Below are 72,089 nucleotides of genomic sequence, written 5' to 3' on the forward strand. Positions count from 1 at the left end.
CATATAAGCGTGCTTTTACTAATGAACTAAAGGATTTAGAGATATCATTAATCGCAATAAGGAACAGTATTACGCTTAGTGTAGAACCTTGTGGGATACCGTTAATTTGCGTTGTTGGCTCTGAAAAAACATCTACACGAACTCTAAACTGACGAAATTTTAGAAAATTTTTTATAAATTTGAGGATGTTACCTTTGATTGACCATCTGGATAAGTTATTTAATATGTCAGATCACCAAATTGTATCATACGCATGAGTTATGTCAAAGAAAACTGCTAAACACTCTTGATTGCATCCAAATGCTTCATGAATCTCGGATTCTATATCAACTAGATTATCTAAAGTAGACCTTGATTTCCTAAAACCACTTTGAATAGGGGTAAGAAGTTGTTTATCTTCTAGATACCACAGTAGTCTGTTGCTTACCATTTTCTCCAGAATTTTACATATAGAACATGTCAGCGAGATCGGTCGATAGGACTCAGGGTCTGATTTACTTTTCCCATGCTTAATGACTGGAATAATAATTGACTGGTACCAACTATCTGGAAATACATTTTTTGTCCAGATAAAATTGTAAATTTTTAGTAAGTATTGTTTACCTTCTTCTGGTAATGATTTTAAAAATGTAACTGGAATGTTATCAGGTCCAGGACTGGTATCTTTTGTACAGTTTAATGAATATAGTAACTCATCCATTGAGAGTATGGCATTAAGAGGAGAATCTGTATGATCCTCTAAATCTATGTAAGTGTTCTCTAAATTTTGTTTGTGTATTATGGACTTAGTAGAGATACTGTCATTACTGGAGTGTCTTAGATATGTATCAGCTAGTAGAGCGGTTATTTGTTCTTTCGTCGAGCAAGTAAGATTGTTATATTCTAAATAATGGATTGTATTGAAGGATTTTTTACCATTCATTTTATTAATCATTTTCCAAACTTCGGAAATAGGAGTAGATGAATTTAAGGACGAGACATATGTTTTCCACGCTTCTCGCCTACTTTTCTTCAATATATATCTACAGTAGGCTCTCTTTTGCTTATATTCGAGTTGGTTTTGAAGTGTAGGAAATTTTTTAAATTTGTAAAAAGAACTTTTTGACTCTCTGATTGCTACTTTACATTCTTGATTCCACCAAGGGACTGGAGGGTGTTTTTTTGGAAATTTTATAAAACCTACGGATAATTCTGCAGCTGTTGTTATAAGCTGAATAAAACTGGAAACTATATGATTAATACTTGCATGGTCATCGCTGGGAGGAGTTAGCTCAGATACGGATCGAGATATTAAAGAAGAATATAAAGACCAGTCGGCATGCTTTAGATTCCATTTATTAGACGGGATAGAAGAGGGAGTTACATTATTATTTGTTATTAATATTGGGAAGTGATCGCTTCCATGTAGATAAGGTGTTACTTGCTAAGACAGTCCAGGTTGTAAAACAGGGTCACATAGAGTTAAATCAATCGCTGAACCGCCACCTGTAGAGACATTAAATCTTGTAATACTACCGTCATTAAGTAAGTTGACATTAAGGTTAGTTATAATTTGTTCAATTTTACGACCTAGACTATCTGATTTACTTGAGCCCCATAGGACATGATGTGCATTGAAGTCGCCTAAAATAATTCGTGGTTGAGGAATTTGATTAAAAAGGTCTGATAATTCGCGAGCTGAAGGATCAGTACCGGGAGGAATGTATATATTGCAGATGTTTATTTTTTGAGGTCCTTTCAGAGATATTGCTATAGCCTCTAATTGTGTATTTAAATCTATTATTTCAGTTTTATATTGGTTATGTACATAAATAGCTCTCCCTCCACTAGCCTGGTTTGCATTAAGTCTATTTTTAATATATGGTGTATAGTTTTTTAGTTTATAAAATTTCTGCTGTTTAAAGTGTGTTTCTTGTAGACAAATGATGGACGGTGTGAATTTTGACATTAGTAATTTGAATTCTTCTAGACGGGTGTAAAACCCGTTCAGATTCCATTGAATTATGGAGTTGAATGTTTTTAATTAGTGGGTGTGTCGCTAAAATCTGTAGAAGAATAGTCATCCTGTAGTTTGCTAAGCTTATTCCTCAGTCTTGTACATCGAGATTTCAAGTATCTACGTGATAGCACTGGATAAAGCTTTTTTAAGAGATCTATTAACCCTTCGATATCTTCCGTGTATATTTTAGCAATACTAAGTGGATCTGGAGATCCGTGAGCGTTTTCGAATAAATCTATTAGCTCTTCTTGACTTAAACAACTACTGTTCGACTTATCTTGGAAAAAATTCGCTGTACAGGTCGTAAGATATTCAGCTACGTTATGATGGGTTTGGAGATCTGTTTTTGTTCTTTTGTGTTTTGTAATGGGTTCTTTAAAAGGACTTCCACCCTCAGTTTCAGGAGAAGTTAGAGCAGAAGCATTTCTTTTAGGTGTTTGCCCTTCTGTTTGAGTTGCTGTTATAGTTTCATTTGTTTTAACCGGTTCCGTCACCATTGTTTGGGAGTTATCGGAAGATGTAGAGTTTTTTGGTGCGGATGAGGTGATTGTTGCAGTGGAGGTTTGTGGTGCGAGTGCAGTGAGTGTTTCAGTAGAGTTTTGTGGTGCGGGTGAAGTGATTGTTTCAGTAGAGTTTTGTTGTGCGGTTGAAGTGGTTGTTTCAGTAGGTTGTGAATTACTGATATGTTTAGTAAGTACGGGAGAATTTGCTGTTGGTTGAGTTTTATTTTGTTGTGAACTAATAGATTGATCACATTGTGATTGGGAAATGTTTGTTGTATTGTCATCGGTGGATTGATTATTAGAATTTGGGCATCGAGATGCTAAATGATTAGTTTGTTTACAAATAAAGCACGTTTGTTTTTCTAGTGAGAAATATATTCGGTGGTTCGATTGATCGTGATTAATTAATATTGAATCGGGAAGATTTTCAAGATTTTTAGGGGCTATATAAGTAAAACGTCGAAAACTAATGATATACCTAAAACTAGGATTTGATGTTCCGATCCGTAGAAAATCTACTGGTGTTATTTGATAGATTCCTATCTTCTTGAGTTCATTTTCTATGACGTTATGTGGTATGGAAGGAGGTACATTAGAAATTATTAGTTTTTCATTTGGAGTAATTAGCTTTCTAGCTTGAATGCGATGTTGATTTACTATTATTATCCCATTGTCTGTTTTCAAAAATGTTTCAACAATATTTTCTGAAGTGAAGTAGATGCATATACGATCATTAACAATTCTGGATATTGCAAGTATATTTTTGGGGTCAACTGAGTTGGCTAGAGCATTCGGGTAATCCTCGATTTTTGAATTTGGAACTGAATTTAATACAACCGCTTGTTTTTTGGAAGGGAATAATATACTGGTAGGTTCATTTAAAACTGTTGAATATAACTTTGGTGAAGTATTATCATTTTTGGGAATTTCTTGTTGAGGAAAAACATTTGATGATGAAGCTTCGTTCATACTGATCTACGGAACCTGAGTACGGTCCTTACACCAACACGCAATCATTGGTAATAAGTCGATTTAATTAAATAAATTAAATAACTTACAGTAAATGTCCAAGTATCGGTAATTTTTGTCGATAATTTACACTTTTCACTTTTAGTACTCAACGTTTATAAACAAACCGCAAAAACTAGTTGTGATTAAACTAATTAGGTGTTGCTTCGTTGAACGCTCGAAGACGAATGAGAATAAGCTTTCTTTTTTAATATAATATAATATATGTACTAAATTTAGAGAAAAAAAAGTTATAATGCGAAATTTAAAAAATAATCGTAAAAAATATAAAAACTCGTTAAAAGTATAAAATCTTGAAAAAGATAACCTCTTTAAAAGAAGTCATACAACATTATACAGTAGAACATTTTAAAGGTAATTGATTTCTATTCCTCTTACATGTAGCGTTGCATATGCCTAAAGTTGCGTAGAAAAAAGTTGCAGAACAATATTTGCGAAATAACAAGGAAAATTGCCCAAAATTGCTGTGAGTGGCAAATTTTGAAAAATCATATTTCGAAAACTGTAAATTCTAATGACCTCTACCAAACATAATTTTAAAGAGAAAATAATAATATGTAAGTTTTTTTTCTGTGAAGCAATGTCCATACCTATATCTCCGTGGACAAAAGTTATGGGACAAAAAACAAAATTTCTTTCTTTTGGGTTTCTTTGTGCATTTTCTTTTCAATATATTTTTGTAAAAAAAGTATCCTTGACTTTAAAAAATTATATTTGGATAGGAAATTTAACCAGGAACAATTTTTATGTAGACGTGTTTGTACCAAAAGTTCATAGAACTCACCCTAATGTAACCTGTGCCCAGGGACTAATTCACCTATTTCTCAAAAACGCACCCCTTTAAATGGTAGCACTCCGCGGATTTTTCATATATAGAGATTCATTGACCATATGAAATAATAAAACCCCGTTAACGTTGTAGTTCCTTTCTATAGTACATAATCAATTGCCTATAAAGTGTACTTTTGAACTTTGAAATAACAAATATGTAGAAGATTATACCTCGTTTTTAAACTAGGATGAGTAATTCAAACTAGTTGCGCCGTAATGCCTGTTTGTAAAAACAAACTTTTAAAATCTCCTGATATAATAAAAACATACGGCTAAACGCGGTAAAAATGTGAGTGGCGCACACAATATTCCAGCTACAAAAGAGCTGATAAGAATATTACGTGGCGCAAAACTCTATTTTCAATTTGATAAAAAATAAAGTTCTAGTTTTATTTTGAAAGATTTTACCACAATATTTGTTATTTGGAATAAAACGCGACAGAAAAGATCCTAAAACTGAAAACTGTATCAAAGGTACTCTCTTGTGGCGCGTTTTACTTCAAATTTAGAAAATATTGTGGAAAAATCTCTCAAAATAAAATTTTAATTTTATTTTCCATCAAAATGAAAATATATTTTTGTGCCACGTTATATTCATATCATCGCTTTTGTAGATGGAATATTCGTATTGTGTACGCCACTAACATTTTACCGTGTTTAGTGGAATTGTCTATTTAAATGATAGATTGGTGTATTTCGCAAAAAGTTTTTGACTATTTTTTTGGTTTTAAAATGAAACCACGTTTACTAAAACAATTCCATTTTGTGCTAGTCAAATTGCACGATTGATATATCGTCCAAATTGCCACTGTAGTGATTCATCAACATCAATAAAGAAATATTCCATCCTCTGATCATCGCAATTTAACTAAAATATTAAAACAAACTTTGAGCTTTCGAGCAATTTGATGCTTTCTCGTGACATTTTATTAAAGCAAAACGTCTTTCAGCGCGAAATATTATAATCCACTTAACAATTATTAGTAGTAATTGCCCAAGAGCTCTAAAATTATTGAATTTTTCCCGAGTGTCACTTTGGCAGTTTTAATTTCACGAGCCGAAGGCGAGTGAAATTATGTCAAAGTGTCACGAGGGCAAAAATTCTATATTAATTTTAGAGTTCGAGTGCAATTTGTTGCGATTATTTCATGAATAAAACTGTTTAAAACCAAAATTTTATTGTAATTTATATATGTAAGTACCAATTAGTGAAATTAAACACACAGTTGTTATAAATATGTATTTGACGGTTGAAAGTCATCACTTTTATAATTTTTAAAACATTTGTCATTAATGTCACTGAATGTATTTTTTCGTAGCAACGAAGGGCATCTGACGTAATATGCTTAACGACGGGAGATTATCAAAAATTATCACCTTAATTTGCATCTCTGTAGCTTTCTATCGGTCAGAATCTCCTATGAATGAAATAATCGCCGAAATCATCTAGTAGTTACTACACTAAACTTATCGCACAATACAAGTTTATTTGCCCGTCATCCAAATATATTTTTTCAATCTTTTTCGGAAAGGAAAGAGTATATTGTACAACAAGAGAGAAAAAAGACATATTTCTCACGAGCGCAGAAGTTTGTTGAAGTACCGCAAATTAAGCTAGGGAGAAATATGTCGTTTTCTCACGTGTTGTACACTGTACTTTTTCTATGGATGCGTTTTTGTCAAGAGTTCTAACTCCAAAATTAAACAATTTAGGTGGTTTTATGTAAATTATATGCCAAAATTGAAATAAAATACATATTATACACGTATGTAGGTGTTTAATATTCTTAATATTTATATACTTTTATTTATTTAAAATTATAGTTACCAGTTATTTTTGAACAATTTTGAAAGGTTATTCCCGGTAAGTTTTGATTTGACACATTTTATTTGACAAAAATATTTGTGTTTGTATTGTGCATGCTTCCATGGAAACCGCGATTCTACGTATGGAACCCGTGAGAAAAAATATTTCTCACTGCAATGGCCGACTTTTCTCACAGTCTGAGAAATTGTTCGTTTTGAATGAATGTAAGTAGTGAGAGAAGTTGCACATTGTATAGCATCCCTAGAAAAAAAATCTAGTGTACATTCATGGTTACAAAAATAAACACAGGGTGTCCCTAAAAGATTGGTCATAAGTTATACCGCAGACTCTGATCTCAAAAGTAGGTTGATTTAACCTGATTTACCTATATACAATAGTGCACACAAAAATAGTTACAGCCCTTTGAAGTTACAAAATGAAAATTGATTTTTTTTTCATATATCAAAAACTCTTACAGATTTTTTATTTAAAATGGACATGTGGCTTTGTTATGGCAGCAAAATCTTAAAAAAAATTAAAGTGAAATTTGTGTACCCCATAAAAATTTTATATGAGTTTTGTTCCCTTAAACTCCCCCAAACTTTTGTGTACGTTCCAAATAAATGATTATTGTGGCACTATTAGTTAAACACAATGTTTATATAACTTTTTTGCCTCTTCGTACTTTTTCGATAAGCCAGTGTTTATCGAGATGTTTTGAATATTTGTCGAATCCACCACATATTTTTACATGGTAAGTACGATTATAGAAACCTGTTAATAATCTGAAAATTTATTTATAATTTACATTTTTAGGTATATTTTGAAAAAGAAACCACATCTCGATAAAAGGTGACTTATCAAAAAAAGACAATTAAGTAAAAAGTTTTAACTCTGTGTCCATTTCCATGTCCATTTTCAATAAAAAATCTCCAATAGTTTTCGATACATTCGAAAACATCCATTTTCATTTTGTAACTTAATCGGGCTGTAACTTTTTTTATGTGCACATTTGTACTAAGGTAAGTTAGGTTCAATCGAATTATTTTTGGTCCCAGGATATGTCATTAAATTTATGACCTGTATTTTGTTACACCTTGTATATACCTGGGTCAAATATTCAAAGATAATAAAGAGAACCAAACAATTGAAGTACAGAGAAGAATCCGAATGGCGTGGGCAGCATTTGGAAAGTTAAGATGGATACTTAAAAGTACAAAGATACAACAGTACCTAAAAACCCGTGTATTTGACCAGTCCATCCTTCCTGTTCTCACGCATGGCTCAGAAACATGGACATTAACAAAGGCCAACATAAACAAAATTGAAATAACTCAGAGAAAAATGGAAAGATACATGTTGGGAATAAAATTACAACACAGAAAATCAAACAAATGGATAAGAGAGAAAACAAAAGTAAAAAATGTAACTAAATTTATAACAGGGTTAAAATAAAATGGAGATTTGCTGGCCACAATGCGAGACAGGAAGATAAAAGATAAAATGCTGAAGAAGAAGAAGAGGAAGACCTCAGATGCGATGGAAGGACGATATTGTAAAAGCTGCAGGAACCAACTGGAAAAGCGCAGCCAAGGACAGACGGAAATGGAAAGATTTGGGGAAGGCCGATGTCCAAAGTTTAATTGAAATGGGCTAAAAGAAGAAGAAAGAAGAAGAAAGAGAAGGATAGAATGTAATGACCCCATAAGCCGAATGACAACAAAATAGAGTAGTAAGAACATCTATAGACGGTTCCTCAATAGGAAGACGATCAGTGGGAAGAGCACGAAAACGGTGGAACGACAACTTATTAGAGGCATATTGAAGGATACACAGAGTTATGTCTATACAAAAAGAAGAAGAAGAAGAAGAAGAAGAAGAAGAAAATAATCCTTAACGTGTAATCGAGAAATATTGCACGCAAGTCCATACATTAAATTAAAAAAAAAATTTAAAAACTCCGGATAAAAAATATTATTATTCCGGATACAAAAGAGCTGATATGAATATTACGTGGCGCAGAAATGTATTTTCATTTTGAGGGAAAATAAAATTTTAGTTTTATTTTGAAGGATTTTTCGACAATATTTGTTTAATTTAAAATAAAACGCGCCACACAATATCCTCAAACTGAAAACTGTATCAAATATTATATTTGTGGCGCGTTTTACTTCAAAAGAAAATATTGTGGAAAAATCTGTCAAAATAAATCGACAATTTTATTTTCCATCAAAATGAAATAGTATATTGTACAACAAGAGAGAAAAAATACATATTTCTACCGAGCGCAGAAGTTTGTTGGCACGAGGCGAGTGCCGCAAATCAAGCGAGAGAGAAATATGTTATTTTCTCTCGTGTTGTACACTGTACTTTTTCTATGGATGCGTTTTTGTCAAGAGTTAAAATTTCAAAATTAAATAATTAAGGTTGTTTTAGGTATATTATATGCCTAAATTGGAATAAAATACATATATACACATAGGTATTTAGTATTCTTAATATTTATATACTTTATTTATTTAACATTATAACTGAGAGTTGAACAGTCTTATAAAGGGTAATTTTTGATAAGTTTTGACAACACATTATGTTTGACAAAAATAATTGTGTTTGTATTGTGCATGTTACCATGGAAATGGCGATCGTATATATGTAAACCGGCGGTGAACCCGTGAGAAAAAATATTTCTCACTGCAATGGCCGACTTTTCTCACTGCCTGAGAAATTATTCGTTTTGAATGTATGTAAGTAGTGAGAGAAGTTGCACATTGTATAGCATCCACAGAAAACATATTTTTGCGCCTTGTTATATGCATACCATCTTTTCTGTAGTTGGAATATTGTGTACGCCACTCAAATTTTTACCACGTTTGGCGGTATTATTGTCTCTTTATGTGATGGACTGATGTATTTCGCAAAAAGTGTTGTTTAACTATTTTTAGTTATAAAATGAAACCACCTTTACTAAAACAATTCCATTTTGTGCTAGTCAAACTGCACGATTGATATATCATCCAAATTGCCTCCACTGAGTGATTCATCAACATCAACAAAGAAATTTCAAATCCTCTGATCGTCGCAATTTTCCTAAAATATTAAAACAAACTTACCATCCCTTTCGAGCAATTGGACGCTTTCTCGTGACATTTTATTAAAGCGATACGTTTTTCAGCACGAAATATTATATTACACTTAACCATTCTCGCCGAAATCGTCTAGTAGTTCCTAGACTAAACTTATCGCAAAATACAAGTTCATTGGCCAGTCATCCAAATATATTTTTTCAATCTTTTTCGAATAGAAAAAAAACCTAGTGTACATTCGCTGGTTACAAAAAAAATTATTGAAAACAAATGTTAGGATGACTGGGATATGATCTTGGGTTGCCCCATCACAAGTTTAGCGGCGTAACCACTAGATCATCTCGGAGAAAAAGGTGGAGTAGTTTATAAACCTTAACGTTTGGGATAAGAAAGGGGGATTTCTTGAGTCCTTTATTCTTCAACCTGATTATGGACGAAATAATCAAAAAAGTAAGAAATAAAAAAGCATACCAAATGGAAGAACAACAATTTAAAATAATCTGTATGCAGACGATGCAATACTAATCTCTCAAAATGAAGATGATTTACAACGAATGCTGTACCAATTTAATATAACCGCTAGAAAATTTAACATGTTAATTTAGGCAAAATACATTGTTATAACAGCAATTCCAATAATATGTAAATTTGAGCTGGAGGGTCAGATAATAGAACAAGTGATGGCGTTTAAATATCTGAGCATCACACTATCTAGCTCCGGAAGGCTCGAAACAGAAGTAAAAGAGCAAGTGAATGGAGTAAACAGAGCCGAAGATTGCCAGAATGACACAATATGGAGAAATAACAATACCGAAAAAGAAATGAAAGGCATAATTTCAGTGGCGGCTTTTGGGGGTAGGCAGGATAGGCCGGGCCTACCCAATAATTTTAAAAACTTTAAAACCGGTGTCTTAAATTTGGTCACATTTCTAAGCAATGCAAGGGGACACAAGAGATTTTGTATACGATGTGCAGAAATTAAAAATGATAGTCACATGTGCGACACTAAAAAAAACCTTTTTTATACATTATAAAAGTGAAGACCATATTTCGATCTCCAAAAATTGTCCCGTTTATGAGGAACAAAAAAAAATTAAAAATATTATGTTAGATCAAAAAATCTCCTTTCTAGAAGCAAAAAGGAATAATGAATATTGTCAAATTTTGAAGAAAATTTTCCAAAATTACCTAACGTATCTGATGACATTACGTCATCTTATCAGATCAATAAGGACATACGCGGCAGAAACACGACCCGACTCAGAGGACAAAAGGTTGGACAAAAAGTATGTAAGAAAGAGAAGAATAGAATGTAATGACCCCATAAGCTGAATGACAACAAAATAGAGTAGTAAGAACAGCTAGAGATGGTTCCTCAATAGAAAGACGATCAGTGGGAAGACCACGAAAACGGTGGAACTACAACTTATTAGAGGCATATTGAAGAACACACAGAGTCTTGTCTATACAAAAAGAAGAAGAAGAAGAAGAAGAAGAAGAAGAGAAGAAGAAGAAGAATAAGAAGAAGAAGAAGAAAATAAGAAGAAGAAGGTAACCCTTAACGTGTAATCGAGGAACATTGCACGCAAGTCCATACATTCAATTTTTAAAAAAAACTTTTAAAAACTCCTGATACAAGAATAAAATGCAGCTAATGCGGTAAAAAGTTGAGTGGCGCACACAATATTCCGGATACAAAAGAGCTGATATGAATAATACGTGGCGCAAAAATGTATTTTCATTTTGATGGAAAACAAGAATGTGTGTGTATTTTGTACGCACGTAAGAAGTTATACTTCTATTATATGATTATATGATTATAAACGAAATTAATATACTTTTTATTTATATTTTATTTAAATCTTAAACTAATTTATACTTACTACTTCTCAAACATTTTTATTAAAACAGTGCCAAAAATTAAAATAATAAAAGAATAAAACACACACAAACACATTAAAAATGCCACAAATGATTTCTGAACATTAATTGTCGGAAAATTTTTTAACTAAATATGTATTTTCTGAAAATAAAATTATATAATAAATATACTTACAATCATAAAATGTATAAAAAAATAAAAAAATAAAAGTTTCTATTGGGATTCGAACCAACTTACCACGCGGCTGGTATTTGCGTTGTATTGGGGTTCACCCGCATTAAAAGCTTCGCCACAGAGACAGTTTGTCATTATGTGCGAAGATCGACTAACTAAACAGATTAAACCTTTGACATTTTTAACGTATGTAAATCAAATTATTTTGATTTTGAATTGAAATGATTTAGAATTGAAAAAATACAACAAAACATAGAGTAAGAAAATAATATATTAGGTGAATATTGATAGAAATTTTGATGGTAATCAAATTATGTAAATAAAAGTATTACATACTACTTATGTATTTTGGTAGGTTCAAATAGGTAGGTATCGGAGCCCGTAAACGACTAATAAATTTCGCAATCACTTGCATCGTGCAAAGTGGCTATGTTCAAATATCATAACAAAATTTGATCAACTATTTATAAAACACTTACCAGTGTAAGATTCTTTAGCTTTGAATAAGCGAGATCTGCGGCACTCATACTAGTCACAGTTTGATGGGCTTTCACATTGGCATGCAACAATCATCTCTTCTATGTAATTAAGTCCAAAAATATAATATGAAAACTATTTAAAAAGGCAGTATAACCATTAACTAACTTTTTGTTTGTTGTTTCTTTTCCTACAAAATTTAAAACGCAACAACCATACATTATAACCAAGCCACAGTCCCACAGCTGTGCCACAGCTGCCATATTGGATAATTTTTGTTTCGGAACCATAGTATCGCTTTTCCCCTAAATACTTCTGGTAGTGCTTTCAATAAAGCATCGTCTCGAATCCTGTAACAGCTTTTAAGTTCGTATACCCTTTCCAAAAATTCTGTGGGCTCTTTGGATCCGTGAAAATGTAAGCCCCATTTTCTAACTGTGTCCATTATTTGACTGTGTTCATTTTCCGTTTGTGTGTTGTCGGTTTTAGGATCCTCAGTTTCGATATTGGTAACTGTTATATATACGATCCTCAAATATACGATCCTCAAACAAACGAGAGTAAGATATTTAAATTAAACGCAAATAGTAGCATATACTCAGCTGAAATAATAGGCATATTAGAAGCCCTAAAATACTGCCAACATCTTCCAAACAAGAAAATTTACATTTTATCTGACAGTAAAACTGCTTTGCAAAAAATTAAGCACCTTCAATCTACATCTAAAATAAATTATATCAGCATAGAAATCATACAAAAAGCTGAAGAATTAAAAATAAAGATTTCAAAACAATACATCTAATATGGGTGAAAACCCATTGTGGAATACTGGGCAATGAAACAGTTGAACCTCATCTCAGTAAGCTATGTAGGACTCTCCCAGCTAATGACTCCCCGTAGCATAATGGAACCGCCATTACTAACATTGCGTACAAGATTACTTTCTACGAAACCTTCCCAGATTTTCTGTATTGTCCATCACGTCGATCTGGATTCCATGATTGTATCATTGTTTCATCTGTGAAAAGAAAAGAAAATTATATCCGTTTAAGTTAACATGGGTTAACTACACACTTCACAGGATTGTGATAACCTGTGTTTTGTAAGGTTTTAGTGGAAGTTTCCATTTATTACATCACCTTACAATTTTGTGCAGTTGCTTTTAGGCTCTATGGAATTCAGATCTGTCTCTTAGCGTCTCATCGGTGTTACCTGAGGAGACAGTATTGTTAAATAGCAAGATGGACTCGGTCCTATTTATAGGATGGGGGAGGTCGCTGTTCTACACTGTGTATAACAGTGGAGCTAGAATTGAGCCCTGGGGAATCCAGCTTGTGTAGTAAATGGTGTAACTGTAAAGAGTTGGCTAGCGACACTTATTGTGCGATTGGAGAGATATAATTGTATAATTTTTAGAAAGCGAGATGGCAGTCCAACAAGTTGGATATTATCAATAAAGCGTGCATGAAATACTTTATCTAAAGTCTTCTAGACCTCGAGAAAGATTCCTATGGCAGTCTACCATGTTCGTTGATAAATCGTGAGATAAAGGTTGCATCATTAAATCAATGCAATATAATAGTATAGGCGCCAAATAGCGGTCAACGTGTCCTTTTCAATTCTGATGGACAAACTCAACTGTTTCTTATGTATTTTTGGCTGCTAATTACGAATTTCGAGGGTGGATTTTGATCCATGTGGTCAAAAAATTGTTATAAACAATTTAATTGTTTATAAATTGTTTATAAGACTGTTGATAATTTATAACCATGAAATAATGGTTTTTTATAAAACCATTTTAAAATTTATAACCATGAATGGGCTGTTCCTTTCTATTTCTTGGGTTGAGAGCGGACTGTAGACGGTAAGCAGACCTAGAATCACTATTCGGTGTAGGTATCTGCTCGTTTGGGGTAGATTAAAATGCTGGCTAAATATTATGCCGTTTAGTGACAAGCGAAGACATTATCATAATTAATTAAATTAAAAATCTCCTATTAGGTTTTTGATAGTTTTAGGGCTGGATTTAAAACAAGGAATGCATTTATGTAAAACCTTTCGAACGGCAGTTCTTCCATTCAGGGGCCAAAAGTTTTGACGAACAAATGATAGCGTTGCTTGAGCTCCTGAATGAAGATTTCGTTTATGCTCTTGAGAAATAATGAGTTCAGTAAAGTGGGTTTTGTCAGGAAGTAAAATCGGGTGTTTGGAAGAGAGAGTGTATTGCAGATCGGCATTTCGCAATCTTCCACCAACTCTTATAATATCATTTTTGTCGATAAAAACATGCAAGGAACTAAGTTTACTGGAAGGCATCACTTGACCTTGCTTTTTTAGGATTTGAATATCTTCAAGAAAATTGCGAGATTGAATGTGTTTTATAAGAAGCATTTTTCCCCTTTCGATTTCATGATCGGTCAGATCACCAAACATTCTAGACTCTTTGGCAAACTTGAGGTTTGATATAAATCTTAGACAATATGCTGTTACATTGATAAGCTTAGAATAGCTGGAGAATCTTTCGATAAGAAGGGAAACTGTATCAGATTTGATTTCCTGGATGGACAATATAAGAGATTTTGGATTTATTTCTGGTAAATCCTGATCTACATTTTTTGTAAAGTTAGAAATGTGATTAGCTGTGGACCAGGTCTCATTTGGTTGAGATAAGAACGTGGGCCCATGCCACCATAATTTAGAATTATGTAAATCAGTGGGAGTGGCTCCTCTGGATAAGATATCAGCGGGATTAGAATCGGAGCGTGTATGATACCAATTGTCAATGCTTGATAATTGTTGTATCTCTGATACACGGTTACAAACAAAGGTTTTTAAAATACGAGGTTCAAGAGATAACCAATTTAAAACAATTGTGGAGTCGGTATAAAGATAAGTTCTTTGAATATTGAAATTCAAAATATCAGTTATCTTTTTAGCAAGACGAGCAAGAACAAGAGCGCCACAAAGCTCAAGTCGAGGTAATGAAATCGCCTTTAAAGAAGCTACGCGTGATTTAGCGCAGAGTAAATTACTGAGTATATAGCCTTGTGGACTAACGGATCTTATGTAGATGCAAGCGCCATATGCGTTAATCGAACTATCTGAAAACCCATGAAGCTCAAAGTTTGAGGAATTTTTTGAAACAACTTGTCGTGGAATATTATAGTCATTTACAAGTGAAAGATTATATCGATAAAATGTTTCCAAGTCTTATAAATCTCTGAGGGAACCGGATCGTCCCATGCAATCTTAAGGATCCATAATTTTTGCATTAAAACTTTTACTTGGATAATCATGGGTCCAAGGAACCTCAGAGGATCGAAAATTGACGAAATGGTTGATAAGACCGTTCTCTTTGTTATTAGAGTTGAGGGAGGTTTTATTTTAGATTTGAAATTAAACGAATCGGCTTGAGAGTTCCAAGATATGCCAAGAGCCTTATTATTGGGTGAGTCTATATAATATAATATATTCAGCGTTAGAGTTTTCTAACTTTAGGTTGGGCAATATAGCGTCACTATTGGAGACAAATTTCCGTAAAACGAAACCAAATGAACCTAAAATGGAGGTTAGATTTTTACGAATTAAGATTAATTCCTCCTCGGTGGAGGCACTAGTCACTATATCGTCGACATAAGTATCGAGTTCTAATATATTATTTTCAATTTGAAAATCGTCTTTTACCAAAATTGATATTTCTTTGAGACACCTTGTTGCTAGGTAGGATGAACATGCCATGCCGTAAGTTACGGTATTTAGCTGATAAGTGGAAAGTGTTTCCGTAGGAGTACTTCGCCATATTTTGCGTTGAAGATTACGTTGTTCAGGATCAATCAGTATTTGGCGATACATTTTCTCAATATCGCTTGTTAAAACAAAATTATGTTGTCTAAAACGCAATATTATAGAAAATAGATCGCTTTGTACAGTAGGTTCTATCTTGAGTACATTGTTCAAGGATAACCCTGTTGAGGTGGGAGATGATGCGTCAAACACGATACGGGTTTTGGTAGTTAAGCTTTCTTGCTTCTCGACAGCATGATGTGGTAAATAATAAGATATTATCGAACTCGATTTGTCCGTCTGTAGATCAATGGGAGACATATGTCCCAAAGTGATGTATTCTGACATAAAATCGTTATATGCTTTATTTAGCAAAAGATTTCTTTGAAGTTTCCTTTCGATTGACAAAAATCGTTTTACAGCGGAATTATAAGATTCACCAATTTGAGTAATTTGAGGCTTAGTGGGCAGGCTCACTTGAAAACGACCCGTGTTGCCACGTATTGTGGTAGATTTGAAATAAGTTTCACACGCTTCCTCTTCCTGAGTATACTTAGAAGAAGAAGACAAGTTATAGATTTCTTCTATTTTCCAGAAGTTTTCAATGCTAGATTGGAGCTGGGCATTAGATGTTAATGAGCAAGAGTCAATAGTTGTGTTCAAAGAACAAGCATTCGTAGGGACGGGACCGCTAACAATCCATCCTAATTTGGTTTGTTGCAAAATTGGTTGATTTTTATTACCCCTGATTTGACCTGAGCTTAAGATGTTAAAAAACAATCCTACTCCTATGAGAATATGTACTTCAGAGGGGTCATAAAAATTGGGATCAGCAAGAACAATATTGTCAGGTATATTTAAATGAGTAGTGTTGATATAATGTTGAGGCGTTAAATAGGTAATACGATCGATAACAAGAGCAGGCATTTTAAATATATAATCACCGTTTAAGGATTTTACTTCTAAATTTACTCTTTTGGTTAAGGAAGTAGTTGCTAAATTAATGCCCGAGATTGGCAAGTCAACATTTTCGGAAGTAAGATTTAATTTTTCAAAAAGTTCCTGCGTTATAAAGTTGGATTGAATTCCACTATCTAGAACTGCTCTGGTTAGTATAGGTTGGCGATTTTTGTTAAGTGTTTTCACAACGGCGGTTGATAACAGTATAAACGAATTAGGGATTTGATTGGTTGAGTGAAAGTTACAAGAGGATTGGGAAGATGTGGAATTATTTGGTTGGATAATTGCATTTTGCGAGGTGGATGCAGAATCATTAAAGTTGTGGGTTGGCGGGGTTTCACTCGTGTTACTGATGACTTTATTTCTATGCAATAGGCTATGACGTTTACCCTGGCAGCTTTTACAAAGGTGGGTAGATTTGCATTCACTAGATTTATGACAAGACCGTAAACAGTTGGTACATAAAAAAGCCTTTTTTGCCTCAAAAAATCGATCAGGTACAGACATGCTATGAAACCTGGTGCAAGAATAAATGAAATGATTATCATAAAGGACATTTATTTTTGTTTTGAGTTAAAAGTGAATGGCTATTCGATTTAAATGACTGCTTAGGAATTTGATCGTATCTTTTATCATTTCCCCTTGAGTTTACCTTACATTCAATAGACTCCAAAAATTTACATCTATCACTTAAAAATTCAGTGAATTGGCTAATACTAGGGGATTGAATATCTTTGGTAACCTTTTCCCATTATTTACGAGAGGTTAAATCTAGCTTCGAGGTTAAAAGGTAAATTAAAATAGCATTCCATTCAGGGACGTTTTCTCCTAGGTTCTCTAATGATTTGTAGTGATTTAGGAACGTGTCTGCAAATTTTCTTAGAGCGTGGGATGATTCATTCTTAACAAGGCTTAATTCAACAATGGCCTTGATATGAGCATGAGTAATGGCTTTCTTGTTCTCGTAGCGCTCAGTTAGTAATTGCCATGCGACAACGTAGTTTTCTACAGTAGCAGAAAGTGACTTTATGATTTGAGCTGCTTCGCCTTTGAAACTGCCTTTGAGATAAGAGAATTTTTCAATATTCTGAATATTAGAACTTTTATCGATTAATGCTTCAAAGGTTTGTTTATAGGTTACCCCAGTTTCATAGCTTCCTTGAAATTCAGGTAAAGGAATTGGGGGTAAATAGGTATTTACATGATGATTAGGAGGAGTGATTAAAGAAGACTGTTCTAATGGTGGAGCTGGGGGCTCAAGATTGAATTTCGCTTTGGCCATATAAGCATAATATCTGGTTTCGAATCCATTTCTTTCATCTTCTTGAAGATTAAGTTCAGGAAGATCATTTGTTAAACAAAGCTGTTCAATATTACCTTGTATTTTTTCAAATTCTAGAGGAAGATTTTTTAGAGTATCCAAACGAATTTGTAATTCAATACGACTGGTGCATGATAAGGGAGTAACGCATTTTTTTAAAAAGTTATCAAATCTGGTTAAAGAGGCTTTAATTATACCACGACGAGCTACTAAATACTTAAACTTATCTTTAACGTCTTCTTCTGCCATGGTTCGACTAATTTAAAAACGTTAAACAGTAAGTGTTAAGTCGTAATATATAACTTAATTAGATGACCCTCTTTATACAAAGCAGGTACGCCTGTGGCAATTAAATTTTGATTTAATATTACAATTTTTATTAGAATGGTTTGGAATTAAAATTAAAATTATTTTAACCTTTGGAAAGTTTGGTTGCGCCTATGGCGAGGCAAAATGAATTAATATACTTTAATCAATTTTAAAGGAAGTTGGTTGTGCCTATGGTGAGACAAAATAAAATTTAAATATTTTAGTTAGCTTTAAAAGCGTTTGGGTGTGCCTATGTTGAGGCAAACTAAATTTAAAATATTTTAATTAGCTTTAAAAAATTTGGTTGCGCCTATGGTGAGGCAAAATAAAATTAAAATATTTTAATTAGTTTAAAAGCGCTTGGCTGCGCCTATGGAAAGCAGAATAAAATTTAAAATAATTTAATTAGTTTTAAATGAAATTGGTTGCGCCTATGGTGAGGCAAATGAATGTTTAAACGAGTAAGTAACTTTAAAATTATGTTATCCACGCCAATGGTAGGCTTGAAAAGCTTAAGTATAAGCTCAGAATGGGTAAAAAAAGGCTTTATTGAAATTTGACGATTATTTTTCAGTTAAAATATATGTCAGGAACTCGAACTGTCATCCATTGAATTTAAAAAATGCACGCTAATGCAAATTAAAGTTATACAATGTGAGGAACTGACCTGTATACTTCGCTCTGAGTTTACCTGACGTGGTGATAACTCGGTATCCTCTTCGTTGTCTAATGGACTGGGAATCCGGCTCGAAGATTATTATGAAATGGCTCATAAACTAAAAGAGATAAAAAATAATGTTTCAAATAAAATTTGTTCGTTAATAAAAAACGAAGAAAAAAGCGTTTACTAAACTTCAATCCAACAATTAGAACTCAAGATATTGTAAAATTAGTGCACTATGCAAATTGCAAATTGCAAAATAAGTATTTTTCGAAGATTTATCGATCGTAATTCGGCTTTTACGCATGCAAATGAGCCAAGGAAGGTCTCATTTTAAAGCATCATTAATAGGCTTCCAAACAGAGTTTGTTATATTACTTGATCTTCATCTGTTTTAACGTTATACCCATTTGAAATTATAATTTTCTTAAAAAAATTGTACATTAATTTGTTAAAAAAAGTATAAATAATTGTATAATTGTATTTACACTTTAATTAACAATAATGGTAGAAGAACTCAAAACGAACATTTTGAGCTTACGAAAATGTTTTTAAGTTTATTTTTGTCCAAGATATCGATATTTTAATAGTGCGCTGTGAGGCGCAAGATCGGCTCACCGCGTAAAGGTTTACGCGCTAACTTCTCGATGCAAATTATATTTTCTATGTATATATACGGTATCTTCATTTTTCATTTTTGAAGATCCTAATAAAATTTTATTATGTAATTCTTATAATTAAATCATCATACTGTACTTCGTATCACCTTTCATTCTATTTACTTTGTGTTCTATTTTTTGTAATAAATGAGAAAAAAAAACATTAAATATTTCAGAAATAGAACTAAAAAGTACGTTGATATTATTTATTAATACTATTTTTACAAACTTGTTGTTCCATGCATCTGAATCGAGATATACAGGGAATCTCAGCTTTTTTACATCTGCATAAGTTCTTAGAGCAATTTTTACAGTTACATGGTGGTACTAAGTCAGTTCTTATAGGCAATAAAACTAAAACTTTCTGGAGATTCAGAGCCTAATAATCTATATGAACTAGATATAATCTATATCATATAGATATCCAGTGGATAGTGGATAATATCCTTATAAAGTGGATCTCGTTCTCTTGTAGCATCATCAAGGCACGGCAATATGCTCGTTTTATATGCAATGATGATGCTGCAAAATATCTCGATCCATTTTTATATGGATATCACATATTTTGGCTCATGTGCATGTGTAGAAGCCTTACGATCGATAAAGCGTCGAAAATACTTGACTGTGAAACGATCTTGCGCCTCATAGCGCGCCATTAAAATATCGATATCTTGACCAAAAATAAACTTACGAACATATTCTTCAGCTCAAATTATTCCTTTTAAGTTTTTCTATCCTTATTGTTATTTAAAGTATAAATATTTATAGTTCAAATTTATTTGAAACCCTTAAAAATGATTATTTCAAATGGATATAACTTGAAAACAAATAAATATCAAGTAATATACGAGAGGTGAATCAAATATAAACACACCTTTGCTAATAACTTTTTATTGAATTATAATTGCAACAATTAAACAATACTTCATTTTTCTATATACATTCCTTCCTTCTGTAGGCATTTTTTCCAGTGGCTAGATAGTTTCTGTATTCCATTTTCATAAAAAGAATGAGGGCGGGTATCTAACCAATTGCTCACGAATTGCTCCACTTGATTTTCATCATCAAAGCGCGCTCCGCCTAGTGCATCTTTTAATGGACCGAACATGTGGTAATCACATATGGTGAAAGATCAGGACTGTATGCAGGATGTTCAACGAGAGTCCAATGCATTTCCGCTAATTTTTCTTGTCAGCTGTATGCGGTCGGGCGTTGTCATGCAAGAGCAACACATCTCGTATACGACATCCCGTCTTTTGGGCCTATAGGCAACTCGAACACGGTCCAAAAGAGTATAGTTATAAGCTACCTTAATGGTTCGTCTCTCATGAAGAAAATTTAGCAACAAAACGCCACGATAATCCCAAAACGTGTCGCTAAAACTTTGCCTGCAGACAAACGATTTCTCGCCTTTATCGGACAATTTTTGGACGTCGTTGATGACTTTTGTTTTCTACGGCATCTCGTCCTTCACGATCTTGTCTATGCAAAAATTTCACTTGTGTATTAGACAGTGTTGATTCCCCATATTGATTTTATAATCTTCGCCAAATTTTAGCGGGACCAACATTTTCTTTTGCAAGGAATTTGATAACAATGCGTTGTGCAACCGAACATGGCACTACTCTCTCGCTCATCGCAACAGTAACTGGCTGCACGTCATTAGAGAACAGGCGGTAGCGCGTAGGTACAGATTAGACTATAACCTGCCATCACAGGACTAATTTAGACATATTCGCCAGTTTATGCTAAGTGGGGACGGAAAGGTCGGTTTGTAACAAACTCTGTTTGGAAACCTATTAATGAAGCTTTAAAATGAGACCTTCTATGGCTAATTTGCATGCGTAAAAGGCGAGTTACGATCGATAAAGCTTCGAAAAATACTTATTTTGCTAGTTATTTGCTAGCACGTGGAGCCATTTTTTGAGGTTGAACAGAATAAATTATCTGAAAAATTTTAAGATTTAGCAGTGACAGTGACAGTATGTAAATAATAAGTATTTATCCTTCAAAGTACAGTGCTCAATTTTCTACAAAATACGCTTTAAAAGTCGTATCAGTTGTTTTAGAAACCAGCTGTACTTTAAAAACCGACTCAACATAAAGTAAGCAATATTTTTGTCTGTGAATGTATAAATAATACACCTGACTTTGCTGCAAATAACAATAAAGTATTATGGAAAACCTGTATAATAAAAGTTTTAAAAATCAATTATCTCAATTTAAAAAAATGTGTCACAAAAGCACTTCTGAACATTTCATATCATTTGCAATTTAACTTCAATAAGTATTTTAAATAAAATGATAACAATTATTATTATAAAACATGAAAATGTTGACTGGCCGTTGCCGGTCACAAAAATCGATCCCATAGACAGAGTTGTGGACTGTTTGTGCGTGATTCTTCTCCAATTGAATTAATTGTACCCTGATTAAAACACAATGGACTTGTGTCAACTTCTGATTGATCGCAACTTCAAATGAATCCCGTAAATTTTGGAATCCTCGCCGATGTAGCCGGCAGGTGGCAGACGAGACTTTTTTTAATATTTCGTGCTGAAAAACGTATCGCTTTAATAAAATGTCACGAGAAAGCGTCCAATTGCTCGAAAGGGATGGTAAGTTTGTTTTAATATTTTAGGAAAATTGCGACGATCGGAGGATTTGAAATTTCTTTGTTGATGTTGATGAATCACTACAGTGGAGGCAATTTGGATGATATATCAATCGTGCAGTTTGACTAACATAAAGTGGAATTGTTTTAGTAAACGTGGTTTCATTTTGAAACCAAATAATAGTCAAAACCTTTTTGCGAAATACATCACTCTATTATATAAAGAGACAATTCCGCTAAACACGATAAAAATTAGAGTATCTCACACATCATTCCAGCTACAAAAGCGATGAGATGAATTAGCCCAATAAATGACCGTTTTGGAGTGTAATTTCCAGAGGCAACTCCGAATTGCATGTAAGTTTTCGAGTTATTCGCGATTTAAAATGTTGATTTTTCGACAAAAAAACTACGTTTTCAGACGGATTTTCCCAAATAACTCAAAAAGTAAATATTTTATCAAAAAAAAATATTTTTAGCAAAAGTGGTTTCGCAGGACACATTGATGACCAGTCTAGTGCCTTAGTCCTACCATTTCAAAATATTGTATGACTGTTTCTGCATAATAAATGAAGCCGATATGAAGAAAATCATATTATTCGAGGATGTTGCATATGTACCAGGCAGCATTAATTTGATTATTTATCTCACTAAGCTACGTACAACCCTCCCAACTAATAACTCCCCATAGCATAACGGAACCGCCATTCGTAACATTGCATACAAGATTACTGTCTACGGAACATTCAGCACATTTTCTGTATTGTCCACCACAACTGGTTCCATAATTATATCCTTGTTTCATCTGTGAAAAGAAAAGAAAATTATGTCCGTTCTAGATAACATGGGGACTTGCAACTTGCAACCGTCGTGTTTTGTGCCATGGGAAAAGCCGTGGAATTCTGGAAGGACCTTCTAGATTTCAACCAACCCTTTTAAGTCTTCTCGTCACTGTTTCGACACTGATAATAACTTGTCTTTTGATCAATCTGCCACCTGTCGTCTACATCGGTGAGGATTTAAAAATCTACGGGATTCATTTGGAGTTGCGATCAGTCAGAAGTTGAAACAAGTCAACATCGACGCTTACCAAAGTAGGACACTCCACTTATAGTCTAGGCGCCAGAAGGGTCACCGTGTCATTTTCAATTCTGATGAGCAAACTCAACAGTTACTTATGGATTTTTGGCTGCTGATCACCAATTTCGAGGGTGGATTTCGATCCAAGTGGTCAAAAAATTGTTACAAACAATTTAATTGTTTATAAATTTTTTATAAAGCTTTGGATCATAAACTAAAAGAGATAAAAAAGAATGTTTCAAATAAAAATTTGTTCGTTAATAAAAAAGGAAGAAAAAGGCGTTTACCAAACTCAAATCCAACAATTGGAACTCATGATATTGTATAAATAGTGCACAATGCAAATTGAAAATTGCAAAATAAGTATTTTTCCACCTACCTCTACCGAAAGTATACTTTTCCGGACCTGATTGTAGGGAGCAAAGTTGTACTTTTCCTCCCTAGGGAGGAAAATATTTTTCCTCCCTAGGGAGGAAAAGTAAAAATGACGTCATGGTATTTCATTCATGAAATATAACTTATTGACGCCCTGTATAATATATATTTTCTATTACGAAGTATCTATACATTTTAACGTTTATTTATAAAACATCCTGTATTTTGCAGAATGGTAAAAAACAGTAAATTGTTATTTTGATTTAACAATGTTTACATTAATAATTTGACTTATATTTGACAGTTGACAGTTATATTGTACCTACTTGTTGTTTTAGTTCTAATAAATTTTGTTGGTTAGTTACATAAATAAATTAAGTAAAAATGAAAAAATTACTTGTTATTTGAGGAAGGTGGAAAACCCATATGTATAACATGGGAGTAAAGTGCCTTTTCCTCCCTTGAATGATTACTGCCCTCCGCTACGCGTCGGGCAGTAAACTTCATTCTCGGGAGGAAAAGTTACACTTTCCTCCCTTGTTATACAAATAGCTATTTCGAAGCTTTATCGATCGTAACTCGCCTTTTACGCATGCAAATTAGCCATAGAAGGTCTCATTTTAAAGCTTCATTAATAGGTTTCCAAACAGAGTTTGTTATAAATCGATCTTTCCGTCCCCACTTAGCATCAACTGGCGAATATATCTAAATTAGTCCTGTGATGGCAGGTTATAGTCTAATGTGTACCTGCGCGCTGCTGCCTGTTCTCTAATGACGTGCAGCCAGTTACTGTTGCGATGAGCGAGAGAGTAGTGCCATGACGGTTGCAGAACGCATTGTTATCAAATTCCTTGCAAAATAAAATGTTGGTCCCGCTAAAATTTGGCTAAGACTATAAAATCAATATGGGGAATCAACACTGTCCAATACACAAGTGAAATTTTTGCATAGACAAGATCGTGAAGGACGAGATGCCGTAGAAAACAAAAGTCATCAACGACGTCTAAAAATTGTCCGATAAAGGCGAGAACTCGTTTGTCTGCAGGCAAAGTTTTAGCGACATGTTTTGGGATTCTCGTGGCGTTTTGTTGCTAAATTTTCTTTATGAGAGACCAACCATTAATGCAGCTTATAACTATACTCTTTTGGACCGTGTTCGAGTTGCCTATAGGCCCAAAAGACGGGATGTCGTATACGAGATGTGTTTCTCTTGCATGACAACGCCCGACCGCATACAGCTGACAAGAAAAAATAGCGGAAATGCATTGGACTTTCGTTGAACATCCTGTATACAGTCCTGATCTTCCACCATATGTGATTACCACATGTTCGGTCCATTAAAAGATGCACTAGGCGGAGCGCGCTTTGATGATGAAAATCAAGTGGAGCAATTCATGAGCAATTGGTTAGATACCCGCCCTAATTCTTTTTATGAAAGTAGAATACAGAAACTATCTAGCCACTGGAAAAAATGCCTACAGAAGGAAGGAATGTATATAGAAAAATGAAGTATTGTTTAATTGTTGCAATTATAATTCAATAAACAGTTATTAGCAAAGGTCGGTTTATATTTGATTCACCTATCGTATATTACTTGATCTTTATTTGATTTCAAGTTATATCCATTTGAAATAATCATTTTCTTAAAAAATTGTACATTAATTTGTTTATAAGGGTTTCAAATAAATTTGAACTATAAATATTTATACTTTAAATAACAATCAGGATAGAACAACTTAAAAGGAATAATTTGAGCTAAAGAATATGCTCGTAAGTTTATTTTTGGTCAAGATATCGATATTTTAATGGCGCGCTATGAGGCGCAAGATCGTTTCACAGGTCAAGTATTTTCGACGCTTTATCGATCGTAAGGCTTCTACACATGCAAATGAGCCAAAATATGTGATATCCATATAAAAATGGATCGATATATTTTGCAGCATCATCATTGCATATAAAACGAGCATATTGCCGTGCCTTGATGATGCTACAAGAGAACGAGATCCACTTTATATGGATACTATCCACTATCCACTGGATATCTATATGATATAGATTATATCTAGTTCATATAGATTATTCGGCTCCGAATCTCCAGAAAGTTTTAGTTTTACTGCCTATAAGAACGGACTAAGTACCACCATGTAACTGTAAAAATTGCTCTAAGAACTTATGCAGATGTAAAAAAGCTGAGATTCCCTGTATATCTCGATTCAGATGCATGGAACAAGTTTGTAAAAATAGTATTAATAAATAATATCAACGTACTTTTTAGTTCTATTTCTGAAATATTTTTTTAATGTTTTTTCTCATTTATTACAAAAAATAGAAGACAAAATAAATAGAATGAAAGGTGATACGAAGTACAGTATGATGATTTAATTATAAGAATTATATAATAAAATTTTATTAGGATCTTCAAAAATGAAAAATGAAGATATCGTATATATACATAGAAAATATAATTTGCATCGAGAAGTTAGCGCGTGAACCTTTACGCGGTGAGCCGATCTTGCGCCTCAGAGCGCACTATTAAAATATCGATATCTTGGCCAAAAATAAACTTACAAAGATTTCCGTAAGCTCAAAATGTTCCTTTTGAGTTCTTCTATCATTATTGTTAATTAAAGTGTAAATGTTTACAGCTTAATTTTGCTTGAAACCCTTATAAACCAATTAATGAATTAATGTACAATTTTTTTAAGAAAATTATAACTTCAAATGGGTATAACGTTAAAACAAATTAGGATCAAGTAATTTAACAAACTCTGTTTGGAAGCCTATTAATGATGCTTTAAAACGAGACCTTCCAAAGCTCATTTGCATGCGTAAAAGCCGAGTTACGATCGATAAATCTTCGAAAAATACTTATTTTGCAATTTGCCATTTGCATTGTGCACTAATTTTACAATATCTTGAGTTCTAATTGTTGGATTGAAGTTTAGTAAACGTTTTTTTCTTCGTTTTTTATTAACGAACAGATTTTATTTGAAACATTCTTTTTTCTCTCTTTTAGTTTATGAGCCATTTTATGGTCATCTTCGAGCCGGATTCCCAGTCCATTAGACTACGAAGAGGATACCCAGTTATCACCACGTCAGGTAAATTCAGAGCGAAGAATACAGGTCAGTTCCTTACATTCTATAACTTTAATTTGCATTAGCGTGAGATACACATTTTTTAAAGTCAATGGATAACAGTTCGAGTTCCTGACATATATTTTAACTGAAAAATAATCGTCAAATTTCAATAAAGCCTGTTTTTACCCATTCTGAGCTTATACTGAAGCTTTTCAAGCCTACCATTGACGTGGATATATATATATATATATATATATATATATATATATATATATATATATATAATCAAATTCCCTTCTACCTATTGGTGTCGGGATTACAATAATAACTTAGATAACATAGATGGCGTGGATAACATAATTTTAAAGTTACTTACTCGTTTAAACATTCATTTGCCTCACCATAAGCGCAACCAAATTCTTTAGAGATAATTAAAATATTTAATTTTGCCTTACCATAGGCGCAACCAATTTCATTTAAAAGTAATTAAATTATTTTAAATTTTATTCTGCCTTCCATAGGCACAGCCAAGCGCTTTTAAACTAATTAAAATATTTTAATTTTATTTTGCCTCACCATAGGCGCAACCAAATTTTTTAAAGTTAATTAAAATATTTTAAATTTAGTTTACCTCACAATAGGCGCACCCAAACGCTTTTAAAGCTAACTAAAAGATTTAAATTTTACTTTCTCTCACCATAGGCGCAACCAATTTCCTTTAAAATTGATTAAAGTATATTAATTGGTAGCGGGTAGATACTTCTCTGCGATCCCGATAGGGAATAGATCTACTTCAGGAATAGCACACCTGCCCTACGCGAGCTCATGGATTTCCCCAACATCCCTTTACCGGGGAAACCATGTCCAAACCCAAAGCATTCCCATCTCCACCATTTCCTCCTTCCATATCCTAACCAACTCGCCAACACGCACTAGCCAAGCGTGGCGTTTTAATGGCTAAAACCCCAAAGGCAAATTTCCATGAAAGACGAAACTACTGAACGGCCCTCAGTCTCCGGCGGCTCAAACACCCCCAGCCAAGGTAGCGGGTGGAAAAGGGTTGGAGCAGAGGGTGCTAAGAATCCCCGGAAAAGATCAGGCTACCACAAAGAACGACAAATGCATATCACCTCATATAATGCTAGAACTCTTATATCGGACCAGAAGATGATGGAACTGGAGGAAGAACTGAAAACAATAAAATGGGACATCATCGGTCTCAGTGAATTCAGACGAAGAGGAGAAGCTCAAATTACCCTTAAATCGGGGCACTTATTTCATTTTAGAGGAGAAGAAGACACTTCAAATGGTGGAGTAGGATTCATTACACATAGAAAGCACGCCCAAAATATAACTAAAATTAACAGCATAAGTCCCAGGATTGTGTACCTCATCTTCAAACTAAATGCAAGATATAACCTTAAGATAATCCAGACATATGCTCCAACGACTACCCACTCGGATGAAGAAACTGAAATATTTTATGACGACCTACAAACAGCATTACATACTACACCACCATACTACACAATTGTTATGGGCGACTTTAACGCGAAAATGGGCTTTAAACAAGATGATGCAGAAGTAGCAATGGGCAAGAATGGCTACGGCGAAAGAAATGAACGAGGGCAAAGACTGCTTAACTTCTTACACCAGGAAAATTTATCCGTGGTGAACTCTTTTTTTGATAAAAAGCCTCAGCGTAAATGGACATGGAGAAGCCCAGATGGCAGTGTCAAAAATGAGATAGATTTCATCATAACGAACAGAAAAGAAATAATTAAAGATATTGAAGTACTTAACAAATTTTCGATAGGAAGCGACCACAGAATAATCCGAGCAACGATACAATTAAATGTCAACTTGGAAAGAACAAAGATGATCTTCAAAACACAAAAGAAGAAATGGATTCCCCCAGAAAACAACGACTTCTATGAAGATATACTAACCAGGCGTACACAAGACTTAGAAAACGAAATAGAAGACATGGAACTAGCAAATAATCTCATAACGGAGGCACTTAAAGAAACCGAGAGGGAGTGCTGCCCGACGGTCGTGACCCATAAAGAAAAATTAAGCCAAAATACCAAAGAGTTAATAAGTAAAAGAAGACAACTGACGGAAAAATACGACTCCAACTACACAACATTGAAGAAATTAAATAAAGATATCCACCGGTCAATCCGAAAAGACATAAGAGAAAACAATACAAGAGAAATAATTCAAATAATTCAAGAAAACAAAAGTTTAAAAGTTTTGCGGCGAAATACGAATAACAGTGGCAACAAAAATATGTACAGAATAAGAAATAAAGACAACAGCATTGCTACGGATAGGGCCGAAATCCTTAAGGTTGTCGAATCGTTTTATCGCGAAACGTATGAGAGCACCAACGCAAGGCAAGATCAGCTCCTGTCCAAAATCACAAACCAGGGATCAGAATTATTGCCAGAAGTAACACCATACGAAGTTAAAAAGACACTTTCAGAAATAAAAAATAATAAATCCCCTGGCGATGACGGAGTAGTGATCGAGGCAATCAAACAAGGTGGACATAAAATTATCCAGGTTTTGGCCAAACTTTTCACCGAATGCATTTACCAAGGAAAAACGCCTTCTCAATGGAACAATACAGTCATTGTTTTATTGCACAAGAAAGGTGACATAACAGATCTAAAAAACTACCGTCCTATCAGTCTACTATCACACATATATAAACTTTTATTAGCCAATTCACTGAATTTTTAGGTGATAGATGTAAATTTTTGGAGTCTATTGAATGTAAGCTAAACTCAAGGGGAAATGATAAAAGATACGATCAAATTCCTAAGCAGTCATTTAAACCGAATAGCCATTCACTTTTAACTCAAAACAAAAATAAATGTCCTTTATGTGCCGATAATCATTTCATTTATTCTTGCACCAGGTTTCATAGCATGTCTGTACCTGATCGATTTTCTGAGGCAAAAAAGGCTTTTTTATGTACCAACTGTTTACGATCTTGTCATAAATCTAGTGAATGCAAATCTACCCACTTTTGTAAAAGCTGCCAGGGTAAACATCATAGCCTATTGCATAGAAATAATGTCATCAGTAACACGAGTGAAACCCCGCCAACCCACAACTTTAATGATTGTGTATCCACCTCGCAAAATGGAATTATCCAACCAAATAATTCCACATCTTCCCAATCCTCTTGTAACTTGCACTCAACCAATCAAAGCCCTAATTCGTTTATACTGTTATCAACCGCCGTTGTGAAAACACTTAACAAAAATCGCCAACCTATACTAACCAGAGCAGTTCTAGATAGTGGTAGTCAATCCAACTTTATAACGCAGGAACTTTTTGAAAAATTAAATCTTACTTCCGAAAATGTTGACTTGTCAATCTCGGGCATTAATTTATCAACTACTTCCTTAACCAAAAGAGTAAATTTAGAAGTAAAATCCTTAAACGGTGATTATGCATTTAAAATGCCTGCTCTTGTTATCGATCGTATTACCGATTTAACGCCTCAACATTATATCAACACTACTCATTTAAATATACCTGACAATATTGTTCTTGCTGATCCCAATTTTTATGACCCCTCTGAAGTACATATTCTCATAGGAGCAGGATTGTTTTTTAACATCTTAAGCTCAGGTCAAATCAGGGGTAATAAAAATCAAACAATTTTGCAACAAACCAAATTAGGATGGATTGTTAGCGGTCCCGTCCCTCCGAGTGCTTGTTCTTTGAACACAACTATTGACTCTTGCTTATTAACATCTAATGCCAGCTCCAATCTAGCATTGAAAACTTCTGGAAAATAGAAGAAAACTATAACTTGTCTTCTTCTTCTAAGTATACTCAGGAAGAGGAAGCGTGTGAAACTTACTTCAAATCTTCCACAATACGTGGCAACACGGGTCGTTTTCAAGTGAGGCTGCCCACTAAGCCTCAAATTACTCAACTTGGTGAATCTTATAATTCCGCTGTAAAACGATTTTTGTCAATCGAAAGGAAACTTCAAAGAAATCCTTTGCTAAATAAAGCATATAACGATTTGAAGTCAGAATACATCACTTTGGGACATACGTCTCCCATTGATCTACAAACGGACAAATCGAGTTCGATAATATCTTATTATTTACCACATCATGATGTCGAGCAGCAAGAAAGCTTAACTACCAAAACCCGTATCGTGTTTGACGCATCATCTCCTACCTCAACAGGGTTATCCTTCAACAATGTACTCAAGATAGGACCTACTGTACAAAGCGATCTATTTTCTATAATATTGCGTTTTAGACAACATAATTTTGTTTTAACAAGCGATATTGAGAAAATGTATCCCCAAATACTGATTGATCCTGAACAACGTAATCTTCAACGCATAATATGGCGAAATACTCCTACGGAAACACTTTCCATTTATCAGCTAAATACCGTAACTTACGGCATGGCATGTTCATCCTACCCAGCAACAAGGTGTCTCAAAGAAATATCAATTTTGGTAAAAGACGATTTTCCAATTGAAAGTAATATATTAGAACTCGATACTTATGTCGACGATGTAGTGACTGGTGACTCCACCGAGGAGGAATTAATCTTAATTCGTAAAAATCTAACCTCCATTTTAGGTTCATTTGGTTTCGTTTTACGGAAATTTGTCTCCAATAGTGACGCTATATTGCCCAACCTAAAGTTAGAAAACTCTAACGCTGAATATATTATATCAGACTCACCCAATAATAAGGCTCTTGGCATATCTTGGAACTCTCAAGCCGATTCGTTTAATTTCAAATCTAAAATAAAACCTCCCTCACTCTAGTAACAAAAAGAACGGTCTTATCAACCATTTCGTAAATTTTCGATCCTCTGAGGTTCCTTGGACCCATGATTATCCAAGTAAAAGTTTTAATGCAAAAATTATGGATCCTTAAGATTGAATGGGACGATACGGTTCCCTCAGAGATTTATAAGATTTGGAAACATTTTATCGATAATCTTTCACTTGTAAATGACTATAATATTCCACGACAAGTTGTTTCAAAAAATTCCTCAAACTTTGAGCTTCATGGGTTTTCAGATAGTTAGATTAACGCATATGGCGCTTGCATCTACATAAGATCCGTTAGTCCACAAGGCTATATACTCAGCAATTTACTCTGCGCTAAATCACACGTAACTCCTTTCAAGGCGATTTCATTACCTCGACTTGAGCTTTGTGGCGCTCTTGTTCTTGCTCGTCTTGCTAAAAAGATAACTGATATTTTGAATTTCAATATTCAAAGAACTTATCTTTATGCCGACTCCACAATTGTTTTAAATTGGTTATCTCTTGAACCTCGTATTTTAAAAACGTTTGTTTGTAACCGTGTATCAGAGATACAACAATTATTATCAAGCATTGACAATTGATATCATACACGCTCCGATTCTAATCCCGCTGATATCTTATCCAGAGGAGCCACTCCCATTGATTTATATAATTCTGAATTATGGTGGCATGGGCCCACGTTCTTATCTCAACCAAATGAGACCTGGTCCACAGCTAATCACATTTCTAACTTTACAACAAATGTAGATCAGGATTTACCAGAAATAAATACAAAATTACTTATATTGTCCACCCAGGAAATCAAATCTGATACAGTTTCCCTTCTTATCGAAAGATTCTCCAGCTATTCTAAGCTTATCAATGTAACAGCATATTGTCTAAGACTTATATCAAACCTCAAGTTTGCCAAAGAGTCTAAAATGTTTGGTGATCTGACCGATCATGAAATCGAAAGGGGAAAAATGCTTCTTATAAAACACATTCAATCTCGCAATTTTCTTGAAGATATTCAAATCCTAAAAAAGCGAGGTCAAGTGATGCCTTCCAGTAAACTTAGTTCCTTGCATGTTTTTATCGACAAAAATGATATTATAAGAGTTGGTGGAAGATTGCGAAATGCCGATCTGCAATACTCTTCCAAACACCCGATTTTACTTCCTGACAAAACCCACTATACTGAACTCATTATTTCTCAAAAGCATAAACGAAATCTTCATTCAGGAGCTCAAGCAACGCTATCATTTGTTCGTCAAAACTTTTGGCCCCTGAATGGAAGAACTGCCGTTCGAAAGGTTTTACATAAATGCATTCCTTGTTTTAAATCCAGCCCTAAAACTATCAAAAACCTAATAGGAGATTTAATTTAAATAATTTTGATAATGTCTTCGCTTGTCACTAAACGGCACAATATTTAGCCAGCATTTTAATCTACCCCAAACGAGCAGATACCTACACCGAATAGTGATTCTAGGTCTGCTTACCGTGGCTGTTCCAACCCATTTAAGAAATCTACAGTCTACAGTCCGCTCTCAACCCAAGAAATAGAAAGGAACAGCCCATTTCATGGTTATAAATTATCAACAGTCTTATAAACAATTTATAAACAATTAAATTGTTTATAACAATTTCTTGACCACTTGGATCAAAATCCACCCTCGAAGTTCGTAATCAGCAACCAAAAATACATAAGAAACCGTTGAGTTTGTCCATCAGAATTGAAAAGGACACGGTGACCTCTATTTGGCGCCTAGACTATTATATTGCATTGATTTAATGATGCAACCTTTATCTCACGATTTATCAACGAACATGGTAGACTGCCATAGGAATCTTTCTCGAGGTCTAGAAGACTTTAGATAAAGTATTTCATGCACGCTTTATTGATAATATCCAACTTGTTGGACTGCCAACTCGCTTTCTAAAAATTATTCAATTATATCTCTCCAATCGCACAATAAGTGTCGCTAGCCAACTCTTTACAGTTACACCATTTACTACACAAGCTGGATTCCCCAGGGCTCAATTCTAGCTCCACTGTTATACACAGTGTAGAACTGCGACCTCCCCCATCCTATAAATAGGACAGAGTCCATCTTGCTATTTAACAATACTGTCTCCTCAAGTAACACCGATGAGACGCTAAGAGACAGATCTGAATTCCATAGAGCCTAAAAGCAACTGGACAAAATTGTAAGGTGATGTAATAAATGGAAACTTCCACTAAAACCTTACAAAACACAGGTACTTACTTACTTTCCGTGTCCGGAACACCAACAACTTTAAATTCTGTATTTCCAATGGTTGGCCACATAGATGGCCCTGTCATTTGCTATAATTAAGTCTTGTTCTGTGCAGGTCTCTCTCATCTCTGTGCATGATAGTAGATGCCGGCTGGTCTGAACCGCGCCACAGTCGCAGGTATCGTCCTCCTGGTATCCCCATTTTTTCAGGTTACTAGCACAACGTGAAACGCCGGTTCTTAGTCTGTTTAGCGCTTTCCAAGTCGGATACGGTAAATTGTGTCCAGCAGCCATTTCCTCCGAGGGAGGAAAATGTGTCGCGGTAGCTGACGCTTGCCATAGGTGTATTCAGCGCGTCTCTGGCGCTTCGGGGATGGATCTTGATGTTTTCAGGAAGCTTTTCCGAGATCTTAGTCTGCTTGGCTGAGTTTGGTGGTCATATAAGGGGTGTCTTCGGTCCATCTCCTGCTTTTTCCTTTCTACCTCTGACGTGACCTTCCTCCTGATTGGTGGTGGAGCAATTCCAGCAATGGGGTATACCTCTTCGATAGGTGTCGGTTTCAGGCAACCCGATATTATACGGACCGTTTCATTTAGAGCCACGTCGACGTTCTTTGCGTGAGCAGAGTTTGCCCATACTGGTGCTCCAAACTCCGCGGCCGAAAAACATAATGCCAAGGCAGAAGTGCGGAGAGTGTGTGGTTGTGCTCCCCATTTTGTATTAGTTAGCTTGCGGATGATGTTATTTCTGGCACTTACTTTCTTCTTGACATCTTGACAGTGGTATCGGTAAGACAGAGTTCTATCCAGACAGACGCCAAGGTATTTTGGCGTCTTGTTGTGTTCCAGCATCTGACCACGCCATTCCACCTCCAGCGGCCTTCGGGCATGCTTGTTTCTCAGGTGGAAAGCACATACCTGGGTTTTTGTGGGATTGGGTTTCTGATGGTTTTTATCATAGTATAGAGCTAAGTCTCCCAGGGCATCTGTCAGTTTCACTTCGACTTCATTGAAGGTTCTTCCCTGAGCTGCCACCGCTGTATCATCAGCGTAAATAAATTGCCTTGTTTGTTGGTGTATGGGTTGGTCGTTGGTGTATATGTTGTTTAGAATCGGCGCGAGGACACTTCCCTGTGGTAGCCCATTTATTTGGTCCCTCCACCGACTGTTCTTGGACTGGAGCGTTACGTAGAAACATCTATTCTGGAGGAGACATTTCACTAACCTTGTTAGTCGGAAATCCTTTGTAGTTTCGTAGAGTTTTGGGAGTAGCCGTTGATGGTTAACTGTATCATAGGCGGCAGTTAGGTCTATGAACGCTACTCCTGTTATTTCCTTCCGTTCAAAACCATCTTCAATATGTTGGGTGAGATTAAGAATTTGACTGCAGCAGCACTTTCCGGGCCTGAATCCTGCTTGTTCTGGAATAATTTTAGTCTCCAGATATTCTGCGATCCGGTTCAGTATTATTCTTTCAAAGGCCTTGAAAAGGTGGCACAAGAGAGATACAGGTCTAAAACTCTTTGTATCCGCCGGATCCTTCCCTGGTTTTAAGAGGGCTACCACTCTAGCTTTTCTCCAGATTTTGGGGATTTGTAATATACGGATGCAGCAATTCATCATTTACAAAACACAGGTTATCACAATCCTGTGAAGTGTGCAGTTAACCCATGTTAACTTAAACGGATATAATTTTCTTTTCTTTTCACAGATGAAACAATGATACAAACATGGAATCCAGATCGACGTGATGGACAATATAGAAAATCTGGGAAGGTTTCGTAGAAAGTAATCTTGTACGTAATGTTAGTAATGGCGGTTCCATTATGCTACGGGGAGTCATTAGTTGGGAGAGTCCTACATAGCTTATTGAGGTGAGGTTCAACTGTTTCATTGTCCAGTATTCCACAATGGGTTTTCACCCATATTAGATGTATTGTCTTGAAATATTTATTTTTAGTTCTTCAGCTTTTTGTATGATTTCTATGCTGATATAATTTATTTTATATGTAGATTGAAGGTGCTTAATTTTTTGCAAAGCAGTTTTACTGTCAGAGAAAATGTAAATATGCCTATTATTTCAGCTGAGTATATGCTACTATTTGCGTTTAATTTAAATATCTTGCTCTCATTTGTTTGAGGATCGTATATTTGAGGATCGTATATACAAGGTGTCCCAAAAGTAGTGGAACGGTCGAATATTTCGCGAACTAAACATCGGATCGAAAAACTGAAAAATACGGTTTCAATCATTTTCAAAAATCTATCCAATGACACCAAACACCAACCTCCACTACACCCCTTTGGAGGTGGGGTGGGGGGTAACTTTAAAATCTCAAATAGAAACCCCTAGATTTTCTTGCAGATTTGGATTTGTTACGTAAAAGTAAGCAACTTTTATTCAAGACATTTTTTCGAACTGTCGATAGATGGCGCTATAATTGGGAAAAACGATTTATCCCGATACCATGGGTAAATTATAGAAACGGTCTAATATCTCGAGAAATATACTTCCAAATGAGAAACCAAACAAATTTTTTTAATACTTTTCAAAAACCTATCGAATAACACTAAACTTGACCCTCCAACCCACCCCCTGGAGGTGGGGTGGGGGGTAACTTTAAAATATTAAATAGCAACCCCCACTTTTTATTACAGATTCGGATTTGTTATGAAAAACTAACAACATTTATTCGAAACATTTTTTAGAATTGTTGATAGATGGCGCTTTAATTGGAAAAATACGATTTATTAGCGCCATCTATCAGCATTTTTAAAAAATGTTTCGAATAAATGTTGCTTAATTTTTTGTGACGAATTTGAATGTGCAATAAAAAGTGGGGGTTGCTATTTAAGATTTTAAAGTTACCCCCCACCCCACCTCCAGGTGGTGGGTTGGAGGGTCATGTTTAGTGTTTAGTGTTTATCGATAGGTTTTCGAAAAATATTAAAAAGCTGTTTTTTGGTTTCTTATTTGGAAGTGTATTTTTCGAGATATTAGACCGTTTCTATAATTTACCGATGGTATCGGGATAAATCGTTTTTCCCAATTATAGCGCCATCTATCCACAGTTCGAAAAAATGTCTTGAATAAAAGGTGCTTACTTTTACGTAACGAATGCAAATCTGCAAGAAAAACTAGGGGTTTCCATTTAAGATTTTAAAGTTACCCCCCACCCCACCTCCAGGGGTTGCAGTGGGAGTTTGTGTTTGGTGTCATTGGATAGATTTTTCAAAATAATTGAACACGTATTTTTCAGTTTTTCCATCCGATGTTTAGTTCGCGAAATATTCGACCGTTCCCCTTCTTTTGGGACACCCTATAATATATAACAGTTATAACTGTTACCAATATCAAAACTGAGGATCCTAAAACAGACAACACACAAACGAAAAATGAACACAGTCAAATAATGGACACAGTTAGAAAATGGGGCTTACATTTTCACGGATCCAAAGACCCCACAGAATTTTTGGAAAGGCTATACGAACTTAAAAGCTGTTACAGGATTCGAGACGATGCTTTATTGAAAGCACTACCAGAAGTATTTAGGGGAAAAGCAATACTATGGTTCTGAAACAACGTCGAGTCCTGGGAAAACTGGAACAATTTTACGGAGGACTTTAATCTTGATTTTAAATCAGCAAACTGGTTAGACGATTTGGAGGACCAAATCAGAACGAGAACGCAGAAAACAAACGAACGGTTTAAAGATTTTCTATTAGAGCTTCAATCGCTAATCAGAAGGTACGGCAAAATAGACAAAACACAACAATTAAAAAGAATTTACAAAAACATGCACACAAATTACAAATTATACATCAAGGAAAAAGATGTCACGTCCATCAAATACCTTATATGCCAGAGTGAAGAATACGAAACGGTTTAAGTTTTTGAAATTTTTGGGAATTTTGGGGACGAGAACGAAAAACAGACTCTAAATGGGAAGGGCCGTAAAATCCACACCCTTGAACCAAAATGGAGATGTAACATATGGATGGACGAGTCTTTTCCTATACTTTAAGATGGGATTTGGCCCAATTTTCAATTCAGTCAGGTTTAGAAAATCGAAAATTTCGTGTATATATAGTGTCGCTTGTAGGGGTGTTGTGCGCCACTGGTGAGAACTGCTGTTCTCTGTGGATAGGAATATCTGAAAAACATCACCAGGCAACCTGAAAAAGACATTCGAAACATGTCGAAAATTCAATTTGAAACTTCTACCTATCTATCTAATCAGCCCTAAACATCCATCCTTGGATATAGGCCTCCTCTTCCTTCTTCCATGCCTCTCTATCTTGGGCAATTTGCATCCATTTTGACCCAGTGTGTTTCTTCAAGTCATCTGACCATCGCATCTGTGGCCTTCCCCTTTTTCGTTTGTGGTTCCATGGTCTCCAATGTATTACCATCTTAGTCCATCTTTCATCCTTCTGCCGTAGGGTGTGTCCGGGTGTGTTGAATTTGAAACTTAACCCAGGAAAATGTCAATTTTTTAGAAGAGAAGTCACATATTTAGGACATGATCTTTCTCAGGAAGGAGTATCACCAGATAAAGCGAAATATGCAACGATTGAACAATACCCGACACCTAAGACAGCAGAAGGGACAAAAAGATTCGTAGCATTTTGTAACTATTATAGACGTTTTATTCAAAATTTTGCTGAAATATGCAGACCACTAAACAGATTATCGAGAAAAGGAGTAGAATTTTTTTGGTCAGAAGAATGCGAGGAAGCATTCAATAAGCTTAAATCATCATTGATGAAACCACCAATCCTAAAATATCCTGATTTCACTAAACAATTCATCCTAACAACAGACGCATCCAACGAGAATTGTTCAGCTATTTTAAGTCAAGATTATAACGGAATAGACCTACCAATAGCATACGCATCAAGAAGTTTCAATAAAGGAGAATGTAATAAACCTATAATCGTTAAGGAATTACTAGCGATCCATTGGGGAATTAATCATTTCAAATGTTATTTATATGGAGCACCAACATTTTAAGTAAAAACGGATCATAAACCACTAACGCATTTATTTTCAATGAAGGAACCAACCTCAAAACTTACAAGGATCAGATTAGATGTAGAGGAATACAATTTCGAAATAGAGTATATAACAGGGAAAGATAACTACGCAGACAGTCTTTCAAGAATAACATTGCATCAACTAAAGAACCTATACATAGACAATACCCATATATTAGCTATAACACAAGCTCAAGCAAGAGAAATGGAGAAAGAATCAAGGCAAACGAAGGCAGGAAGCGAACTCGCACTACAGCCAGATGCCACCAAACAGACAGTAACAAAAGTACTAAATAATTTAGAGGCGCATAGACTACCAATTTTGTCTTTTGGAGCAGAACTAATCTCACCAAGACTGAGCATTAGGGTCAAAAACAAAATAAAATGCAGCAAGAGCATAGCCACAGGATTCAATCATTTCGATTTAAAGCAAATATTGGCACAGCTTGATAAGCTGGAGGTAGAGGATGCAGTACGTAAAGTAGAAATATCCTTAAACGATATTATTTTTAAATTGTGCACAATTGATGAATTTATTAAACAAGGAAACAAAATATTGAAGAATGTAGAAATATACATATGTGAAGTACCAGAAACAATAGAAGATGACAAAGAAAAACACAGATTAATAGAAAAATATCATAACCACCCGATGTTTGAAGGATACGTAGGAAATAATAGACTAATAAAGAAGCTAAAAGCAAGATTCAGATGGAGAAATTTGAAAAAAGACGTAAGAAAATACGTTAAACAATGTCATAAATGTCAAATTAACAAACCGAAAAGAACACAGGTCGAAGAATTCGTGATATCGGACACTTCTTCCAAACCATGGGACATAGTATACATAGATACGATAGGTCCATTCACTAAAAGTAACGAAGGTAATAGATACTGTGTAACAATGTTATGTGAACTAACTAAATACACGGTCAGTATACCCGTGTGCAATAAAGAAGCTGAGACAATAGCCCGAGGAATTTTTGATTATTTTATACCAACATACGGACTAATGAAACAAATAAGAACATATCAAGGCACATAATATAAAAATGAAGTAATGCAGTAACTAACAAAGCTACTAAAAATAGAGCACAACTTCTCAACGGCATACCATCCACAGTCCATTGGAAGTTGCGAAAAACTGCACAGAATATTAAACGAGTACCTAAGAGCATTCATAGACGAAGACAGAGAAAATTGGGATGTGTGTTGCAGGATATTCACATACTGCTACAATACAATTCCTAACGCGTATCATGGTTACACACCGTTTGAACTGTTATATGGCAGGAAGGTTAACCTACCAGAAGACCTTACAAGGGAGATTCAACCATGTTACAATATAGATGCTTACTACAATGAATTACGATACAAGCTACAAAGAGCACACGAAAGAGCTAGAACCTTCTTACTGAAGCACAAAAAAGAGAGGCAGGAAAGAATAAGCCCAAAACAACACCACAACACTTTAAAATAGGAGACCTGGTCCTTGTAAAAAGGGAAGAGAATGGTAAGTTTGATAGTCTTTATGTAGGCCCCTTCACAATAACAGAGGTAAATAACGTTAATTGTAAGATCAAAACAGAAAACAATAAAATCAAGGAAACACATAAGAATAGATTATATGCTTACTGTCCCAGGACACAGTGAGTGACAGTGAAACAACAATTTTCTTCCTTGCATGTAGTCAGAAAATTTCCCGAAGGGGATGGGTGTAAGGGTTTATCAATATCCAAAATTGACATCAAGATATATTCATTTAATTCTTAAATGTAATAGAAACAAAACCAAAACATACACATTTTTTTACATTTTAGTAGGTCACCTAGATTTGTTAGAAGCACCAGTCGACAATATTGCATAGTCAACTAATTCATATTTTCGTAAGTGATGGTCAAAGCTGAGTCGGCAATATAAACAGACTACATGTTACAGGTTTGTTTATATATACATGAAGGCATCGTGATGCATTCTAATTCATTCGCTTATCAAATATCATTCTTAATCCAGATGCACTCGCAGATGGTTTTACCGTGAGCACATCAACTATTTACTGTGGTCTTTATAGTTGGTAATAAACAAGTAGTTATAACTATTGTTTACTTCATCAACCCCTATTGGTAGGGGGTAACTACCCCCAACTACCCTAAGATGTTTCCCGAGGGTGCCTACCCGTATAACGTCGACTTTGCAAAGTAACAAGACACTTACTCAATACACACACTACACATGAGACTAGGTACCTAACTGCAAAAATTCACCGTACCTACCATGCCAAAGCCAATATCGAGGCATTAGCTAAAAGAAAGATATTTAATCATTGAGAGTACCTTAACAAAACATTTCTTTAAAAAAAAATTAACAAAAAATGAATGAATAAATGCAAATTCTTCAGAACTAGGTAAGTTTAAGATTCAAAATATCTCTGGCTATCTTTAGATGTATACTCAGGGACCTTAGACGCAAAGTGAAGATTATGTTTTATTTAATCTAGCTTAACACTGCTCATGCAATAACATTCTAATATGCTAATTTGCTCTTTTTTATTTAATGTTTTGCGTACATCATTATTTGTAGTTGATATTTCCTTACTTACTTATCCTCTTCGATCCCACTTAAACTTAGGACATCTACTGTCACTCTTCATTTTTGTCGATCTTGTGCTTTTTTTCTGACTTCTTTACAGGTTAGGCCGAAGTTTTTCGCTTCTTTAATAATTGTTTTCTTCCATGTATTTATCAATTTCCCCTGTTTCCCTTTTCCTGGAGGTTGCGTGTTTTGCTATGTCTGTGTCCGGTTTCCACAGAGTATGGCTCAACCATTTTCATCTTCTCTTTCTTATCTCTTTATGTGTTGGTTGTTGTTTCATTTTTTTCATAACTTTGAGTTTGTGATCCGGTTTGGCCAAAATATTCTTATAATTTTTCTTAAGCATTTATTGAATCTTTCCAGTGTTGTGTTTTCTTATTTTTCAAGTTTACGTACAATCCTTTTGCTCTTCCATTTTATTGTATTGTTTTTGTATTTCACAGATACCAAATTTTTATTTTGTTTTTCACAGGGTTTTTTTTCCATAAATTTCTATGAAAACTGATAGATCCGCGTCATATAAATAAAACAAGGATTTTTTTATTAAAAAGTCACACATACATAGACTGGCTCCACTTTTTGTTTTGTACGTTTCAGCTGACTGAAACTACGTACGGAAATCAAGTTCTAAAATTCCATGATGTTGGGTTTTTTTTGTTTTCGTTAGTTTCCTGACTCGTTTATATTGAACTATAATGTTGAAGTTTTGATTTCGCACAATAATACTGTTAGGGTTTTATATTTCGTTCGTAATGTTGGCCCTAGGTTATAGAGTTCAATCAGTGTAAAAATATCAAAACTCACTGTTTTTTTTTATTTAGGCCGGTTAAGGGATAAAGTGTCACTCTTAAATACTACGCATAATAGGTGACTATAATTTTATATACACGAGACCTCTTTCTTCGGGTCATCGTTTCAAGATAATTACGCCCTTTAATTTGTGGTGTTATTCTATTGCTTTTTAACATGTATTATCATTATCACACATCCTACATTTTGTAGCATTTTCTTACAATCGTAGTCTAATTTATTTTAGGTCAAAACGGCAAAGAGTGTATGTTTTCAAAAAACTTTTGATAGTGTGTAAAAAATATTTTATTATCAGCTAAGTACTTTCGACACATAACGTGCCATCATCAGAGCTTCCTAAAAGGACATATTTAGGATAAGATTTTTTTATATAAAAAATGAGCGAAAAACTTACGTCCTCTTATAAAACTTTCATAGAAGAGCAATTGCTAAACGACACAATAAAAAACATGGATACTGGGCAAAAGCCACAGATATAGGGTATAATAACCCTTTAAAGTGAATAAAATCACATCTAAATTGTTTTAATAATTAATAAGACAACATGGCTGAGTCAAACCATTTTGAGCCCACGTGAACAGCAGATCAGCTGAGGAAGGCTGTCATTTATTAAAATGATAAAGAAGAAACTACAATATTATGCGACCTCTATGTCCATAAATATTAATTAAAAATTGAAAACGACTAAAAAGCCATGTATAGGTTAAATGAATTTAAAGTTAAGATACTAAATTTTAAAGTTAAATTTTCAAAAAATTTCTATTATTACTATTGAAGTGAAATGTTAACGTGTATATTAAAAGTTATCAAAATTCTTCCAAAAAACAAAACTGTTATAGCTTGACCAAGTGTAGGAGAAGTTAGATGAAATCATACCTAGGAGAAATATCATTTGACAAGCTCAGAGCTAGAAAGCTGTTATTAAAAATTAAAAATCTTATTGATTAATTCAGACAAATAACAAATATTTACTTGTTTACAAAAATGTAAACAATGAACGAAAACTCAATAATACCTAAAATAATGTTAAAAAAACTTTCATAAATTGTTGGGTATACTGTATACTAAACCAAAATTACTAAAGAAATTTCTTAAAAATAGGATCAAATTTACAATTTAATTGAATCTGGGTGTTAACACAATTTTGAGGGTTTCTTTTAATTTTTCTACTTATTTCTAGATCTTCTAGTAGATTCATTTTGGTATAGTTATTATTAGGTATGCTGTGTAAGATCCTACTATTTATTTGTGGACTAAAGCTATGTTTCGATGCATGTAAATGATGACCAAAGCTAGATTTATCGATCTTTGACATATGCTCTTTGATACGAGTATCCAAAGGTCGCGTCGTTCTACCCATATAGGTCACAGGGCATTCACCACATGACAATTTATAAATGCAACTTTTTGAAGTTTTTTTTAGTTTTGTCTTTAGTATGAGAAAAAATTGACTTGATGTTATCTTTGCATTTAAATGAAAGTTTTAAGTTAGGAATGTTATTTAAGATTTTTGCAATATTGTCTGAAGGATAACCTATGTATGATATAGATCTATACATAATTGCTGAGTTGGAGTTGTCCGGGGTCGCAATATAAGCTAGAGATCTGTTTCTTTTATTCCTTAATTTGTTGAGAATGTTATCAACCAAAGTAGGGGAGTAACCGTTACTATGTGCATGTTGTTTAATAATATCCAATTCAGAAGTAAAATTTGTATCTGATAATGGTAAGCTAAGTAAACGATGGATATAGGAATAAAAAGAAGACATCTTCTGTTGAAAAGGATGATTCGAAGATCTAGGGATACTATGGTCAGTCTGAGTTGGTTTTCTAAAGACTGAAAAACTTAATTTGTTCTCTATTCTAGTCAATGTTAATTCTAGAAAATTAATAGAATTGTTAGACTCTGTTTCTAAAGTGAAAGTTATGGATGGATGTAAATTATTGAGTGAAACTAGAATACTTTCTGCATCTGAGGAATTTTTATCTATAATAGCTAACACATCATCCACATATCTAAACCAATACAAGATTTTTTATAAAGGATTGTGATTTGAATAATTATTATCAAAGATCATAATCTCAAGGTTGTTAAGGAACAGATCTGCTAGAAAAGGTGATAATGGATTTCCCATTGCAAGGCCTTGTGCCTGTCTATAAATAATGTTGTTAAAAGAAAAGAAATCTTGTGATAAACAAATTTTAAGTAAACCCAATAAGTGGGAAATTGTATCTTTATTAATGTTATTGTTAATAAGTAAATTCTCCACTATAGGAATGGTTTCATCTCTTGGTACGTTCGTAAACAAATTACTAACATCGAATGAAACTAGAAAGAAATCTCTGGGTAAATTTAAAACTGACAATTTATTAACTAGATCAGTAGAATTTTTAACAGAATAATTAGGTTGCAAAGATATTGAAGATTTTAAAATGGTATTAATGAATTTAGACAGTGTCACAACTGGAGTGTTATAAAAACTAACCACTGGTCTCATAGGAACATTTGGTTTATGAATATTTGGTAAACCATATAGTCTTGGTATTTGAGGATTTGACAAAATGAAGGTTTTTTCTTTCAGCTTATGTAAAAGAAGGAAATCTTTATGTTTAGATAAGGTAGCTTTTAAGTTGGTAACTAATTTATTTAGTCGGCCTAGGCCGGGGTCTAGCGACCCCGGACAACTCCAACTCAGCAATTATGTATAGATCTATATCGCTCCCTTAGTATTAAAAGGGCACATCTCGAAAATCGTTACTTTTGGGAAAACGAGATTAAAGATTAAGCAACTTCATCGTTTTCATTTACTCACCTATAACATTTTTATTTGAAAAGATAGATAAATAAAAATCTAGGTATACAATTTACAGTATTTGTACTCTATAATGGATAATCGAAATATTACAAAAAAAAATTATTTAATTAAAAAAAAAACGTTTCAAAAAATCTCTCCCAAGATAGGCCCCTCTCCCACTAAATTTCTTTAAATTTTGAAGGCATCTTACGAATTAAGCCTTTTAATGATTAAATATACACTATTTTTTAAGTTACAAATCTAAATATGGCTGTGTAATAATAATGTTTAACCACTTTCAATGATAAAAGTGCCTCTTGTAAAGGAATTAATAAAACATTAAATCGTAAAAATAACTTTATTCTCAAAAACCAAAAAGTAATAGGCATGTAGCATACAAATCCAATAACAAAAACTATAACACTCTTTTTGGGACAGTCATATAAAAAAAAACCAGAATTTTCTTAACGTTTATAATGTAACACAAAACTAAAATAGTTCTCACAAAAAATTACTGAATTTACTAGACAAAAAAATTAACAAATTTTCTCAACATAAAATCATTCTTCTTTTGTGCGAGCGCTTAAGATCTATCATATTCATTTTTTACAATCAGTCGTGTTTGAATAGAATATAATAGCTAACGACTGGAATAGTAGCTAAAGAACTATGAAATATAAAATAGCCAGCAGGTTTAAGTTTTAAGTAATAGTCATAAATCATTTCAAAAATAAAACAAAGTATTAAAAATTACAATTAGAAAACAGTTACATTAACATATTATTATAGTAACAGGCATGATAAGGGTCAATAAGTCTCTTAGAAATTAATTCTTTGAGATCCTGTTTCTTATTTAAACTTAACTCAAATGGCGCACTATAAACTGTTTTGATAGATATTTCTTTATTATCCAACATTTTCTTTCTTTTGTTTCTAACATTTATTTGTTTAAATGCGTCTTTGTATGATGTCTTATATTGAAAAAAGAATGGGTTCCCTTTCGTAAATTTCATAACTTTGATGTGATTCCATACGATGGTATTCTTCTCTTCGTCAACGTTGAAATTATATCCCCACTTGACTTGTAAATCTTTCAAGTCGTAAAAGAAATTATGATTCAAAGTATGAACGATAAAAGGTTTCCCCGTTTTCCTAGCTCTCTGAATTGCGGTGGTGTATTGAAGTGGTGTTAAGATTGGACCAGCTTTTAAATCTCTTGATATTTGTTTCTGTATCAGCATGTGTACATTGTCGGCTTCATTTTGCGTATGACCTTTTATAAGGAATTTGTGAGTTATGCCCTTTAAGTTTTTTATAGTAGTGACTGCAAACATGTATAAAGAAGCTATGTATTTATTTTTGTTTTGGCCACAACAATTATCTGTTACAAATGTTACGTTAACTTCATGTTCACCTGCATCCTCACAAACCTTCTTTAAAAAGTCTAAAACGCAACTTCCAATCTCCACTGCACCTCTTTTTCCTTGGGTCTCATCCCAGAAATAGCAATGCACGTCACCATAGCCTTTAAAATCGTCTTCATTCTCTGGTAATTTATTTAACACAGTCAAAGTAAAGTTGTAGCTATTCAATTTGGATTTATAATAAAACGATGATGTTTCTCCATTGGGACTTTGCATTATCGCTTGAACATCGTAGCAAACGCATAAATTATATTTGTCAAGAGTCATTCTATCATTCTTTTTTTCTGCTCGGCTTAATTCCTTTTCTTCTAGGTGAGTATCATATTTGACTTTGAGAGCAAGCCTCTGATCAGCAGAAGAGTTGTTATACTGTAAACAAAGATCGCATTGATCTTTCTTGGGTTGAAAAAAACCCAAATTAAAATGGGTAGTAAAAATCTCATAAAACAAATGAAACTTTCCAGAATCTCGGGAATTATTCTTCTGTTTTTCTTGAAAGTCTCTAAACAAGTCAGTAATACTTTTCGATCCACTTATGAACTCTCTCGAGGTCGACGCTCTTAAATAATGCGATTCAATTCGTGGTATTAGATTGATAAATCTAATGATATCTTCTTTCAGATTGTCATCCACGCGTCTATGACTATTATGTTTGCCTCTTCTATCTTCTTCAACAGAATTGCAATTGTTAGTCTTATATCTTACTGTGCGAATCATTTTACTTGTTATTCCCAACGTATTGATAAAAAATGTTTTGCAGACTCTGATTTTGGCGTTATCATCGTACAAGTAGAAAGCAGCATTTGGTGCTCTGGGATGTTGAGCGTTTGAATACTTATATTTAGGTTCAACTAAAGCCATTCTTGCTTTTATAAACATACGCTGTAATTGCAAATCTCCTAGTGCCCAAAAACATTTGAAATGTTGAAGTCTTTTAGCCTCATCAAAATTTTCGCTGCATTTCAATCTGCATTTCTGATTGCATGGACTCTTCATTTGCCGCGCAGGAACAACGTTTCTAGTCTTAGTAGAAATGTATTGTTCTCCTGCATTTCGTTTTATCTTTTGGTTATTTTGCTTCCATTTAGTAGGATCAGCTTTACGTTTCTTCGATCTCCTGGGCGATGTTGCAACTACTTCAGAAGTACCATCATCAGAGGAACTTGAAGATGAGCTTGGCGAACGTTTTCTACCTTGATGTTCATTATAAGTGGGATCATTGTCACTAATATCAGCATCACTCTCTTCTGAATTCATTGGCGATATACGGTAATGTACAGCTGGAGTTCGTGGTGTTAAAATTACGGATTCTAGTATTGAAGGTGAAGTAGTTCTAGATGATAAAGACTGAGGCTGGGCTTCAATTTCTTTACCTTTTAAGATATGGGAAACAAATCGTCCTTGTTCCAGTGAACAACATCGAGAGGAAGAGCTGCTGCTAGAAGATGACGAACTGCTACTGTTGACGCTAGAAGACGAACTGGAACTACTAGATGACGATCTCGACGAACGTTTTGATGTTGAACTTAAAGGGATGTTCTCTTTTTCTTCATTGCTGACCTAAAAATGCAAAATAATATGTAAGTAGTTTATACATGTTAGTAAATTATAAACTTACGTTTGGGTCCTTATCGCAACTGTTTTCCCATTCATCAGGTAGATGTGAAACATTAAGAAGGTTCATAATTCTTCGCGATCGTGATGACATATTTCTTCAATTTTTTTGCAATGTATCTGTAAGAGGTTAAGATATGGTTACCCTCTTATTTAATACTTGTTAGTACATAAAATAATAACAATAATTAAGGCCTTAGTACCAAAAAACTTTGTAGTTTATGGACACAACTAAGAAACTCGTTGAATTATTTTAGTATTACAAGGATTTAACTTTCAATGATATTGTAAATCAAACAGATATTTTTGTAATAACAAGAAACCTTTAGATATAGTTCCAAAAATCATACAATAGTTTTAGTAATATAAAGAACTCTTTTTAAATAAACCCATAAATTTTCGGAAGTTTTAGAAATATACAGCATTTAATCTTAATGTGCCTTTATAAAACAAAAAATATAAAACAACACGTACCTCAAGTTTTGTAATAGAAGGGCTCAACTCGTAATGAGAGCGCTCACTAACACACCTGCTTCGACAGACATCGGCACCTTACTGAATGGGTCTATCTCGCGGGAAGATGTGTTGGCGGAGAGGGGAGTACGAAAGGGTCACATTATATCGGGACTTGCTTTATATTCTCCGTTTTCAATTTCTGTCAAGGCCAAGTTGTAGTACTAGTAGTTTTGTGCCCATTTATGCCAAAAACTCAGAAACGCTAATTTTCGAGATGTGCCCTTTTAATACTAAAGGTGCGATATCATACATAGGTTATCCTTCAGACAATATAGCAAAAATCTTAAATAACATTCCTAACTTAAAACTTTCATTTAAATGCAAAGATAACATCAAGTCAATTTTTTCTCATACTAAAGACAAAATTAAAAAAACTTCAAAAAGTGGCATTTATAAATTGTCATGTGGTGAATGCCCTGTGACCTATGTGGGTAGAACGATGCGACCTTTGGATACTCGTATCAAAGAGCATATCTCAAAGATCGATAAATCTAGCTTTGGTCATCATTTACATGCATCTAAACAGAGCTTTAGTCCACAAATAGATAGTAGGATCTTACACAGCATACCTAATAACAACTATACCAAAATGAATCTACTAGAAGATCTAGAAATAAGTAGAGAAATGAAAAGAAACCCTCAAAACTGTGTTAACACCCAGATTCAATTAAATTGTAAATTTGATCCTATTTTTAAGAAATTTCTTTAGTAATTTTGGTTTAGTATACAGTATACCCAACAATTTATGAAAGTTTTTTGAACATTATTTTAGGTATTCTTGAGTTTTCGTTCATTGTTTACATATTTGTAAACAAGTAAATATTTGTTATTTGTCTGAATCAATCAATAAGATTTTTAATTTTTAATAACAGCTTTCGAACGTTGAGCTTGTCAAATGATATTTCTCCTAGATATGATTTCATCTAACTTCTTCTACACTTGGTCAAACTATAACAGTTTTGTTTTTTGGAAGAATTTTGATAACTTTTAATATACACGTTAACATTTCACTTCAATAGTAATAATAGAAATTTTTTGAAAATTTAACTTTAAAATTTAGTATCTTAACTTTAAATTAATTTATAGACCTGGATCCCGCGTAAGAAAGGAAACTTGATTAATAGCAAGCTGAAAATTTGTTAATAGCTAAACGGTGTCTAGTCGGACAAACTTTGATGCACGGGAACACTGGAACAGGGGAAGTTTTAACTGTGGAGCATGATAAACGTGTCGTCCTGACAAGTTTATGATTGTGAAAAATAGCAAGTTGTTTTTAAGTTTATTCGATAGCCAACGTTATGTAATATATGAGAAAATTTTTGTCCGACAAAAATGTTGGGCATTTCAATGAGTCCGACACGTAGAACATGTCACATCACAGGAATTATGTTGGTGATGAATAGCAGTCTGATTTTTGCATGAAAGTTTAATGAAAGGTTAAAAAAGCAATTGGAAGTTCTGTCCGACAAAATTAATGGGAAGTTTTCGTAGTCGGACATTCTAAACAGGTAAGATATAGACAAAAATGCTGGTGATAAATAGCTTTCCGACAAAGACGAAATTTAATTAAGTAAATTATTCCTTACCAAGAATGACTGTTGTCGGAAAAAAATAAGGGGTAGATTTTGTAGTCGGACAATTTAAAAAAATAATTTTTGAAATTTCAATAAGGGGTGATTATTCTATGTCAAAAGTACCTGCAATCAATTACAATCGATATCTTTCGATTTATCTCAACATCATTTAGATACCTCACTGTAATACATTTATAGTAGAACAGGCAAATTATATTATGGATTGAGTGGTCTAGCTATCTTTGTCTGCCACATGCGCGGGATCGCTTGGTTAAAAGAGATAGATAGACCACCTATCGACTTTTTGCACTGTATTCCCTGTCTACCCTTATGTCTATAAATACATTTCCATTTAAGAAAATCTGTCACTTTTGACAATAATTAATAATAAATTGCAATCGTAACTTCAAATTTAAACTAATCGATTTATTCTGGCAGCAAATTATTTCTAGCCATGTGACATATTAATTACATTATTATTTCATTTGTAGAAAGTTGAGAAAAATGACGTGATACAATTTTAGAATTATTTATTTAGGTACCCTTTTTCAATCAAGCAAAGCATTATAGCACGAAGAATGATATTCAATAGAATTTTCACAATTATCTTGCAACTGAATATCATTGAATTGATGACCAAGTATTTTACTAACTTTGTAAAATGTTCGAAAATTACTCAAAAACGTTCCGTTGAATGGTTTCACTTTTGATTTGGCGACTTAAAATTTAAACTGTTGACACTCAAAAATAGACACAAAAACACTCCATAGTTAATATAAATTTTAATTTCCAACACACGTCGCAAACAGAAACTCAGAGACCATGTACTTTCAAATACTACTTTGTATAGCACAAAGTGTCACACTGACAAATGCAGCCTTCTAATACATACTTCTAAGCATAATGTGTCATATTTACGTCTATTCTTATAAGCACCAAAGTTTAAAACTCTTCACATTTTTCAATGTCGTTTACAGGGTTAAGAATTGAGTATGGAAAAAAATGTATACAACGTTTTTTGTAGAAAATTTTCCGTACTTTCTGATGCGCCTAATTAGAAAACCCTAAGAGATTGCTTTCACATGTTCTTTGACATTTTTTATTGTCATTTTGAGAATATCTAGAACAAACTCCACTCAAAAAAATAATTGTTTTGCAATATATACATGCATTGATACTTACCTCATTGTTTTTGGAGTGTGCATGTATATATATGCACATACAAATATGTGAATATAAATAATAATATACAACTAGAATAGCTTTATCAATGTGTGATTAAGTCATTCTGAAAAAATGTTTTTTATTTATTTCCTTCGATTTGCCCAAACTTTTTGTCCGACATATAACTTTTTGCGTTACAAAATATAATTTGTACATAAACAAATCAAAATTAGCTTGCTATTTATCACCAATATTTTTGTCTATATCTTACATGTTTAAAATGTCCGACTAGGAAAATTTCCCATTAATTTTGTCCGACAGAACTTCCAATTGCTTTTTTAACCTTTCATTAAACTCTCATGCAAAAATCAGACTGCTATTCATCACCAACATAGTTCCTGTGATGTGACATGTTCTACGTGTCGGACTCGTTAAAATGCCCAACCTTTTTGTCGGACAAACATTTTTTCATATATTATATAACGTTGGCCATTGAATAAACTTAAAAACAACTTGCTATTTTTCACCATCATAAACTTGTCAGGACGACACGTTTATCATGTTCCACCGTTAAAACTTCCCCTGTTCCAGTGTTCCCGGGCATCAATGTTTGTCCGACTAGACACCGTTAAGCTATTAACAAATTTTCAGCTTGCTATTAATCAACTGTTTTTCTTACGTGGGATCCAGGTCTATTAACCGATACATGGCTTTTTAGTAATTTTCAATTTTTAATTAATATTTATGAACATAGAGGTCGCATAAGATTGTAGTTCCTTCTTTATCATTTTAATAAATGACAGTCTTCCTCAGCTGATCTGATGTTCACGTGGGCTCAAAATGGTTTGACTCAGCCATGTTGTCTTATTAATTATTAAAAGAATTTAGATGTGATTTTATTCACTTTAAAGGGTTATTATACCCTATATCTGTGGCTTTTGCCCAGTATCCATGTTTTTTATTGTGTCGTTTAGCAATTGCTCTTCTATGAAGGTTTTACAAGAGGACGTAAGTTTTTCGCTCATTTTTTATATAAAAAAATCTTATCCTAAATATGTCCTTTTAGGAAGCTCTGATGATGGCACGTTATGTGTCGAAAGTACTTAGCTGATAGTAAAATATTTTTTACACACTCTCAAAAGTTTTTTGAAAACATACACCTGTTTGCCGTTTTGACCTATTTAGAAGTGTGTACAAGTCTTGCAGTCTTTTCCAATTAATTTATTTTAGATTTTATTTATTGTCTGCGATGATAATGATCTCCAAATCTTGGGTTATTTAGTTATAGCCCTGGCCAATAGATTAAGTCCTATCAATACAAGCAAAGTACATACAGTGGTATCTGCCCCTAGTTTATGTGTTTTTGTACAGGTCGGAACCCCTACTATAGGGGCTGTACTGTTAGTCAACATAATATTGCCACTATGAGGCACGATTATGTGGGGTTTTGTGTTTTCTTATATTGCAAATGTGTACCATTTAATATTTTTCACGAACCAGTTCTCCATGTTAATACCTTAAAAATCATCGTAAAATTTTCTAAGGTCCAGCTTAACCCGCCATTACACGCGCTATGAGGGAATCCCTCACCATATTTGTTTATAAGCAATGAAATTGTGTAAACTAATACGATAACCTTAAGCACCCAGGAATGCCTTTAGCATGGTTCATGAGAGGGTATGAAAAAGTTATAGAATATTTCAGGCGGTCAGTGTGCTGTGTGATAGTTGAAAGAAGAGACATCCCTCTTCAAGTGAGGGAATTCCTCACTGCGCGTGCAGTCACGGTGAAATCACGTTTCTGTTATCTCAAAGAAACTTTTAGGTTTTTATTTAATATTTAGGTAGGTTTAATTAAAATATTATTGTTTGGATTAGGTTAGGAACAGTGGCACACCGAGGGGGGGTTTGGGGGTTAAAATCCCACCCAGAGCATATAGAAATATATATAAAGGAAGGTAGGAAAATGTAACTTGTCTTTCACAAATAATACAAAAAACTTTCGGTGCCCAAGCAAACCCCCTCCCCCCAGAGGAAAATTCTAGGTGCGCCACTGGTTAAGAACCCATTTTTAAATTTACCTATTCTAATTGGGAAATAAGCCACAATGTAACTTGAAAAATTGATTTTATTGACGTTTCGAATTCCACCTCGGACGTCGTTATCAAAATACAAAATATTAATAGTTAATTACATAAATGCCACAAAGAAATAGCTTCAGAACAGTTGTTAATTTTAATTTGTATTTTTAGTAAAATGAATTCGCGTAAAGAACGTTAATTTCTTCAGTGGCTTGCTGAAATTGAAAATTAAGAAAACTTGCTTTTGATCTATATTATTTTTACTTTTGTTTTGTTAAGTTAATAAGAAAAATTGGTTTACGAGACTTTCTATAATATGTGAGTACAATCCATTTTATATTTATACATGTTGACATTCATTCTTTCTCGAAATAAGTCGAATTTATGTAGGTGAGGGCGACGCTCATACGCGTGCAACCACGTCACAATAGAAGACGCGTGTAACGGCGGGTTAAACAAAGAAGTAATATTTGATTTTTGAGCTTCAGCTCTAGGTATAACACAACCAAAAAAAATTAAACATTAAGTTTAAAGCTATTCTCCTATTCGCCCCCCTTTTGGACCAACTTTCAGCGTATAAAAATGAAACAGAGATTTTCAGTTTATAGACCTGGATCCCACGTAAGAAAAAAAAGTTGATTAATAGCAAGCTGAAAATTTCTTAATAGCTTAACGGTGTCTAGTCGGACAAACATTGATGCACGGGAACACTGAAACAGGGGAAGTTTTAACGGTGGAGCATGATAAACGTGTCGTCCTGGCAAGTTTAAGATGGTGAAAAATAGCAAGTTGTTTTTAAGTTTATTCAATAGCCAACGTTATATAATATATGAAAAAATGTTTGTCCGACAAAAAGGTTGGGCATTTTAACGAGTCCGACACGTAGAACGTGTCACATCACAGGAACTATGTTGGTGATGAATAGCAGTCTGATTTTTGCATGAGAGTTTAATGAAAGGTTAAAAAAGCAATTGGAGTTCTGTCGGACAAAATTAATGGGAAATTTTCCTAGTCGGACATTCTAAACATGTAAGATATAGACAAAAATGTTGGTGATAAATAGCAAGCTAATTTTGATTTGTTTATGTACAAATTATATTTTTTAACGCAAAAAGTTATATGTCGGACAAAAAGTTTGGGCAAATCGAAGGAAATAAATAAAAAATATTTTTTCAGAATAACTTAGTCACATATTGATAAAGCTATTTTAGTTGTATATTATTATTTATATTCACATATTTGCATGTGCATATATATACATGCACACTCCAAAAACAGTGAGGTAAGTATCAATGCATGTATATATTGCAAAACAATTATTTTTTTGGGTGGAGTTTGTTCTAAATATTTTCAAAATGATAATTAAAAATGTCAAAGAACATGTGAAAGCAATCTCTTAGGGTTTTCTAATAAGGCGCATCAGAAAGTACGGAAAATTTCCTACAAAAAACGTTGTATACATTTTTTTCCATACTCAAATCTTAACCCGGTAAACGACATTGAAAAATGTGAAGAGTCTAAAACTTCGGTGCTCGTAAATACGACACATTATGCTTAGAAGTATGTATTAGAAGGCTGCATTTGTCAGTGTGACACTTTGCGCTATACAAAGTAGTATTTGAAAGTACATGGTCTCTGAGTTTCTGTTTGCCACGTGTGTTGGAAATTAAAATTTATATTAACTATGGAGTGTTTTTGTGTCTATTTTTGAGTGTTAACAGTTTAAATTTTAAGTCGCCAAATCAAAAGTGAAACCATTCAACGGAACATTTTTGAGTAATTTTCGAACATTTTACAAAGTTAGTAAAATACTTGGTCATCAATTCAATGAGGTTCAGTTGCCAGATAATTGTGAAAGTTCTATTGAATATCATTCTTCGTGCTATAATGCTTTGCTTGATTGAAAAAGGGTACCTAAATAAATTATTACTAAAATTGTATAACGTAATTTTTCTCAACTTTCTACAAATGAAATTAATATGTCACATGGCAAGAAATAATTTGCTGCCAAAATAAATCGAATAGTTTAAATTTGAAGTTACGATTGCAATTTATGAATTATTGTCAAAAGTGACAGTTTTTCTTAAATGGAAATGTATTCATAGACATAAGGGTAGACAGGGAATACAGTGCAAAATGTCGATAGGTGGTATATCTATCTCTTTTAACCAAGCGATCCCGCGCATGTGGCAGACAAAGATAGCTAGACCACTCAATCCATAATATAATTTGCCTGATCTACTATAAATGTATTACAGTGAGGTATCTAAATGATGTTGACAGAAATCGAAAGATATCGATTGTAATTGATTGCAGGTACTTTTGACATAGAATAATCACCCCTTATTGAAATTTCAAAAATTATTTTTTTAAATTGTCCGACTACAAAATCTACCCCTTATTTTTTTCCGACAACAGTCATTCTTGGTAAGGAATAATTTACTTAATTAAATTTCGTCTTTGTCGGAACGCTATTTATCACCAGCATTTTTGTCTATATCTTACCTGTTTAGAATGTCCGACTACGAAATTTTCCCATTAATTTTATCGGACAGAACTTCCAATTGCTTTTTTAACCTTTCATTAAACTCTCTTGCAAAAATCAGACTGCTATTCATCACCAACATAATTCCTGTGATGTGACATGTTCTACGTGTCGGACTCGTTAAAATGCCCAACATTTTTGGCGGACAAACATTTTCGAATATACTACATAACGTTGGCAATCGAATAAACTTAAAAACAACTTGCTATTTTTCACAATCATAAACTGGTCAGGACGACACGTTTATCATGCTCCACAGTTAAAACTTCCCCTGTTCCAGTGTTCCCGTGCATCAAAGTTTGTCCGACTGGACACCGTTAAGCTATTAACAAATTTTCAGCTTGCTATTAATCAACTTTTCTTTCTTACGCGGGATCCAGGTCTATTACAACTACAATTAACATCGCAGTTAAAATCTCCACAAGAAGCTTCTTCATATAGATATATTTCACTGTTGCCTGTCATGACGAAATTATATCAAAAATTATATTATTCATTAAAAACACTAAAACAGTTTGGGTTTAGAGAAATCAACAGTCGATCAGTTGCATCTAATAACATATCGTATAAAAATCTCTAGAAGAAGGAACAGTTTGTTTCACAATTTTTCTCGATGAAGCAAAGGCTTTTGACAAAGTGTAGCATGATGGATTATATCATAAATTGAGACACGACTTACCCAAACGATATTTTCATTACTAGAACCATACTATATCCGACAGTTATTTTCGAGGTAAAGATGAGAAAGCTTATATAGAATTAAGACAAGTTCCACAAAGTCTCCTGGGACCAGTGCTATACCTGCTCTATACCAGATATATCCCGGCATTAGCATCTAAGACAATTACGACATTTGCAGAGGACACATACATTTTAACATTCGGAAAAACCACGAGGAAGCAGCAATCATAGTGCAAAATTCTATTGGAAAAATAGACATAAATGGACGATGCGATGACGTATCAAATTAAATGAAACAATATGTTAATGTAAATTTTGCTAACAAAAAAAAAACAATATATTCCAGTTAGTATCAATAGAAACCAAATATCTTATGCAAATACGGCAAAATATTTGGTATGACTTTAGATTAAAAGCTACACTAGAAAGCACATATTAATAAAAAAAAGGAAGAATTAGACAGCATTTGAAGCAACAGAGATGGGTTTCTGGAGGCGCTTAGCAGGAAAATAAAGATTAGAGGGGTAACCAACAACAGATTAAGAGAAATAATAAAGGTTATACACACAATAATCTATGATATTAGTACCAAACAATTTAGACGGTATACGGGATACAGCTATAGAGCTGTACAAAAGAAAGTATCATCCAAATTATATACTGATATCAGAATAAAGTGTTAAGCAATATCGCCAACGCTCCCTGGGTACTTTAGAAAATACGATCTTCATCGAGATTTTCCGATGAATACGATTAGCCAGACAGTAAGTAAGTTTGTAAAGAGTCAAGAGTAAAGGCCCTCCAACCATGTGAATGTCTTATCAGGCCATCAAACTCCTAATAGACAAGGCTAAAACGGCGGGTTCTTTAGAAAAAATATTCCCATGAGATTTTTTTGCATAATCACATTCAGGAGACATCCCAGAATAAGGTTCAAGAAGTCGTCCACGTGAAAAGTGGTCCAAATTTTTTTTAACAATTTTTTTGTAATCAAATTGCAAAAATCAATATTTTTGGTCCGTACAAATTTTTGTTAGCTTTTTTGGACCATTCTGAGCAAAAAAGGTCTCTTCTAATTTTTCTCTAAAGAAGATCGTTTTCTAGTTATAAAAATTGAAAAAAAAATCGAAAATATCTATTTTCAAGGCTTAATAAATTGGTTAAAAGTTATTATTACGAGAGTCAGAAAGTGACTAAGTCAAAGTTTAAAGCCCCCCCCTGAAGAAATTTTTGTCATTATTTTATTACTAAGCTGTTATTTTTAAGTAATAATAATGAGCGCCTGCACGTATTAGGCGGCCGTCTATGGTGAGTGCGAGAGGGATGCCATTCCGGGTCCAATGGGGCATCTTACTTGCACTCACATTTACAGCCGCGTCAAGACGATCTTACGACTTATTGTTAATTATTAAAAATAACAGCTTAGTAATAAATTATTGACACAAATTTCTTCAGAATCATGTAGGGGGGCTTCAAACTTTGATTTAGTCCTTTTCTGACTTTCATAGTAATAATTTTTAAACGAGTTATTAAGTCTTAAAATGGCCATTTTCGCGTTTTTCAAATTTTAAATTGCTTATAACTCGAAAACCATCAACTCTAGAGAAAAATTACAAGAGAATTTTTTTGTCCAGAATGGTCTAAAAAATCTAAAAACATTTGTGTCTGAGCAAAAATAATAATTTTTTGCAATTTGATTAAAAAAAATAATAAAACAAATTTGGACCACTTTTCGCGTGGGCGACTTCTTGAACCTTATTCTGGGGTGTATTACAAATGTGATCATGCAAAAAAATCTCATGGGAATATTTTTTCCAACGAACCCGCCGTTTTCGCCTTGTCTATAAATAACGCTAATTAGATAAGGAGACTTAGAACGAAGCCGTTCGAGTTAGTGCAAGAAGTTAAATAATAAGTGAAAAAGCAGAGCAAAGTGCGGCCAAAGAATACTCGTTAGTTAGTAGTTTTATTATGTATTGCGTAAGGATTATTGGTGAATATGACCTTAGATAAATCTCCTGTAAATTAAGATAGAACTAACTTGCTAATTGATCGTAGTAATGACCAGTTTTAATAAAAGAGAAGGTTTAAAAATACTAATAATTCATTATTAATTGGATTAGTGGCAAATCAGATTAAACGACAAATAAAACAGCACCATCCCGGCCTATTCGCCCCGTCGGGATCAACGTTCAGCTTAAAAAAAATGAAACAGAGATTTTCAGTTCACAACTACAGTTAACATCGCGCCATAAATCACCGTGGGACTCGGAATTTCTATGGTTAACAAGTTACAAGCGAACTCCCGAGCACCTTTTGTTCTTGAAGGCAGCCTTTGTTTGCCCTTCATGACTCAGATTGATTTACCTATTCTCGATAATGCGCACAGAAGGCACTAGTTTAGAAAAATCGCTGCGAAATTGGATGAAATCGGTTTCGCAACTAGAACAAAAAGCAGAGATTTGGAAAAAAAAAGCGACGTTTGGGTATTGTAATCGTTTTTTTTTTATTTAACTATTGTCTACTAGTACTATGGTAATTAGTCCATAACGCAGCGTTGAATTATATAAATAGTCCAAGAAATGAAGTTTAAAATAGGACAAAACCTCGCAATTTTGACAGAATAAAACTGATTTGTATAAAAATTTGGGGTTAAGTTCACCTTACCCTCTACTTCAAAATCTGTATTGTGATGACGGGCGCTTCTTATTTTTTAAGGGTGAAAATTACCCCTTATTGCCGTAATGTATAAAGGAGCTTTGAATCTACAAAAAGAGTGAAATTTGTTCCGAAGAATAAAAAATAATGATTGATTGATACACTTACTATAATTATTGACTATTTGAATCCGTTAAAAGTTCATTTTTAAGGGTGAAAACTACTAGACCTGGATCCCGCGTACCAAAAAAAGTTGACTAATAGCAAGCTGAAAATTTGTTAATGGCTTACCGGTGTCTAGTCGGACAAACTTTAATGTACGGGAACACTGGAACAGGGGAAGTTTTAATTGTGGAACAGTTTAAAAATTTACCCAGATTTAGCCATACGGCTCACACTCCCTCTAAGGGGAAAATTGACTCATCCCAGATACCTACGGTATCAAAAGGATTGAGCTCTGGTGGGACTCTTTCCGTGTTGTCGAGCCCTAGCTGACTTGGTATACAGGTGTATCTCGCAAAAATTTTCGTACACATCTGGCCGTTGCGAGTAGTACAGCTTTCTGCATGGTCTTGTAAATATTTTCATTTAGACCCAGCCTTTTTATGCTTTCGAGGAGGTTCTTCGGAATGACTCCAGTAGTAGACATAATAATAGGTATCGTCTGGGTACTTTGCATTCTCCATTGTCTCCATTGAGGTGGTTTATGCGCATTTCTGGTTCCCTCAGTTTGATCGGTGTTGTGTCATCTGCTGCACAAATAGTGCGGTGTAGACTAGATGTGTCAGCCTGCATCTGAAAATAAGTTCTTAAATTAGCAATCTGTTTGTATAATTGCTCACCTATATCTATAAGTGCACTTCCTCTTAAATACCGCGGTAATGTCGATGTCGTTCGTTCTACTGCACTTTTAGGGTTGTGTTTTTGTGCCTTTGTGAGGTGTGTTCGTACTTTTCGCTGAAGATTTTCTATATCCGTTTTTGTCCACCAAATGAATAGTTAAGCGAGGAACAAGCGTAGGTGTTTAGTGCATTAAACAAATTTTTACTGTTAAGCTGTGAACGAAGCAGCTGATTTACCCTTCGTATAAACTCAGTAGTTATCTCAGTTTTCATTTGCTTATGGTCAATTTACCGCGCCTGCTTTACTCCAATATATTTGTACATATCGTTTTCGCCCATGGCCTCGATGTTCTGGCCATTATGCATATCGAATCCACCGGGCTGCAACTTTCTTCTGACTATATTCAAAACACGGCACTTGTCTAGACCGAATTGCGTACTAATATCATTAGAGAATGTTTCTACAGTTTTTAGCATCTGTTCTAGGTGTTCTTGAGTGGAAGCCATTAATTTCAAATCATCCATATACAACAGATGATTGAGCTTCGCTACCACAGTATTATTGTTTTTAATGCAAAAACCTGAGTCAGTGGAGTTTAAGAGCTGGGAAAGGGGGTTCAAAGCTAAACAGAACCACAATAGACTTAACGAGTCTCCTTGAAAAAGGCCCCGGTTGATTGCGATATTTTCGGTTTCGATATTGTTTTCACCAAGTATTTGGAGGTGAATTTTAGTCTTCCAATCTCTCATTACATGCCTTAAAAAGGTCACTAGGTTATCATGGACTTTGTTTATTTTCAATATATCTATAAACCATTTATGCGGTACTCAATCAAGGGCCTTTTTGTAGTCAATAAAGGCAGTAAAAAGGTTCCTTTTTTTAGTGAATGCCTGGATAGGAATGACTGAGTCGATGACAAGTTGTTCTTTGCAAACCATGGAACCCTTAGCGCATCCTTTCTGTTGATGCTCTATGATATTGTTTAGAGCACAGTGTTGGTAGATACGCCGAGTTACACAGGATGTGACCAATTTGTACAAAGTTGGAAGATAAGTAATTGGGCGGTACTTTGATGGATCTTGGGTGTTATTTTGATCCTTTGGTATTAAATAAGTAGTTCCCTGAGTTAGAAATAATGGTATTTCCTGCGGATTAGAATTAACATGATTAATTAATGTTGATAAGCACTCATGAATACACCAAAACTTTTTAAGCCAGAAGTTCTGAACTCCGTCTGGTCCAGAAGATTTCCAGTTATAAAGCTCTTTGATGACATTTGAGACCTCTTCAGTCGTGAATGGTTCGTAGTTAGCAGTGAAGTAGTGGTGACAGTTGTGCGTCGTATCTTCTATCCAGTCAGCATTGTTGTTAAAAGCAGCTGGTGTGGAAATTTGATTTCCCCAAAACCCATAAATTTCTTCTTGGCTTGGGTAGAACTTGTAGACACTTGAAGTACTTTTACTGCAATTATTATCAAAACAACCAGAGCAAGTTGGATTACAAAATAACCCCACTTTTCTGAAGCTACATGAGGCACCGCAAACTTTATTACAGTGACAAAATATCATTTTTATAAGTTCTTCAGGAGCAGGCGACTCTTTCGTTTTTAATGGATGCAACGATCCATCTTTTGAAAACCACCCTTAGCCGATTTGCTGAATATTGCAGTTTCCAAGCAACTGCTGGACTTGAACCTGAAGTTAAGTCCTTTTTAAGTACTCATCTAAAGCATCAACATCTACGTATTTGTTGTGTGTATTCGTAAGTTTCTAACGTACATAATACAAAAAATACCGCTATGTTACATTATTATGCTTTCGATTGGATTTCTCTATTTTTCTCCAAAAAAATATATTGGCTTTTTAACCGTAACTTTTTTATTTTTTACCTTAAAAAGTTCTGTAAAAAAGAATTTTATAGGTTTTTACAAGCCCTATAAGGATGTTAATATTAAATCCCTTTAAAACACTCACTTTAAAAAACGGGTGACTTTAAAAGGGTTGGTGAAGGTAGTTTTGGTATGTTAGTATAAGTTTTAATTGTCAATATTTTACTCAATTTTTGCCGCACAAAAAAACTGTAGCAAATAAAATTCTTCGAAATTGAAAAAGATACAATTTTTATATAAATAGTTTTGTCATATCTCTGACGCTAATCTGTTTAATTTGAAGAAAAAGCATTTTTTACAAAACTGCAAAAATTCGATATTCGCTTTTAACGCCATTTTTTTTAAATAATCATTCTAAGCCAGTAGAATTTCTACAATCTATTAACAATACATGGATAAACAAGATTGAATAAGGCCAATGGCTAATTTTAATTACAGTGGTATTCGCTAATTTTAATTTTTTAAATTTTCGCTTCCGCTCACTTTCTTGCTTAAAAAAGTAGGGACTGACTTACTTTTCAACATAAGTCACTAAATTACTGACCTAGATACTTTTTAAAAATAGATTTTTTAAGAGGAAACAGTAGCGATCAAAAGGTAGCGAAAACGCGTTCCAAGATTGCGGCTGTAATTTTGAATATTTTTTCGAGATATTTTGCACACGTATTCGTAATATAATAAAGCATGGCGGTACAGAGCCCAATTTGAAAAATATATTAATATGTGGAAATTACCGCCATTAGAATAAGTTTTTTCGAGGCATCTACAGTGCGGGCAAATAAATCTTTACATTGCCAAATAAATCCCCAAATTTGAAGACAATTTGCATGCGTTCTGTCTGCGCTTGGTTGGGAGGAGTAGAGAGGGGGGAGAGCGTACTGACGACGGCAATAGGGAACTTGCATAAAAATTAAATTCCAGAAATATTACTGATAAACGTTATTTAATACTGTTAAAAGAACCCCAGTTTACAAAAAAACTCATATTTTATTATTATGAAATAAATATAAGCAATTAAAAACTGCAGAATTTAAATTATTCTTTCAACGGGCGGAATCGGTTGTTACGTCAAAGTGCTCGTTGGTCATCTCTATAAACGGGTAAAAACAATAAGTATTGCAACGCTGCAACTGCAACGGTATTGCATTTTCAACGATTGCATTTTATGCATATGACAATAGATTTGATAACGTTTCCCTTGTATTATAGCCTGTTTTAATTTTTAATACTGTTAAAGGTTTTAAGTGTGTTACATTTTGTAAAATAATTTTTTTAAATGACTGACGCCGGGTTTTTAAAGGGACAGTCTGACAATTTACCTTTAGTGGATATGTTTATGGTGGCGACTTACATCAAAAACAGCGAAAGTTTTTCTCTTGCTGAAGTTCGAGGTGTTAAAACTAACAGGTAGGATATAAACCATAGTTAATAGTTCTACGTATAATATAAATCGATATAAGTATTTTTCATACAAGTAAAAACTTATTTAAGTTAAGACGAAAGGAACAGAATGCAAAATTTTGGCGCCTGTCAAAATTTTCAATATATTTTATATGTAATCATTTTTTTCGAATCCTGAGAAAACTAATAAGTATTTTTAAAAAATTTAAACGCAGAATGAAAGATTACTTTATTACCGAGGGCCGAAAGTCCCTTAGAATGAATAAAAAGTTTCTTTTGAATGAGATATTTGAAATTAAAAATCACACTAAATTTTTTCTTCAGTTTTTCACCCCTGTAACTTATTAAAATAGGCATTATAGAAGTTTTCAGGGACTTTCGACCCTCGGTAATAACGTAATCTTTCATTCTGCGTTTAAATTTTTCAAAAATATTTATTAGTTTTCTCAGGATTCGAAAAGAATGAATCCCATTTAAATAGCATTGAAGCCGAAAGTTCGTATCCATCCCTTAAGGCAAAATTTCGCGCCAATATGTGTTTGAAATACATTAATTTTTTTCGAATCCTGAGAAAACTAATAAGCATTTTTGAAAAATTTAAAGGCAAAATGAAAGATTGCATTATTACCAAGGCCGAAAGTCCCTGAAAACTTCTATAATTTTTATTTTAATAAATTACAGGGGTAAAAAAGAGAAAATTTAAATATGTAGTGTGATTTTTAATTTTAAATATTTGGTTTTTCTAAGGGACTTTCGACCCTCGGTAATTCATTCTGCTTTTAAATTTTTTAAAAATACTTATTAGTTTTCTCATTATTAGAAAAAAATGAATGCATGTAAAACACATTGGCGCGAAATTTTGCGCCTACGCCCTTAAAGTATAACATTATTATAATAAGTTAAGTGAATAATATGGATAATGTGAATAATAATATGAATAATATGCAATAATATAAAGTGTAAAGGACAATATATTTTTAGTTACTTGAAACAAAAATATTAGGCACAAAAATACTTACATCTACATAGGTACCTACTTATTAAATATTTCTACTTATTTACAGATCCGCTAGGCCTTCTTATGGTGACTCTGCTGTTGGATGGGTGCAAGTTCGAAGGGATAAAAATGTGTGCACAGTTAAAGCTAAAATGACACCTGAACACAATGTGAGCAAAACACAATATGCTGTAACTTGCAATATTGATGAGGAATGTGAAAAGGTGTTAAATATTCAGTGCCATGACTGTGCTGCCTCTTCAGGTAAATATTTTTAAAATGTTAAAATATATACTAGGTAAATATCAGATTAGTTTTAGTCGTGCATAGGTATATTGACATTCTACGATTTTAAGACTAAAAAAAAATGTTTTATATGTCTTTTATGCTATTTAAAAACTGTTTATGTTTATGGAATGTCTTCCTTACGTGTCATCTCCGCGACGAAGGTTGGCAATCATCATTGCCTATTCTAACTTTTGGCACTATACAGCCCGAAAGAGTTCAGTTGAGCTACATCCAATCCATTTTTTGAGATTTCTCAGCCAGGACAATTTTTTCTACCTATGCTGCGCCTTCCTTGAATCTATCCCTGTATTATTAATTTTAGGAGTTCATATCTGTCATCAACTGCTGTTATATGACCCAAGTATTGCAGTTTTCTTATTTTGATGGAATCCAGTATCTCCCTGCTGATCTCTATTCTTCTTAGTACTTCTTCATTGGTTATTCTGTCTATCCAGGAAATTCTTCGATATGTCCACATTTTAAATGCTTCCAATCTAATTGTAATATGGAACGTAAAGGATAGCAAGTACATACTATGAAATGATATTAATTTTGGGTATAATTTATAAGTATAGCATTTACTTTGTTTTAGGTGGGTGTAAGCATTCCATAGCACTCTTGATGTGGCTTCACAGAAGGAGTGAAGAACCTTCTCCAACTGAAGTTTCTTGTTACTGGGCAAAGAGTAAACTTTCCAAAGTTGGAACTTCGGTTAAATACCTAACTTTGAAGGATTTTGGAGCACAAGAAGAACTGAGCTCAGATGAAGAAAGCTCACTCTTTTTACAGGAAGTTGTGAACCAAGGACTAGAACATAATGTTGAGAGTCAGCTATTGAAACACTTCAAGCCTAACAGAATTTTGCAACATCTTGGACTACATCAATTGATGTTAAATTTTGTTAGCAGAAATGATTTTTCGGAAATGGCACTGAATTTTTCAGAATTTCTAGAACTTTGTTATCAGGAAGTGGATCCCCAACTATGTTCTGAAGCTGCAGCAATAACGATTGAACAGTCTAATTCCGGTTTATGGTTTGATCTGCGATATGCAAGAATAACTGCATCAAAGATTTATGATGCAGCACACTGCAAAAAATCAGATGGTTCCCTGGTTAACCAAATACTTGGTGTAACCAAACTTCCTGCTACAGAAGCCATGTCTCGAGGAAAAAGGCTTGAGGATGCTGTAATTAAAGCTATAGAAAAAAAATTAAAGATGAAACTCAGTCATATTGGGTTACAATTAAATCACAGGCATCCAATATTTGGGGCTTCTCCAGATGCTATATCTGAAGAATTTGTAGTTAAAATAAAATGTCCTCAATCTGAGAAAACTATTTGTAACTATTTAACAAAAAATATGGAAATTACAGCAAAATACAAAGCTCAAGTGCAGCTACAGATGTTTCTATGTAAGAAACAAAAAGCATTATTTTGTGTTGCAGATCCTAATTTTGAGGAAAATTTAAATTTTTTTGATATATGGGTACCATGTGATGAAGAATACATAAAGATGTTAATGGATGCTGCAGAAAACTTCTGGCAACATAATATATTTACATATTTATGTAACTCTTTCAAAAAATGATAATATATTTATATACAGCACGACGAGTTTCACTTTGTATTTAAGATTTGGATGCGAACTGGTGTTGATATTCGGTTTTTCCAAATTTTTTAAATTTTATTTTGGTAACGTCTCGCCAAATAAAATGCCTGCACGGTACCAAAATAAAATTCAGAAAATATGGAAAAACCGAACATCAACAACAGTGCACATCCAAATCTCAAATACAAAGTGAATCTGGTTTTGCTGTATATATATGATATATAAATATACAGTGCTGTTTTTGTGACAAAAACCTTTTGCGACAAAAAATAAAAAAAAAACAACCAAATTATAGACGAATTCCTGAATTTTTTCCTTGCTCCCAAATAGCTTTAAAACGCCCTTATTGAGGCTAAATATAAAAAGATTTCCCGGGGACAGACCCCCCTTATGAACGCTCCCCAGACCCCCGGAACATACCGTACCGGAACCTCTATTGTTACAAAAACAGCACTGTAAATATATAAAGTATAATGTAGGTATGTACCTATAATTAATTTATGATTAATAAAACCACTTGCACTACGACATTAGTTTGATTTGTTTCTATTAAATTACTTTTACTGTGTTTGACCTTTACCAATCCCTAGATAGATGCATTTGGGAATCTGGTGTAATTGTGAAATAAAACAAAATAAATGCTACTTGCATACATTTATTGCTTATATTTTATTCAACATAATAATATATATTGCAAATAGTGAAATAGTAATAAGATGAAATATCAGGTTCCTACCAACCATTTCCTTAAAAACATATTTTTTCTAAAACTAAACAACTGAATGAGTCTGCCGAATAACGTTGTAAGTGCCACATTGCTTGTTTTTGTGATAATGGTGAGTTTATACATTTTAAGGGTGAGTAATACAGTTTGTAATCTGTATTTACAAACTTTATTACTAACTCTTAAAATGTCATTGTTATAATTTTAAAATTTATTTTTCGATTTAATAAAAACAAGTGATGTGGTGCTTGCAACGTTATTCGGCGGACCCATTCAACTATCTACCTACAAAGTATAAAAATAAAAAATACAAAAAGTTACTGTCGTTTACTACATTTATTGCTTATATTTTATTCAGCACTAGCCATTTTACCTATCGCCATACGATGGGAGATTCAATCAATTGCCATCTACAGTTACTTCACTCATTTTTTTTTTCAAAATTTTAGGAGTAACAAGCAGTCAATAGAATTAAAAATTAAATTTTTTGAATAATAAATGTCTTGCATGTAAACCAAGTAAATATAAAGTTACAAAAACTTTAAATTATTTTCTCTGCAAACATGTTAAAAATGAAATTTTCACCACTCCATAGGAGCGTTAAAAATGCTACTTTAAAGCACTGGGTGCTTTAAAATTTTTAAGGCACTGCAGTTAAAAGTGAAATGTCAAATTTTGAAACGTCAAAATATTTATATTTCATTTAATATTAATAGTACAATTTGAAAAAGTAAACTGTATTATTGCATTACGTTTGTAGAAAAAACTAGTTTATGTAAGGGTATAATATTTTCGCTAAGAATTTTTAGACATTCCCCTCGAGTGTAGACAACCAGTTCTACCTTTTACGGGTCATAGGTTTCATGGTTTCAGCAATTAACACAAATATTGTATTTTATAAATTTATAACGTTTGTAGAAAAAATATTGTATGATATACTTACGTGTTAAAAAGTACATTTTTAAGGCACTCATGTGAATTGCAGAATTCGCTTCGTTCATTCTGCAAACCTTCACATACGTGTTTGTACATGCGTAAAATTGTACTTTTAACGCTTATATCATAAATTACTATCAAATTTTAATAAAATCATTGTATTCGATTTTAATACATAGTATATTATGCAACGAGCATTTAATGATAGTCATTATTAAGTGAGTACGAGTACATATATCCTATAGAGTACGAGCTTCATAATGATAATTAAATGCAAGTTGTATACACAATTTTTTCTATGATCATTCACAGCAAAAAATATATTCAAATTTATTAATTTTGTAACGCAAATAAATTAAGTAGTTTGTCAGTTTGTTTACATATTGAGAACTGTCAAAGTGTATGTATTTTGTGACACCTTCATCGCAAATGCCATATCGTGATTCTATTGGCTAAAAATCTGTATTGTAATGAAAATCTGTATCATAATGAAGTTCATTATGTATGATTTCATGTGTTCAATGATTTCACTACCTTCACTAGGTAGTGGATAGGTAGATTTCACTATCATAATGAAGTTCACTATGGTAGTGAAATCATAATTGATAGGTATATTATAGTATGAGAATAGAAAAAAATATTTTACATAACGTACCTATATATTATGTAGTTTGTTTAAAATATATATAATAAAATTATCCCGTTATAAAAAGTTAGGTACTGTCCTGGAAAACTGCATGGCTTGTCGCATTAGGATTGTATAAGATTAGATGATAATAATATATTGCAAATAGTGAAATAGTAATAATATGAAATATCAGGTTTTTACCAACCATTTTCTTAAAAATATTCTAAATTTTTTTTCTAAAACTAAATAACTACCTACAAAGTATAAAAGTAAAACCTACAAAAAGTTACCGTCCTGAAATTATTCCTGATTGCAAGTTGATTAATCCACACACTATTTTGATAATATTATCTGAATATCACAACAATTTATTATCAATACATGCATGTGGTGCTAAAAATGAAAATTCTCTCAATCTACGAATAACTCTTTCCACATGAATTCTCAAGCTAGCTATTCGTTTGGTCTCAAATACCTCATCTTTACTAGGTTTTGTACCTACAGAGACACTCGGTGGCCTAATTAGTACACAACCTTTAGACCTAAGTAAATGGTCAATATGTTTAAATCCCCTATCTGCCATAACAGCAACATTTGGAGGTAAAATATTTAAAAAACTACTATGTTCTGCAATGACAGCATCAGATGTACGACCCCCAAATGCTGTCGATATATAATTTATGATACCATCAGGAGTACAACATATTAAATATTTAAGTGTATTACATTTTTTATAATCTGACCATGTTTAAGATTGTTTCACTGCATCTGTTGGTTTCTCTATCTCTATTTCTAAACAATCAATTATACAATAAACATTACAATATCAAGCTCGAAAAGCTATTGGTAAATTTGATTTCACGAATGAAACCTGAGGTTGTATTATACATTTTCTTAAATATTTACTTATAATTGGAACAGATTTCGAAAATATTTTTGAAGCATAACTTTCAGTTATGCCAAAATCATCTGCTACAGCTATAAAAGAAAGTCCAGTCCTGATTTTTTTAGTGTTAAAAATATATACATAGAATTTACCGTGCAATATTTCTCTAGCAATTGAAATGTATAGTATGCATGTTCTGGCAATCCCATATACAATCTAGGTCTGTTTTGTAACTTTGTAATCGTACAATTCATTGTCAGATTTTTAAATTCAGTTCTCTTTTCATCATTAAGTTTTTTCACTTCACCGGGCGTTAAAGTGTACTCACTACTTCCACTAACACTTTCACTAAAATTTTCATGATCACTACTTTGTATGCTTAGAGTAGTTTCAGAAATATTTGTCACATAACTCGTTGATGGCTTCATCTCTACGTTGACTGGAATAATTTTGATTGGTGATAACCCTACTGTAATTCCACACTGTAGGTTACATTGAACACCTTTAGTCCTAACACTAGGACGGGTTTGTGAAGAGACATCCCTTTTCGAAACTTCAACGTCATTTGTTTCCAGCTGAATTTCCATAGGGTGAATGGTCTTACTACTACATGCAACTATCTCCAAATTCTTCTGAATACAAACTACCCCAGTTAATAGGGAAAAAAACATGAAAAAATGTTAAACAGGGTTTTGAAGGTGCTAAACGGTAGATAAGAGATAAATGATGATAATTCCGTGAAGACGTACAGCTAATTTTTCTTCTTCTTTTTTTTAAACAGGTACAAAGAATGACAAACTCAGTTTTTTGACTATAAAACGTTTCTTGTAAATTTTAAAGAAAAATGTTTTAAATAAGTGTTGTAGATCTTAAAAAGTTCTTGAATTTGATAGTACTCATATTAATATACATAAACAATTGACCTACATAATTGCAAACAACTCTCATTTTTGCACTAATTTTTAAATATTAATAACTTTACTTTTTACATAATGATATATAATTTAACTACTTTAAATTATGCCATTTAATGGTTTCTTTAAGTGCACTAAATTTCAACCAGATTGACCAAATAGTTTATAAGTTATTCAATTTGTTTATCCCAGAGAGCAATTGTTTATACAACTGTTCTTGCCCTAACAGTGAATCTAGAGATATTTAGCAAATCGCAATCAATTATCCGAGAGTCTACTTTTAAGATGCATTAAGAAAAAATTAACATTTTATTAAAATTGTTATTAAAAAACTCGTTTGAAAAAGACCCTACTTTCTAGGTTATAAACAATTTGAATAACTTTGACAGTTTTTATATCACACGCTTGCATGTAGGCTCACTGAAAAGCTGGTGAAAAAATACATATTAAAAAAGAAAAAATAATTTTATATGACAAATAGGAATCAAGTTAGTATTTTTTTTATAAATCAAATTTTGCATTGTTTATAAACATCTATATTTTACGATCCAGTTTATAGATTGCATATGCAGTGAAATAATAAAAACTTATGACCTGTTAAACTGATGGTACTCGTGAAACACCTCCAACGAAAGTGAAGGTGGGAAAATATGGTTGGTATGCAAAACTGCAATATATTATCACCTTCCATAGCATGCACAACCTTCTTTTTTAACTGGAGTAGCTCAAGAAAATACTAAAAATTGTTTAAATTTCACCTTGCACAATTGGAAAATCCCGTGAAAATCAATTAATTGAATTTTATTATAAAAGTTATTGAACTCTACAAGTATTCCTTAAAAATTATTTAAATTATTAATTAAAGTATATTTTTTATATAAATATAAAATAATTATAAATTAGTACAATACATTATTTATTTTTTTTTATTTGAAATAATTAAAAAGTATTTAAAAGTCCTTAATAGTTTTTAAAAAACTAATTTTTGTTTTATTTTGTTTTTGAATTGTTATGAAATGTTATTTAATTTAATGAAGCTATTAATATTTGTTTAGATAGGCATCTAATAAGTATAAATATGTAATATGTTTGCACTATTATTTAATGATGTATGTTAAGTTCAATAATTAGATTAAAATTCATATATTTGTTTTGATAGTAATATATATATTTTAATAAATTCTTATAATTAATTATAAAAATAAAAAAGTACAACATTGTTTATGAATTTTAATTTGATTATTCTAGTGAACGTCTATAACTTCTAAATCGCTTCTCGGCAAGATACAGTTTATCCTCTACAAAGTCTGACTCGACATCGTCAAGAACCACTGCAGCGCGATACAACATTTTTTCTCCTCTTCTTCCACTGCACAGTTTGTAAAAAGATCCGTACAGTTTATACCATATTTTTTACAGCCACATCTTGTACTTTTGCAACCCGTTGAACATTTACATGTAATTTGTTTTAATATCTCTTTAGGTATCAAACAATCTAAGGTATAAATAGGTTCAAAACCCGTATCAGTTTTTTTCCATCCATACTGGGTAGCATCCAGTTTTTTACCTAACCAGTGTTAAACGCGAAGTACATGCTGATAACTTGCACCTTCTGTTGGGGGCAAATTTTCCAATTTAAAAGATTTTTTCCCTGTATTTCTTATAAATTGTAAAAAACGTAACTAATTTAATGCCAATATGTTATTATTTTTTTTATATGTAACATCAACTGCAGCAGAATACAAAGCAACAATGATATCACATCCGTTTTTCATGATGTCCTCCTTG

The 72,089-nt window shown here is 33.4% G+C and overlaps 2 protein-coding genes across 2 annotated transcripts; one reads left to right on the forward strand and one right to left on the reverse strand.

Annotated features, from left to right (window-relative positions):
* Positions 1–45,696: 45,696 nt before the first annotated feature.
* On the reverse strand, positions 45,697–48,689 carry LOC126892857 (uncharacterized). Its single transcript, XM_050662663.1, has 3 exons — positions 48,442–48,689; positions 47,972–48,087; positions 45,697–47,913 (listed from the first exon to the last, which is right to left on the reverse strand). The coding sequence occupies exons 2-3, from the start codon at positions 48,059–48,061 to the stop codon at positions 45,697–45,699; spliced, it is 2,307 nt and encodes a 768-aa protein (XP_050518620.1). The 5' UTR covers positions 48,062–48,087; positions 48,442–48,689.
* A 14,503-nt stretch (positions 48,690–63,192) lies between these two features.
* Positions 63,193–66,192, forward strand: LOC126892859 (uncharacterized). Its single transcript, XM_050662671.1, has 3 exons — positions 63,193–63,323; positions 64,382–64,578; positions 65,195–66,192. The coding sequence occupies exons 1-3, from the start codon at positions 63,193–63,195 to the stop codon at positions 66,190–66,192; spliced, it is 1,326 nt and encodes a 441-aa protein (XP_050518628.1).
* Positions 66,193–72,089: the final 5,897 nt, after the last annotated feature.

This window comes from Diabrotica virgifera, chromosome 1 (genome assembly GCF_917563875.1).
Source record: "Diabrotica virgifera virgifera chromosome 1, PGI_DIABVI_V3a".
Taxonomy (NCBI): Eukaryota; Metazoa; Arthropoda; class Insecta; order Coleoptera; family Chrysomelidae; genus Diabrotica; species Diabrotica virgifera.

Coding starts and splice junctions, on each gene's coding strand:
- LOC126892857 (XM_050662663.1), bottom strand. CDS start 48,061: ATGTCATCACGATCGCGAAGAATTATGAACCTTCTTAATGTTTCACAT. Junction 47,914..47,971: donor GTTGCGATAAGGACCCAAAC/GTAAGTTTATAA, acceptor TTGCATTTTTAG/GTCAGCAATGAAGAAAAAGA.
- LOC126892859 (XM_050662671.1), top strand. CDS start 63,193: ATGACTGACGCCGGGTTTTTAAAGGGACAGTCTGACAATTTACCTTTA. Junction 63,324..64,381: donor CGAGGTGTTAAAACTAACAG/GTAGGATATAAA, acceptor ACTTATTTACAG/ATCCGCTAGGCCTTCTTATG. Junction 64,579..65,194: donor TGACTGTGCTGCCTCTTCAG/GTAAATATTTTT, acceptor ACTTTGTTTTAG/GTGGGTGTAAGCATTCCATA.